Source organism: Quercus lobata, chromosome 11 (genome assembly GCF_001633185.2).
Source record: "Quercus lobata isolate SW786 chromosome 11, ValleyOak3.0 Primary Assembly, whole genome shotgun sequence".
Lineage (NCBI taxonomy): Eukaryota > Viridiplantae > Streptophyta > Magnoliopsida > Fagales > Fagaceae > Quercus > Quercus lobata.
Window position 1 is genome coordinate 41,467,486 of NC_044914.1, and position 67,395 is coordinate 41,534,880.

General features: G+C 34.7%; 4 protein-coding genes, 1 long non-coding RNA gene and 1 pseudogene across 5 annotated transcripts; 1 reads left to right on the forward strand and 5 right to left on the reverse strand.

Moving 5' to 3' along the window:
• The first annotated feature begins 954 nt into the window (after window positions 1–954).
• On the forward strand, window positions 955–12,108 carry LOC115966878 (phospholipase A-2-activating protein-like). The gene is made up of 11 exons (XM_031086022.1): window positions 955–1,005; window positions 1,103–1,191; window positions 2,509–2,605; window positions 8,979–9,035; window positions 9,818–9,890; window positions 10,008–10,067; window positions 10,483–10,629; window positions 10,731–10,769; window positions 10,923–10,963; window positions 11,823–11,897; window positions 12,016–12,108. The coding sequence occupies exons 1-11, from the start codon at window positions 955–957 to the stop codon at window positions 12,106–12,108; spliced, it is 822 nt and encodes a 273-aa protein (XP_030941882.1).
• Window positions 12,109–26,636: 14,528 nt separating this feature from the next.
• Window positions 26,637–28,941, reverse strand: LOC115967690. The gene is made up of 2 exons (XR_004086516.1): window positions 28,789–28,941; window positions 26,637–26,866 (listed from the first exon to the last, which is right to left on the reverse strand). It is a non-coding gene; the product is annotated as an uncharacterized LOC115967690 (long non-coding RNA).
• A 1,706-nt stretch (window positions 28,942–30,647) lies between these two features.
• On the reverse strand, window positions 30,648–32,989 carry LOC115966879 (replication protein A 70 kDa DNA-binding subunit A-like). Its single transcript, XM_031086023.1, has 10 exons — window positions 32,921–32,989; window positions 32,548–32,821; window positions 32,315–32,411; window positions 32,112–32,236; window positions 31,941–32,022; window positions 31,713–31,848; window positions 31,457–31,614; window positions 31,243–31,363; window positions 30,978–31,157; window positions 30,648–30,880 (listed from the first exon to the last, which is right to left on the reverse strand). Exons 1-10 carry the CDS (start codon window positions 32,987–32,989, stop codon window positions 30,737–30,739), a joined length of 1,386 nt encoding a protein of 461 aa, XP_030941883.1. The 3' UTR covers window positions 30,648–30,736.
• Window positions 32,990–33,311: 322 nt separating this feature from the next.
• On the reverse strand, window positions 33,312–37,045 carry LOC115966880. Its single transcript, XM_031086024.1, has 2 exons — window positions 36,793–37,045; window positions 33,312–36,667 (listed from the first exon to the last, which is right to left on the reverse strand). The coding sequence occupies exons 1-2, from the start codon at window positions 37,043–37,045 to the stop codon at window positions 33,312–33,314; spliced, it is 3,609 nt and encodes a 1,202-aa protein (XP_030941884.1).
• A 9,764-nt stretch (window positions 37,046–46,809) lies between these two features.
• Window positions 46,810–47,659, reverse strand: LOC115966881 (annotated as a pseudogene).
• An 11,404-nt stretch (window positions 47,660–59,063) lies between these two features.
• Window positions 59,064–60,622, reverse strand: LOC115967689. Its single transcript, XM_031086828.1, has 3 exons — window positions 60,471–60,622; window positions 59,937–60,010; window positions 59,064–59,844 (listed from the first exon to the last, which is right to left on the reverse strand). Coding segments are annotated over exons 1-3 (483 nt in total). The 5' UTR covers window positions 60,473–60,622; the 3' UTR covers window positions 59,064–59,437.
• Window positions 60,623–67,395: the final 6,773 nt, after the last annotated feature.

The following is a 67,395-nucleotide window of genomic DNA, read 5'->3' on the forward strand; positions in this document are numbered from 1 at the left end:
GGAAAATCAATGAGGGAAAACTCCCTCATTGTTATTTTACCGTAATACCCATCCACATAACCTCATTCATACCCTCCACCTACCCAGCTGAAGACTTTTGCCCACCTACCCTCATTCATACCCTTCTCATCTTCTCATCTAGCACACCGTCCAGAGAAGTCCAGGTTCTCCTCTCTTGTTTTTTTTTTTTTTTTTTTTTTTTTTTTTTTTTTCAACGTGATCTATTGTTTCCTGTTGCCTGCCATTGTCCATGTTAATGCCCAGCCAATTCTTTGTAAGGGTGTAATGTTTGGCTGAAACGGGTGAAAAAAAAAAAAAGGGGAAAACGCTGAAATTTGGAAAAAAGAAGAAGATTATAATGTAATTTTTACATTATAATAATAAAAATATAAATATAAATTTATATATATGATGTGGTAAATTTTATATTATTTAATGAGTACAAATAAATCTATTTCTTACATATTATGTAACAAGGGTATAATAGTCAATTTATATAAATTACATTTTTCATCATTCCATTTTTCTCTCCAACCAAACAAAAGAGTTTTCCATCCTCCTACTTTTCCACCCCTCCAACCAAACACATAAGAGGGAAAACTAAATATTTTCCATCTTCCCACTTTTTCATCCCCCACAATTTTCAACCCTCCCACTTTTCCACTCCCCCATCCAAACAAAGCCTAAATGTAACAACTTGTAGCACAGCTCCAGTTCTTGTGAGAAGATGAATGACATGTCATAAATACCCAGTTGGCTACCCGACTTGTAGTTTCTTTTGGTTTCCTTGAAGGTATTGTAGGACGGCCAACAAGGAGGATGAGGAAAAAGACATGTCACTATGTTAATGTGTTTTTCCTTTCTAATTTCCTTTTCACTTTTCCATTTGGAAATCCAGATCATTGCTTGCTTGTGATCTATAATAAATTGTCACTAAACACCCAAATGACACAGATGGTACAAATTATTGTAGATGGAAAAGGCCTCAGTGGCCTTGACCTGAAGGTGATGACTAAAAATAACAGCTTTACTAATAAAATATAGGATTTTCTTTGACTGCTTATTTTTGTTAGTGTTGGAACTAATCATGGTTTTTTCCCAGACTGATCCCGGTGTGCTGATTGTTTATGCTGGATTTGGTTCTCTAATGTTCACAACTTGCATTAGTTTTCTTTTCTATCTCATTCACAGGTATAACTGTTTTTTTTCCCATATACCTGAATTATGATCAATATTCATAATAAAGTTATATTTGGTCATACTGAGTAACTGATCTTGCTATTCTCACTAAAGGTAATTTACGTTCTAGCACCTATTATAACAATCATGTCTTTTGCTTTTACCTTTAAAAAATGACATCTTTAATAATTTTCAAAATTGTTTACTGAGGTTCTGGAGTTAAGAATGGTTATAAAAATTAACAAAGCGTATTTCCAGCATCGGTACTTTTACACTGTATGGGTGCACAAATGTGTCAAATTGCTCATTTTCTTTTCAATTAATAATTTCATTTTGGTTTGACATTGCCATTGTTGAAACCATGATTCCAATTTAATACATACTCATTTGTTCCACTATTTTCTTTCTTGAACATCCAAAAGATTTGGGCCTTACAAGATGGAACTATGATTTTCGTTGGAGGAAAAACTAATCGAGAATTTCCAGAGGAGATGAACCGCTTACTTGATCGGGTTCCAGAAATGGTTGAATTATCTCATTCCAAGGAGCTTGATAAAGTTTAAAATTGCATTTAGATGAAAGATGCAATTTTAAACTTTGAAGTATAGCAGAGAGGTGGCTTGAATACAATTTGACGCCCGGCGCACAACTTAAGGACACCACTCCATCCCAATTGAGCTAAACTTTGGCACAGAAGGTTTAGTGCCCATTATTTCAGAACCAATTTTTATTACTTGGATTCAACTTTCCTTTCCTACTTTATGTAAAAATTAAAATAAAAAAAGACGGAAATCTATTCGAGGAAAAAAAAGGAAATTAATATAACATAATTGAATTCAAACACAGATTAATTATGCTATTCAATATAGTATTGTCCCAGTCTCAAGATTATATCTTCCCCTAAACCAAAACGGATTTATCACCATAGGTCCATAGACAAAAAAAAAAAAAAAAAAAAAAAAAAAAAAAAAAAAAAACAAAAACAAAAACAAAACAGTAAAGGCTTAAACAGCTAGGATGATCAGGGAAGAGAGAAACAATGACCACTCAGGCCAAAGCATAGCACAACAGATCAACTACTTATCTCAATTAGTTGTTGGGAATGGATTCAAAGGTGGATCAACTACTTATCTCAATTACATCCATCCCTCATCGGCAACTATCGAAGCATATTTGCCAATTCTGGATCAGGATGTAAAACTTCTACATCCCTCAAAGCACTCAAGCACCATAGTTCATCCAGGGGCATCATTTTAAAGCTGCAACGCTCGATGACCAAACGTTGTAGCCTTGGCATTGCACCTTTCTCCATAGTCCATTCTGAATCAGTTACTTCTGCCATTTTGAGGACTTCAAGTTGACAAAAACTACTTTCATTGCAATCGAGTGTGAGCCTGCCACATCCAACTACTTTGAGTATCCGAAGGTTGGTAAGGCTGCCTAACACTCCCTAGGAGATGGCGCACAACCTTTTAAATCTAGCAAAGTTGGCACACAACCTTTTAAATCTAGCAAGGTTATCTTTGTTAACTGGAGTGAAATTTTATTTGAGAGAACAATAATAAATTCACAAAGCTTCAAAGTCTGTAGATGACGCAAGGGATGGATGCTTGACAATGACAAAACCACTGAGTCTACGTCTATAATGTTGAAGTGGGTCGTGTGTGTGGCTTGAATTGCCACAAGCCCAAGTCTACCTAAGTCGGTCACTATTGACCGAATTTAACTAGGAATAACAATTCCTAGTAATAGTCGACTTTGACATATATATATATATATATATATTAGGTTTGAGATGTAGTGCAAGCCGTGAGCAATAGTAATGATTCCCAATAACCTAGTAAGTGCAACCGTGTGAGAGAGTCCGAGTGTGATTGGGAATTGGATTTATTGAGAGTGTTCTTCTACACTATTGTATTTTCCCTGATAATAGTGAAATTCCTGCAACTCCGTGGACGTAGGCAAATTGCCGAACCACGTAAATATTGTCTTTTATGTGTGATTATTTTTTCTTTAGCATGTGTTTTCTCTATTTGTTTTTTTTCTCATAGGTTGGGATTTCAGTGTAATTCCCTACAACGGGTATCAGAGCCTAGGATTAGGTTTGAGTGGGAGCAATGGCAGAGGAAGCAGGAAAGGCGTTTGGAATAGAAAAGTTTGATGGCACAGACTTCGCATATTAGAGGATGCAGATTGAAGATTATCTCTATGGGAGGAAATTGCATTTGCCTCTTTTGGGGACAAAACCTGAACTATGAAGGCTGAGGAATGGGCTCTTCTTGATAGACAGGTACTAGGAGTTATCAGGTTAACTCTGTCTAGGTCTGTTGCATACAATGTTGTAAAAGAGAAGACCACAGCAAATCTGATGAAGGCTTTGTCTGGTATGTATGAAAAGTCGTCAGCAAACAATAAGGTGCACTTGATGAAGAAACTATCAATCTGAAAATGGTAGAGAATGCATCAGTAGCACAACATCTGAACGAATTTAACACTATCACAAATCAATTGTCGTTTGTAGAAATTGATTTTGATGATGAGATCCGTGCATTGATCATTTTGGCTTCTTTGCCATACAGTTGGGAGGCAATAGGGATGTCAGTAAGGAATTCTACAGGAAAAGAAAAGCTCAAATACAATAATATACGAGATTTAATTTTGGCTAAGGAGATTCGCAGAAGAGATGCAGGTGAAACCTCAGGATCTAGTTCTGCCCTAAACCTTGAGACAAGAGGTAGAGGTAATATTAGAAATTCAAATCGGGGTAGATCAAAATACAGAAATTCTAATCGGAACAAAAGTAAACCTAGATCAGGCCAACAAATACAATGCTGGAATTGTGGGAAAACAGGTCACTTTAGGAACCAATGCAAAAGCCCTAAGAAGAAGAATGTAGATGATTCTGCTCATGCTATAACAGAAGAGATACAGGATGCATTACTTCTTGTAGTAGACAGTCCACTTGATGATTGGGTTTTGGATTCAAGAGCTTCGTTTCATACCACTCCACAACGAGAAATCATATAGGATTATGTTGCAAGTGATTTTGGTAAGGTGTATTTGGCTGATGGTTCAACCTTGGATGTTGTAGGTATGGGAGACGTCTGAATATTGTTGCCCAAATGGATCTGTTTGGTTACTGGAGAAGGTTTGACATATTCCTGACTTAAGGAGGAATCTGATTTTTCTTGGACAACTTGATGATGAAGGGCATGCAATACTATTTGTTGGTGGTACTTGGAAGGTTACAAAGGGAGCTAGGGTATTGACTCGTGAAAAGAAAACTGGTACTCTGTACATGACCTTATGTCCAAGAGACACAATTACAATTGCTGATGCAAGTACTGTTACAAGTGTATGGCATTGCAGACTTGGTCACATGAGTAAGAAAGTGATGAAGATACTGTTGTCAAAAGGAAAACTGTCAGAATTGAAGTCCATTGCTTTGACATGTGTGAAAGTTGCATCTTAGGAAAGCAGAAAAAAGTGAGCTTCTTGAAAACTGGCAGGACACGGAAGGCTAAAAAATTGGAGTTAGTACACACTGATTTGTGGGGGCCTTCTCTGGTTGCATCCCTTGGAGGTTTAAGGTACTACATCACTTTCATTGATGACTCAAGTAGAAATGTATGATTTTATTTTCTGAAAAATAAATCTGATGTATTTGAAACTTTTAAGAAGTGGAAGGCCATGGTTGAGACAAAAACAGGTTTGAAAGTAAAATGTTTAAGGTCAGATGATGAAGAAGAGTACATAGATCGAGGGCTTAGTGAGTATTGTGCTGCACAGGGAATTAGAATGGAGAAGACCATTCTTGGGACACCACAGTAGAATGGTGTGGTTGAGCGCATGAACAGAACTCTCAATCAGCATGCTAGGAGTATGAGATTGCATACTGGACTACCAAAAACTTTTTGGGCTGATGCTGTTAACACTGCAGCTTACCTGATAAACCGAGGACCATCAGTTCCCATGGAGTTCAGACTTTCTGAGGAGGTTTGGTGTGGTAAAAAGGTAAAGTTTTCACATTTAAAAGTTTTTGGTTGTGTTTCTTATATTCATATTGATTCTGATGCTCGTAGTAAATTTGATGCAAAGTCTAAAATATGTTTTTTCATTGGCTATGGTGATGAGAAATTTGACTATAGGTTTTGGGATGAACAAAATAGGAAAATCATTAGAAATAGAAATGTGATATTTAATGAACACGTTATGTACAAGGACATGTCAACTGTAGTGTCAGATGTTACAGAGATAAATCAAAAGAAATCTGAATTTGTCAACTTAGATGAATTGACTAAAGGTACTGTCCAGAAAAGGGGTGAAGAAGATAAAGAGAATGTAAATTCATAGGTAGATCTAAGTACACCTGTAGCTGAAGTCCGCAGATCTTCTAGGAACATTAGACCTTCACAACGTTATTCACCTACTCCAAATTATCTCTAGTTGACTGATGGTGGTGAGTCAGAATGTTATGATGAAGTCTTGCAAGATGAGAATTCAAGCAAGTAGGAGTTAGCCATGAAGGATAAGATGGATTCCTTGTTGGGGAATCAGACATGGGAACTGACTGAATTGCCAGTAGGAAAGAAGATTTTGCACAACAAGTGGATATACAGAATAAAAAATGAGTATGATGGTAGCAAACGTTACAAGGCCAGATTAGTTGTTAAACGGTTCCAACAGAAGGAGCGCATTGACTACACAGAGATATTTTCTCTAGTTGTGAAGATGTCAACAATCAGACTGTTACTGGGAATGGTGGCTGCAGAAAACTTACATCTTGAGCAGTTAGATGTGAAGACAACATTCCTTCATGATGACTTGGAGGAAGACCTTTACATGATTCAACCAGAAGGGTTCATTGTTCAAGGACAAGAGAATCTAGTTTACAAACTGAGAAAGAGCTTGTATGGCCTAAAACAAGCTCCAAGACAATGGTACAAGAAATCACAGTTTTATGCATAGAATTGGGTTCAAGAGATGTGAAACTGATCACTGTTGCTATGTTAAGTTTTCTGACAATTCTTATATCATATTACTGTTGTATGTGGATGATATGCTTATTGCAGAGTCTAGCATTGAGGAAATTAATAATCTAAAGCAACAATTATCCAAACAATTTGCAATGAAGGATTTGGGAGCTGCAAAGCAAATCCTTGGTATAAAAACCATTAGAGACAAGGCTAATGGTACATTGAAGCTTTCACAGTCAAAGAATGTGAAGAAAGTTCTCAGCAGGTTCAACATAAATGAAGCTAAACCAGTGAGCACACCCTTAGGTAGTTATTTCAAACTAAGTAAAGAATAGTCACCAAAGACAAAGGAAGAAAAGGACCATATGAGCAAGGTGCCCTACGCCTCAGCTATTGGCAACTTGATGTATGTTATGGTGTGTACAAGGCCAGACATTGCATATGCAGTGGGAGTTGTGAGCAGATTCATGAGTAGGCCTGGAAAGCAGCATTGGGAGATAGTCAAGTGGATTCTGAGATATCTGAAGGGTTCATTAGATACATGTCTTTACTTCATAGTTGCAAGTTTGAAACTGCAGGGTTAGGTAGATGCTGATTTTGCTAGTGATATTGATAGTAGAAAGAGTACTACTGGGTTTGTTTTTACTCTGGGTGGTACAGCTATATCATGGGCTTCAAATCTACAAAAGATTGTCACTTTGTCTACTACAGAAGCTGAGTATGTTGCAGCAACTGAAGCTAGAGAGGAGATGATTTGGCTACATAGTTTCTTAGATGAATTGGTTAAGAAGCAGGTGATGGGCATTCTACACAGTGACAGTCAGAGTGCAATCTTTCTTGCCAAAAATTTGGCTTTTCATTCAAAGTCAAAGCACATACAAACAAAATACCACTTTATCCGTTATCTTGTTGAAGATAAGCTGATAATACTTGAGAAGATTTGTGGATCTAAGAACCTGGCAGACATGTTGACTAAGCGTGTCACTATTGAAAAGCTGAAGCTGTGTGCAACTTCAGTTGGCATTCTAGCTTGAGGACAGGACGATGAGTTGCAGGGATGAGGGATTGTGTTATGGAGGATTGTGGTTGATGTTTGGAACTTGTGAGCCCTTAAAGGCTAAGGTGGAGGTGACGAAGGAGTTTGCTCGTGTAGCTTGATCAATTCAAGCCAAGGTGGAGATTTGTTGAAGTGGGCTGTGTGTGTGGCTTGAATTGCCACAAGCCCAAGTCTACCTAAGTCGGTCACTATTGACCGAATTTAACTAGGAATAACAATTCCCAGTAACAGCGGACTTTGACATATATATATATATATATATATATATATATATATTAGGTTTGAGATGTAGTGCAAGCCATGAGCAATAGTAATGATTCCCAATAACCTAGTAAGTGTAGCCGTGTGAGAGAGTCAGGGTGTAATTGGAAATTGGATTTCTTGAGAGTGTTCTTCTACACTATTGTATTTTTCATGATAATAGTGAAATCCCTACAACTCCGTGGACATAGGCAAATTACCGAACCACATAAATATTGTCTATGCATGTGATTGTTTTTTCTTTAGCGTATGTTTTCTCTATTTGTTTTGTTTCTCACAGGCTGGAATTTCGGTGTAATTCCCTACATATAAACCCTCCTGAGGCTGAGGGACGAAATCCTAATTTTCTTAGGTTAGGAAATCTGGCCCTGGCAAAGAGACGCATACCGTTGAGATTTAAATCTATACCAGTTAGGATTTGAAGATTGGGTAAACCCGCTTTATTGTCAGTTCTAGGTAGAGATGTTGGCCCATTTAAGTATAAATATCTCAAATTTTGTAACTTCCATATCCCCTTGGGCAAGCATTTAATTTAAAATTTCTCATATCTAGCGTCTCAAGATTCCAAAGGTTGCATATAGAATTTGGAATGACATGATGCACACCAGAAGAAATGCTCAAGTACCTTAGAAGAACCAGGTTTTCAATCCTTCTTGGGGATGATGCAACAAATGGCCATATTACTAAGCTCTACCACCCGGACCAACTTGTTACTTTACATAGCCATTTCAAGTAGTAGCCTTTGTCAAGAGGACACCCGCGTGCCCCCCCCCCCCCCCCACAAAAAAAAAAGCCCATTACAGAATGAATATTTGAAGACTCACAAGGGTTGGAAGAAATGTATGGATGGTTGGCAAAGTGAATGGAAATTCTACGACATATGCTCATGGGTGAAAGCTTAATATCTGAACAAACCTCAAGAAACTTCTCTTCAGCACTTTCCGATATACAAAGGTCTCGTAAAAGATCATGGATTCGAAATGTTTTGACTCCTCCGTCTAGCATTTTTGTTGCCACTTGAATCAAGCTCCAATCAATAAGTTCCTCCAAGTAGTCTTCGGCAACATCCTCTATATTTCTATTCCCGATTTGTTGAATGAATCCCTCAGCTATCCAAAGTCGGAGAAGTTGCCTCACTAGTATCTCAAAGTCTTCTAGGTAGATACCAAAATATAGAAAGCATGGTTTCAAGCGTTAGGTAAGTGATTGTAGCTTAGAGCCAATATGTCCATGCAACTTGATCCATTCTCAGTCAAATACGAATTGACATGGCCAACATATTTTGATCATGTTCGATGTGTTTTCTCCTTATTGGCCAAAAGACCGCCCAATACCACAATAGCAAGCCGTAAACCATTACACTTTTCACAATTTGTCTCCCTAGAGTTTCAAGTTCTAGAGGATTGATATGTTGCACCTGATTGCTGTTGTATGCTGCTTGATATGAATTGTATTTTCCTTTCTTCCACATCAGGGACGAGTGATGGGCAGACAAAAGTTGTCAGAGAGGGGACAATGGTGTGGCATATGCTTGGAACTTGAGGGAACAGAAGTGGGATAAGGTAATTTACAATTCCATTCTAACAACTATATCAACAGTTAGATTTATGGTTTTATTTGCAATGCAACATTAAGTGGTTGCCTCTCTGGCGCTTGATATACTCTTTCCTTTTCTTCCTTTCTTTTTTGTGGTGTTTCTTAGAATCCTATGCTTTGCAAGTTTGTTCATTTTCTTAAAAATTTTAATCTCTTGTATAGCAGATGACTGTGACAGCAAATTTTTTGTTTTTTTCCCCTCGATTGTGAATAAAAAACTAAGAAGTGGATAGAAAGGTTACAGGTCCAGTTTGCTGTGTGATATTTACAGCCACTGCCTATGTCCCTCTTCACCAAAATTTCCCCCTTATCTCTGACTTAGTTATGGTGTTTGTATTTTCATAACCCATTTACTTAATTTTATGGATGGTAGTGAAGTTTATGGGGAGTCTTTTTAATGCAATCTCTCAGTTGCGGGATTCTAAAAATGTGCTCTATCTAGTAGTCTTGACTTATACTTGTTGAGTGAGGTGTCTTGCACTTTCATGCCAATGGCTTTAAGATTGTCCATATTCCTATTCTACTTATTTGTGTTGAATTCCCCTCTTTTCACACATGTTTAAATTGACATTTGGAACGAGTTTTGAGCTGGACCATTAAAGATTTATGCATTTAATTTTATATATTAGTGCATTTAGTTTGTTTTCCGAGTACCTTTACATTTGCGGTTTTTGTTTGCACTTTAGTTCCCTCTCTCTAATATTTGAATTTTTAAAATTAGTCCTATGTTTTTTTTTTTTTTTTTCAGATTGGTGAAGTTGTTGACGGACCGGATGATAACCTGAGGCGTCCTGTTCTTGATGGGATTGAATATGACTATGGTCAGAATCTTAATTATGTTCTTTGACAACTTTAATATGGTTGACCATTTGTCTATATCATTTATTTATTTTTTGGTAATAAGTAACGATTCAGTCTTTTATTCTGTTGTTACTCAGTATTTGATGTCGATATTGGAGATGGGGAGCCTATTCGTAAGTTGCCCTACAATCGATCAGGTATTTTTTTTCTTGGTCCTGTTTTCCTGTGGTTGATTATAATTGCAATATCTGTTGCTCTTCATTTTCCTTTCCACTTTACACATACACCTGATGGGTCTTGAACCATGACTTCACCCCCCACCTTAGTTTAGTTTTACAAGGGAATGGCACTTGAGCTAGAAGAGTTCACTGGCTTTCCACCTTGTTGCATTATAATTATAATTTTGTGGTCCCAATTTCTCTGAGTATTCTCTCTCTACTCGGTATGATGTTCATGTCTTACTCTAGTATCAAATAAATGAAGGCACTCATCTCCCTTGATGATATTAGGCCTCAATTGTTGTTTGTTTAACTTACTACATCATTGACATCTAATGAATCATGAATGTAATTGTTAATTCAAAAAACAATGACATAAAATTTGATATTTCAGATAATCCTTATGCTACTGCTGACAAATGGCTTCTCAAGGAGAATCTACCTCTTTCCTATCGACAACAAATTGTAGAGTTTATACTCCAAAATTCTGGACAAAAGGACTTCACCCTGGATTCATCATTTCGTGATCCCTTTACTGGCTGTAAGTACAATATTTTTATGGAACTATGACATGAACATTTGAGATAATTGATGTAGTCGCTTCCTTTTTGCTTGTCTAATGTTTTCTGTTTTTCATTTCAGCTAGTGCTTATATACCTGGAGCAACTTCCAGTATGTCTGGTACGTATTTATATTAGTTAAAAATTAAAAATTGTTGTTACTGTATTTTACTTTCTCTTGCATATGCTAATATGTATTGAATGCCTGACTTACTTCACAACCTCCAATATAAGACTATGGCTCTAATGTTTTTTCATATTCTTGTTTATATAGCAGCTGTTTCAGCAAAACCCACTTTCAAGCACATTCCTAAGGTATGCTGTTACAGTGTAGTGTTAATAGGTTTGGATATATCAGTCAAGGGGTTTAAGATGCATTTCTAGGAATTGCATGTCCATTCTTAGGGAACTTGTAAAAAAGTATATATTGAGTGATTGTAAAAGCTCATGTATTATATTTTATTTGTTTCACATGAAACATTACCTAGTGAATGCAATGTACTTTTTTAGAATTTTTTTCTGCAATCCTCCAGCCAAAAGAGGCTCTTTGGCTTCCCTACTTGACTATTATGGCTCTACTCCATTATGGTTGGGATTGACACCTTTTCACTTAGAGTTGTAGACTGATTTTTTAATTACTTCTAGGTTTTTATTTTCCTCTTAAATAATTATATGTTTATTACTCTTTTTATTGTATTTCTATTAGAATGTTATGCTTGTATTTATACCCTCTGGTATTTTATGAAACTTTTATCTTTGGTATTGATTCTCAGTTGTACGAGGGAATTATGAGGGTTTTTTTTTTTTCTTTTTCTTTTTTGGTTGTCTATAGAAGTTTCTCACTGTGCTGATTGTGTTTTCATTCTTTCAAACATTTTTTTCGCTGTTCGTTGTTTGGTAGATATGTAATGTAATTGGGCTCTATGGCTGTTTTGAGGCGAGTTTTACCCCCTTGAGCATTTTGGGCTGTGTATTTTGATATTCAATTTCTGTATTCCAAGACTATATCTCTATAGGGGTCGTTGTTTTGAGTATCTGGTATATTGCTGGTTGGGTTCGTCAATTGGGTGACTTTAAAAGATGCATGCTCCTTCTTTACATCTCTTAAGTACTTTGGTGTCTCTTTTCACCCCGTCATTTACTTGTCATTCTTTGTCTATCATTTTGTTTCCAGAAAGGAGTACTTGTTTTTGATGTGGCACAGTTTGATGGGATCCTCAAAAAGCTTACAGAGTCTAACAATGACAAAGTAAATTCTACTTTGTCAGGAAAAGGAGAACTTATCTTTGACTGGGCTCCTGATTAATTTCTACTCTACAACGAAGTAAAGTCCTGATTAACTTGGATTTATTGACAATCTGTTGTAGGAAAATAAAAATTTATCATTGACAGAGCTTGAGTTTTCCAGACTTGGTGCCATTATTAAAGTTCTGAAGGACACGTCATTATTAAAGTTCTGAAGGACACGTCACACTATCATAGTAGTAAATTAGCAGATGTTGATATAGCTTTGTTACTGAAATTGCTAAATTCATGGCCTCTGCCAATGATATTTCCAGGTTAGCATGCCAAAATTCTCAGGCTTCTGCATAAATTATAGGATTCTGGATTCCCATTAATATCATATTTGTAATTTAAAACTTAGTAAGGAGCTTTCTAAATGATATTAATGGCCGTTCTCTGGTTCTTATTTACCTACCAATAAAGGTTTTCTTAGATCTGTTTTAATCTTTTCCCAATATATCTTAATGTCTCCCAGAGACGACATTTCTCTTAATGAATTATTTGATGCCTGAATTATCTGATGTATATGGGTATTCCTGTTTTGTTCTTAGAACATCTGTTACTTATCAATAAAAAGATCTTTTCAATTTTATGATGTTTAAGCTTTGAAGTGCCATGGAATTTACTTTTGTATAAGAATTAAAGAGGTCCCCTTGGGGCCAAAACTTATATGTATATTACAGAGCTCTATGCTTGATGCAAGACAGTCTGGGCTTCACCACCTATAGCAGCTTGAAATCCATAGGCTTCACATCCTTGGGGTTGCTTGGAATCACCAACAAGCAGACAAAGAAATTTCTCACAAAGAAAATTTTATTCAATAATATAAAAAAAAAAACCACCTTTATCATTTTTATAGTGCTTCTACGATTACAAAAGTTTACATCCCATAAAACTCTCAACTAAAAAATAATCTGAAATCTTATCCCTATCTGAATCCAAAATATAAAAAAAATGAAAATTTTGAAATAATCCAATCCCATTAGACAAATGAAAATCTGAATACTAAATTTCAAATTAACTTTGGTTGTGCTCCTTGCATCAATTCTATTCTGAGTTCTGTACTTGCATGCAATTGTGGCACACTAACTGTAGGTACTATTTAGTTTTTTTGATAAATGAATATGCTCTTTATGTAAATTCTGAATGCTTTGATTTTCACTTATTCTTGGATTGTATTGGAGTGTGATTTTACAGTATCATGCTTTTTTTCTTTTAAAAAAAATGAGTAACATTACGGTTCCAGGAAAATAGTTTCGCTCACTTGGTTAATGTTATACTGTCAATTTGCAGTTGTTGATATTTTGAGGATGACTGTCCTGCAACCAGATGGGGCGACCATACTTCTCAAGCATGTTCAAGCTGAAAATGGTATTGAAGTTAAAGATGAGACCTAAATATTTTTTATTTCTGAAAATATATCTGATCATTTTTAATTTCCTATTTGCTTACATCATATGAGGAAATATCCTCAAATTATATATATATATATATATATATATATATTAAAAGAGTCATAATTCTGAAATCTTAAATGAACTGGTTGTTGAGGCTTACAGGCAAAGCTTTTGTTATGAGGCATGCTTCTTTCTTTATGGATAGTTTTTTACCAAATTCTATCTTGACTGTTGACCTTGTGTGCTCAACACAGATGTACTATCGGAAATAATCAAGAAAGTCACAACAAACCCAGCTATTCCTGCAAACCTTTTAACGAGTATCCGTACTGTAACTAATCTATTCAAAAATTCATGTTTCTACAACTGGTTACAAAAGCATCGTAGTGAGGTTGGGACTCGCTTCTTCATTGTTATTTTCTGAGTTTGATCGTGCATGCCAAGCAATGGCCTTTGTTTGAATGTGGTTTTGAGCAGTGTGCTCTCTATGTGCAGTGGGTGGGTGTTGCTGTATGTGTCTATTAGATATGGTATGGATATATGGTATTAACACTGTTGCTGACAAGCACTTAATGTGTTCTACATAATATAGTTTTTACCTGTGCTTTTTATACTTTATGTGCTAATTTATTGTTCCCTTGAAACCTTTCTCAGGATTACATTGGAAATCTCATGTTTTATAACCGGCTTTGACCTTTTCTTCACTAAACCTTCTTGTTTCTAGAAGAATACTAGCTTGTATATTGATGTTCCAAATATTTTTTCTTTGATAATTTCATTATCATTATTATTATTAAAAAAAAGATATACTCACTTAGTTTAAAAAATCCCTGGAATATTTTGTTACACATCTTTTGTTGGGTAGAAATGCAATGGGTACTCGATAAATCAGTTAGAGAAAACATTTCCCTTTTTTCAGGTCTTTTACTTGGATGATTGTTAAGGCAATAACTGCACAGCTTGTCACACTGAGCATGTTTTTGGTTCGTATATTCAATTGCTTCTCGTATTTATTTATTTAATTGATTTTGCAGATTCTCAATGCGTTTTCGAGTTGTTATTCATCTCCAAGTAAGAATTTGCAGTTGTCTTACTCCACTTTAATACTCAAGTGAGTAATTTTTTTACTGTAAATTTGCCAGCATAGTGTTTCTTTTAGTGGATTCTTGAGCAACAGTGAAAAGTGGAGTTGGTCAAAGGTTCTTTAGAATTTGTTTTGTGATTCCTGGAATTTATGTTTTCACAGTTAATTTATGTAAGGTTGAATTTATTCAACCATCTAATTGGCTTTATTCCGTGCCAAATTTGCTTGTAATTCAGCATTTAGTAACCCTGTATTTAGGTGGGTTTGATGTAAGGGTAGTGAGTGAGATAGAGTGAAGTTTGCTCAAGAGTGTGCAAGAAAACAGAGTCTCGCGGCTGGGTCTCGCGGGTGACTCGCAGCTTCAAGCTGCCAGAAGCAATCTCACGTGCCAAGCATGCTGGAAGGTGAACAGTCTGCTAGCTGGAGCACTACAGGACAAAACAGGACAACTGGCCATACGGTTATCTCGCGACTGGATCTCGCGACTTAGTCAAGCCGCGAGGTCAAGCCGCGAGCCACCCCTGTTTTGTAGAATTCTGACGTTTCACATTCCTCTCCACTCCAGTATAAATACCCCTATTACCCACGATTGAAAGAGAGCTTCCAGAGAGAATTTTGAGAGAGAAACCCTAAAGAAAAACCAGATTGTTTCACCCACAATCTCTACCTTAGAATCTCTTCAAATTCCTCATCTCTCTTCCTCTCCATTGTTAAATCCTTGAGAGGCATTATCCCAAACCTGGTTCTCACCATCATCATCACTGTGAGACAGTTGTTTGGATTTCTGGGAAGCAGTTAGGAAGGAGCCAATCTTCATTGGTTGATGCTACGGTTTAGTAGCGGAATCCGGGAAGCTAGAAAAGAAAAAGGTTCGGCGCAACCTCGTTGGAGCAAGAAGCTTGGAGGGCTTAGGTGCACTGGGTAGATTAGGCTTGGAGGGTCTATTGCTATCCTTGTATCCCAACTATATTTTCTAGTGGATTGATTACCGCTTGGAGGGCGGCGGAGAGGTTTTTCGCCGAGGGCTTCGGTTTCCTCTTCGATAACACATCGCATGTTGTCTTTGTGTTTGCATCTTCCTTCCTCTCTATCTTTGCCTTTTATTTATCTGCTGTGGATTTTATTCTGTTATGGCTTAGATAGTTTTTAATCAATTTCGTATGATAGCATATGTTAAGTTTCCGCACACTTGTTGTTTGACATATTGCTTGAATTGATTAAGTTTTAATTTGGGGGTCTAAACGTTCAAAGGTGTTTTTACACGTTTTTGAACTTTCAATTTATTGTCATCTCCCTATCGTTGTACTTTTCACTACAACCACTTATTATCTTGTTAGTCCAGTTTTCAGTATTGAGAGAATTTATGTGTTTTTCCATCCACTTACAAAAATTATGGAAACAAACTGCACTATCATTTACAGATTCTCTCTCTGTTCAATCAGCTTGGTCTGACTTTGAAAAGGCCCGTCCTTTCACGTCATGATTGGGTCAAGCAGGTGTGATCATGAGTAAAAGGAGAGGATTTTTTCTCCACGTGGGACAGCCCCCACCTTTGATAGAGTAGATCATTTAACGCCTTTGTCACAAATCATTTTTGACCTATTGGTTCAAGTGGCATAGCCGCATAGGTGGTCTTTTTTATGCATATTGTAGTACTAGTCGCTAACCCGTGCGATGCATGGAAATAATTACCAGATGATTTCGGGGGGAAAAAATAGTTATAACCTTTCATATTAGATATATCAAAATGTGTCTGTAAGGTTGAATTTAATCAACCATTTTATTGGCTTTATTCTATGCCAAATTTACTTGTATTTCAGCATTTAGTAACCCTGTATTTAGGTGGGTTTGGTTGTAAGAGTAGTGAGTGAGATAGAGTGTTGATTGCTCAAGAGTGTGCAAGAAAACAGAAACTCGCGGCTTAATCTCGCGGGTGGCTCACGGCTGCAAGCCGCTAGACGCAGCACACATGCCAAGCATGCTAGAAGGTGAACAGTCATGGTAGCTGGAGCACTACAAGGCAAAATAGGACAATTGGCCATACGGTTATCTCGCGACTGGATCTCGTGACTCAGTCAAGTCGCGAGGCCAAGCCGTGAGCCACCCCTGTTTCGAAAAACTTGACGTTTCACATTCTCCTCTCACCTCAGTATAAATACCCCTTATACCCACAAATAAAAGAGAGCTTCCAGAGAGAATTTTGAGAGAGAAACCCTAGAGAAAAACAAGATTGATTCACCTACAATCTATACATTAGAATCTCTTCAAATTCCTTAACTATCTTTCTCTCCATTGTCAAATCCTTGAGAGGCATTTTACCAAAACCTTATTCTAACCATATTCATCACTGTGAGAGGGCTGTTTGGTGTTCTGGGAAGCAGTTAGGAAGGAACCAATCTACATTTGTTGATGCTATGGTCTAGTAGTGGAATCCGGGAAGCTAGAAAAGAAAAAGGTTCAGCGCAATCTCTTTGAAGCAAGAAGCTTGGAGGGCTTAGGTGCACTGGGTAGATTAGGCTTGGAGGGTCTATTACTATCCATGTATCCTAACTACATTTTCTAGTAGATTATTTACTGCTTGGAGAGTGGCGGAGAGGTTTTACGCTGAGGGCTTCGATTTCCTTTTCAATAACACATCGCGTGTTGTTTTTGTGTTTGTATTTTCCTTTCCTTTTATCTTTGCCTTTTACTATCTGTTGTGGGTTGTGATTTTAATTTGACTTAGATTGTTTATCCAATTCTATATTATAGCTTGTGTTCATTTTCCGTACACTAGTTGTTTGACATAAAACTTGAATTGGTTAATTTGTAAATTGGGGGTCTAAACGTTCAAGGGTGTTTATACACATATTTGAACTTTCAATTGGTATCAAAGCGGGTGCACTTCTAGTGGTTTCATTACCATTGTGTGATCCTTGACTCCCTATTGAGATGGATCGGTCTCAGTCCCTAAATGCACCTCCATATTTTGATGGTAGTAATTATACTTTTTGGAAGGTTCGCATGAGAGTTTTTCTGTGTTCTATTGATGAATCTGTTTGGGATGCTGTTGAGATAGGTTGGACCAGGCCTGAGGAAGCCAAATCCACATAGGATAAGGCAGCACTCGCTGCATCTAATACTAATAGTAAAGCACTTAATGCTATTTTCTGTGGTGTGTCTCTAGATGAATTTCACAAGATCTCCCACATTATCGTTGCTAAAGAAGCATGGGAGATATTGGAGACCACTTACGAAGGCATGAAGAAAGTAAAAGACACCAAGCTGCAGATGCTAACCACTCGGTTTGAGGAGTTAAAAATGAGTGAGGATGAGTCCTTTGACTTTTTCTATAGCAAGCTAAATAAGGTGATTGTAAGCAAGTTCAATTTGGGAGAGAAAACGAAGGACTCTAAAATTGTAAGGAAGATCCTTTGATCATTACCGGAAATTTTTTGTGCTAAAGTGACAACGATTGAATAGAGCAAGGACCTTGATGATATCAAAGTCCAGGAGCTGGTTGGTTCTCTTCAGACCTATGAGATGCCGCTGCCTAATCAACAGAAGAGTAAATCTCTTGCTCTTAAGACTATTAATGAGAAAGTGGAAGACCATGACTCATCGGGAGAAGATGTGGTTGACAAAGCTATTGTATACCTTATAAAAAATTTCCAAAAATTCTTGAAATTAAAAAATAATGGTAAATTTGGTGATAAAGGAAAATTCCAAAGTTCTGGAAGGGAGAAAAGGGAATTCAAAAAGAAAGATGAAAAAGAATTCCAATCTACACAAGGTGTTACTTGTTTCGAATGCAACGGGCATGGACACTTTAAGAAAGAATGTCTAAATTATTTGAAATCGAAAGGCAAAGTGTATGCCACGACATTGAGTGACTCAGATTCATCTGTCTTAGACTCTGAAGAAAGCTGTGATGGAGAGGGGAACTATTCAGCTTTTATGACTATTGCCCATGTTGAGTCTTCAGACGAGTTGAATCTGCTTGTACGAGACCTTGGAGAACATAGTGATGATGAATCACTGGGAGTTGTTGAAGAATCAAATGCTGATGAAGATGAAAGCACAGCCAACCTTCAAGAGAATTATAACTCATTCCTGGAGAAGTCGAGTGAGTACACAAGGGTGGTCAAGGCTGCTGTGAGAAAAATGAAGAAGGCAGAGGAGGACTATAAAAGTCTTCTAATCCGATATAGGGAGGCCAAATGTGAGATAGAAACACTGAATGGTGAGCTATCAAAAGCTTACACAAAAGTGAGATTTCTTGAACAAGAGGTTGTGCAAGCAAATGCTAAAATAGAAAGGGTCACCACCAAGAAGCTAGATGATGTTATTTCATCTCAAAAGAACTTTTCAGACAAATCTGGATTGGGATATACCGGAGGAAGTAGCTCATCTGGAAATGTCACTAAAGAAGTGAAGTTTATAAAGGCCAAAGAATCAGCTGATGTTGGTCCTACTGCTGCGAAGCCCAAGATAGAGGAGAAGAGAAATGTGAGGAATGAACGGTTGTTGAATTCACGTAATCAATCTGTGGGCAGGTCTGAATCTCGAGCCAAGTCTCGTCCATGACCACAAAGAGGTCCTAGATCAAATTATGTGTGTCATCATTGCGGACTTCAAGGGCATACTCGACCAAATTGTCAAAAGCTGAGAGCAAAGAATAGTGCAACTCCTCAAAGGTCATGAGGACCTAGAAATGATAGAAGAAATTGGGCTGGTGAACCATCAAGAGATCAAAATGATGATCCCGGAATGATGAACTTGATGAAGATGATTGGTGCATTCACCGACTGCTTGGAAAGCTTCACACGATGGTTTGAAAGCCTTAACTCCCGTATCCAATCCTATAAGGAAATCACCCCAAACGCAAGTGACGTGTGGGTGAAAAAGGATACACATGCATAAGCATTACAACATGTCCATGCATTAATACTTCCTATGCTTTGCGACGATGTTTGATTGTTTGCTTGTTATTTATGTTGATGGTTGTTTGTTTGTCTATTTGTGCATACTTTTGGTTTTGTTTTTGTTTTTGTTTTTTATCAATCTTTTTCTTCTTGTGTTAAAAATCCAAAAATCACATAAAAATTAGAAAATCAAAAAGTTTGATTGACATTGTTGAGTTTTTGTCTCAAAACTTGTTTTGCCTTGTACCTTTGTGCTAATGGTTTTGTGCATTTTCGAGCATAGCTTGTTTCTTTGCACTTTTATCACTGTGAGAGAAATATTGAAATCTATGTGATTGTTGTAAATAGATCTTCAAACTTGTCATGAATGATTAGTGAATGGTTATGATGATCTTGAGACTTGCTTAGACTTGTGTCTATATATCTTCCCACTCTTTATTTTTGTTTTTACTAAAAAGAGCTCACCAAATGTAAATCTCCAAATGAAAAGAGATATTGAGCTATAAAAGCCTGTCGCACATACTAGTATTTGACTAAGAAAAAGAGAAAGCGACTAAAAATTAAAATGAAAGTTTGTTCAAAAAGTTAAAGGCTATCTCATCAAAGTAAAGTATCTATTATCACTCTCACAATGAGAGGTGATTATCTTGAAAAGATCAAAAAGATCAAATGTTATGATTGAAAGTGGAGTCAAATGTAAAGTTTCAAGATATGTTATCAAGTTTTGTGGGAGGTCATATATACATATTTCTATAATTGAGATGGGTCACTTGATCTAGTGCTAATTGTGTATGCCTCGGTTGAATTGATCATTGAAGCTTCACATTAGACTAAGGACTATCTCATTGTTGATATCCACATACAATACACAAGTTTATGTTCAAAAATGCCATATTCATTTGTGTGATTGTACTTGTTAAAATGTGTTTTCACATGCTCAATCTTTGTTGAGTCAAGTACAAAAAGATTTTTGAATGTTTTAGGTGTTTTTGGAAAGTATTATGTTCTTAAAATCTGAAAATTTCAAAAAATCATTTTTGCCCTGTTTTGGCGACTCAGTCGCGGGTAAGTCAAGTCGCGGGCCTCAGTCGCGAGTTCGCTGGTTTATTTTGGTGACTTGTTTGCGAGTGGAAGGTCCAGTCGCGAGGGTTACTTAGAGATTTTCATGGGTCAACTTGCGACTCTCTTGTGGGTAGACCTTCCAGTCGCGAAAAACACTTAGACAATTTTTCAAAATTTCCTCTGTGAGTATTTTGGCGGCTTGATCTGGCGACTTGTTGGCGACTCACTTAAGTTGCAAAAATCGCGTGTTCTGCAAAATGAGCTCATTTTCAATACTTTTCTCAAAAAGGGGTTCTCATTTGCCTGTCTTGCACTCTATGTCTGTTCATTTTCTGATCTTACTTTCACCTATGCATCATCACTGTGGTAATCTTCAAATTCTTTCAACATCTTGTTACCATTCAATCTATCTTCAAGGAAAGGTTTGGGTCTTGTTCTCTACTCTTTGTTTTGCCTTTTCTTCATGTTTTTGTGTTCTCCTTGGTATTCATATTTCTCTTACCTGTGTTTGATCACTTGAGTGTATGATGTTCTCATTTTTGTGTGGTTTTAATCTGACCCACTCTATTGTGTAGCTACATTTGGGTCATTTTTTACCCTCATTGTTATTTTCTGGACATTTCCATCTAGCTTTTAGGGTTTCTTCATTATCCCTAAATTGACACTAACCCACTGCTAATAATGTCTGCTGGATTATGTTCTTTCTTTTCCTCTATTCATGATTCAGACTGGAAATGTCACCATTCAAGAAAGTAGCTGTGAAAGGAGGCAGTTCCAAAGGGAAGGAACATGTCATTGATGTTGATGACTACTCACCTCAAACAAAAGGGACTCATTCTTTATCAAAAAGATTCGATCCCAACAAATTCAGATCCTATACTGCCTTTCAATCTCATGAGAATTATTTCCGAAATGCTACACTATTACTAGAAAGACCTGTTGATCAATCATCACTTCATGACACTGACATTCCGAAATGGTTTGCTCACAAGGATTGGAATTACCTTCTCTCTGATCTGGATGATGCGTATGAAGATTTGGTAAAGGAATTTTATGCCAACGCAATTGTGGAAGAAGATGAACTTAAGTTCTGGGTTAGGAAAAGGAGTTTTTCAGTCTCTCCTGCATATTTGGCAGAGATCCTTCACATCAACCGACCAATGCTTCGACACTCACCGGTTTATGATGATCTTTGTCTTGATGAGGAACTTCTTAAGGTGGGTCTTGGACAAGACTTGGAATTCTCATCCAATGGAAACTCCGTCAGTGTTTCCTCTCTTCCTCCAAAACTGAGAGTGCTTACAATTGTGATGTTTCACAATTTGTACCCTTTATCAAGCACTGGATATATGAACCTCGGACGTGCTTTGTTTCTTCATGACTTAATCTCTAATGTAGAAATTGACATCTGTGCTCATATCTTTCATGTTCTGCACAAAACGGTTCTACGAACTGAGTCTCAAACATGTATTCCCTTTTACTGTCTCATTTCAAGGATCTTGAAGCTCAAAGGAATTTATCCAATGATAGATGAATCTCCTCACTCAAAACTGAGTCCAATCAACATGCGTACACTCAACGCAAGCATTGGACATAGCCGGAAGAGAACCAAACTGGAAACTTCCACATCTCACAGTGGCTCTCATTTCAGCACTCTCTCCCTTGATGAAAAACTTGATCACATTGTATCCTCTATACATGAGTTGAATACAAAGATGTCTGGACTCACATCTACTCTACACCATCATAGCACTCGATAGGATATGAAGTTTACCTCACTTCAAACTCAATTGGATCAGATTTAGTGAAGGCTAGAAGAGAATGTATAGCCTATTCCATGACAGAAAGGGGGACTGATAGCCTGATCAGAGGGGGAGGATATTACCTAAGGGGGAGTGTTTCTACATTCTTCTTCAATCTAAGTTGTTATATTAAGTTGTTATATTATGTTTGTACCCATGTTGCTTTTGTAAGCTTTTAGGGTTATGTTTTATGCATATTTGTAGGTTTTATGGTTTGTACCATGCTTAATGCAGCCTTTTATGTTTTGTTCTAATCAATACTTCTATCTAAATGTCTTGCATTTTGTTTTAAGTACTGTCACTCTTGTGCCCTTGTAGGATTGTTCGTAGATGTATATACTTAGTATATTATGCATTGGTTGAGTGTTGAGCATACAAGTAACTTGTTTTGTTCTTGTTAACTTGTATGTTCAAGTGTTCATTCAAAGTGTGAATGAGCACTGTGATCACTACCTTGTAGTGGTTACCTGTTTGATCAAGCCAAGAGTTGGTTCTTCTCTTCATCTTTGCTTGATCACTTCAAGCCTGTTTCATATGCATTTCATGCTTTTCTGCATACAATGATCATGGTGTATTGTTGTGTTTCATGAGTTTCATGTTCTTATGATTCAAGTGCTTCACAGCTTCTAGAGTTAGGTGTGAGTGAGTTTTGCTCAATTGTTCCCAACTCACATGTTAAGTCTAGAGTCTATTTTAGGGTTTTGTCACAGAATAGCCAAAGGGGGAGATTGTAAGGTTGAATTTAATCAACCATTTTATTGGCTTTATTCCGTATCAAATTTGCTTGTATTTTAGCACTTAGTAACCTTGTATTTAGGTGGGTTTTGTTGTAAGGGTAGTGAGTGAGATGGAGTGTTGATTGCTCAAGAGTGTGCAAGAAAATAGAGACTCGCGGCTTGATCTCACTGGTGGCTCACGGCTGCAAGCTGCCAAACGCAGCACACATGCCAAGCATGCCAGAAGGTGAACAGTCATGCTAGCTGGAAACTACATGACAAAACAGGACAACTGGCCATATGGTTATCTCGTGACTGGATCTCGCGACTCAGTCAAGTCGTGAGGCCAAGCCGTGAGCCACCCCTGTTTTGAAAAACCTGACATTTCACATTCTCCTCTCACCTCAGTATAAATACCCCTTATTCCCACAAATGAAAGAGAGCTCCCAGAGAGAATTTTGAGAGAGAAACCTTAGAGAAAAACAAGATTGATTTACCTACAATCTATACATTAGAATCTCTTTAAATTCCTCAACTCTCTTCCTCTCCATTGTCAAATCCTTGAAAGGCATTTTACCAAAACCTTGTTCTCACCATATTCATCACTGTGATAGGGCTGTTTGGTGCTCTGGGAAGCAGTTAGGAAGGAACTAATCTACATTGGTTGATGCTATGGTCTAGTAGCGGAATCCGGGAAGCTAGAAAAGAAAAAGGTTCGGCGCAACCTTGTTGGAGCAAGAAGCTTAGAGGCTTAGGTGCACTAGGTAGATTAGGCTTGGAGGGTCTATTGCTATCCATGTATCCCAACTATATTTTCTAGTGGATTGTTTACCGCTTGGGGGGTGGCGAAGAGGTTTTACGTCGAGGGCTTCGGTTTCCTCTTCAATAACACATCGCGTGTTGTTTTTGTGTTTGCATCTTCCTTCCCTTTTATCTTTGCCTTTTATTATCTGCTGTGGGTTGTGATTTTAATTTGACTTAGATAGTTTATCCAATTCTATATTATAGCTTGTGTTCATTTTCCGCACACTAGTTGTTTGACATAAAACTTGAATTGGTTAATTTGTAAATTGGGGGTCTAAACTTTCAAGGGTGTTTATACACATATTTGAACTTTCAGTGTCTATTGGAAGGTCATAACTCTTTATATTAGATATATATTAAAGGTGAGTATTTAATGAAAATATGCCTATTAAATAAAAATGTGCAAATTGAATGAAAATGTGTCTATTGAATGAAAATGTGTCTATTGGATAAAAATGTGTCTATTGACTGAAAATATGCATACTGAATGAAAATGTGCATATTGAAGAGTCATAAACATTTCGGTATGAATAGTAGTTCATATTCATTTGATAATTTTTTCTCAACTTCTTCTTTTTCATCATTTTTAGAAACACAAGAAACTTGTGGACTTTTTTCAAAATTGCTATTTGTAGAACCCAATAAATTTGGTTGTGTCATGGGGAGAATTTTGTGCCCATACACTATTGCACATAAAAAGCCAAAAAATATAATTGGACTAAGAACCAGTTATATATAAACTATAAATTAATATGGTGGGAAAATCTAATTCAAACTTAAAATAAATTTCAACTAAAACATAAAAATATTTTTATTACAGTATTCAATGATGAAATGATAAGAAGAATAAATTGTGAAGTGCAAATATGCCAAACACACATTAAATGCCACATGTTTGATTTTAACTGCCGTTATGCCTTGATTTTACCACCAAAGTCTGGCCATTCCAAGCATGGTAATAAAATCTTATACAAATTAGAACACAAGTAATAAAATTGATAAAACTGCCAACAACACAGAATAGTTAATAGGGTATATATTAATATTGAAGACAACGTTTCAACCAATAACAATACACAATACCATTCTTTGAGCAAAATATTAAAATAAAGCAAATGCGCAGGATTCAATTTTTTACAATGGCCAACAATTAAAGTATCAGTATAAAGAGGTATCTACTTCTTGATTATAGTGTCGAAGTCATGGCCATTTCATAAATTATAATACAATCTCACTCTATATTATGGCCATAAGAAAAGATTAAAACAACCCGTAATACTGCTTTAAACCGAATCTCCATTAGCAACTACCCGATTCAAACCCAAATGTTAAAATTTGAATGGAGATGAGGAAATACAAAACAATAACTCCAATAACCAAATATGCTTAAATAAATAATCAAAGCCATTAAGCCAAAAAAAATGTGAATTTAAACTCATTTTACTGAGTCAAACGTTACACAAATAACAATATATATGTTGTGTAACTTTGGCACACAAAGTAAGGCAAAAAGTATGTAACCGAATAGTATAACACCATCTTCTCAAAAAAAAAAAAAAAAAAAAAAAAGAATAGTATAACATCATGATCAATACTTAGAGCAATTTCTCAATCACGGTTGACCAAATTAGTTTCTAACCTTTTCATCAAGGGAATATAGCGCCAATAATGTTGTTTTCTTATTTCTGTACTCGTCTGGCAGGAAAAAAACTGGGAGAAATAAGAAGTGAATGTAAATGCGCAAAAAGAGAGTTAAAAGATATAGTAACGGTAGTAAAATTGTATTGAAACGGTTTGTTTAATCCACCAAATGAAAAGATACAACCATTAGGTTTTTAAATGTAGGCATGTGGCATAAATTTATGTAACCACATGGCGCAATAAGGAGCGGTCAACAAAAAGTCAAACACTTCGGCTATTAGTTATTAACTAGTCGCTAACCCGTGCGATGCACGGGAAAACTATTGAAAATAATATTTTAAAAAGAGAATTTTATTAATTTTAGTTTATATCAAATATTTATTTATGGTAGTTTAAAATTTTATTTCAAATCTTCATTTCATTTTATTTTAGTTGGAATAACTTATATAATTAAATGAAATGCTTATAAATAAGAGATGACATTAATAATATACTATATATAGTTAGTGATTATTCAAGATATCATTCAAATATGACAATTTTTTGGTTTTAAAAAAAGAACAATATTAATGCATTTAAACACAAAATACTATATTGTCCAATAGATATTACAACTTAAAAACTAAAACATGAGTAGTGATTTTTAATGGATTGGGGTAATAGCACAACTTTTAATAGAAAAAAAAATTTTGATTTAAAATTTTTTGGAGTATCACTATAGTAAAAATGCCGAAAGGAAGCAAGAAATTCCATTGAAAAATGCTACAAATACATTTGGGTTTTTTTTTTTTTTCAACGAGCAGGTACAATACTGTTTAGTAGAGTCTTAATACATGGAGGATGCTCCTCCATCCAATACATCATTGTCTAGCAAACCTAGCCAGTTCTTTGCTTCAAATGCTATCTTCTTTGTTGGTCCGTTTGTTCAAAGAAAGCCACAAGAGAAAAATATATTCCTAATAGAAGAACCAACTACCAAGTAGTCTAACGTCATTAAGGATGTGGCCAATGCTCAAATTGGTAGGTCCTACTGACTTTACTTCATCTACCGGACTATTAAATTCACACTCTATCTCTACTACTTGAAGCCCCAAATCTATAGAGGCGGCCCATGTACACCCTTCAACAGGCTATCTAGACTGATTATTTCTCTAAGCTTCCATATATTCCACATCAAGTGTATAGGTTGTTTGCACCAAATCAACTACTAACTTCAAAGTTTCATCCACATGCCTTTTGGTTTCGATTTGACCATAATAGCCAACCTCCACCGCAACTAATACAATCAACTGGATTGGTTAAAACAATTATCAAATACTGGGAGTATAAAAATACAATCAACTGGATTGGTTAAAACAATATATCACATACTGGGAATATAAAAATACAAAACTTGGTATTATGTATATGATACCGTTGAAAGATTTAAATATCATTGCAGGCTTCCTGAATTCCACCCATCACAAAAGCCACGGCTTACATCAAATTGGCCTTTGAAATCTTGATCTCCTTCATCCCTGGAACCTAGAAAATCAAATTTCTGGACTAATTGAAAATTTGTAAATATTTCCAACTATCATCTAACGATGAAATTATTATATCTTTTCAAGAACAAAAAGGAAAACAAAGACCAAACGTTCTATGTAGCAAATTTGAAACCTATCACCAAGAAAAAGAATTAAACCTATTGGAAATTCATTAATTGGTACGCTAAAATATATTGATGAGTAGATAATGGTGATGATGAGAGAATAAAACTTTATAGGAAAAAAATAATATGAATAAATTACTTGTGTGTGCTTTGAAGCTACTACCATCTCTATCAAAATTTTGAGGAGAAAAATAGAATGAAATATATTAATAAAAATAATATATAAATTTTATTATTGATGCAACGATTTCTCTAATGTTAAAGTGAAAAAATAATATTCACTCTCACAACAACTCAAAACATTTACTTAATATATTATATCATCCATACCATCCAGCCACCACTTCCATTCCGGGTGATCATCTCTAACCATCCTCTAAAATTTTGTGGTTGCCTATGTTTCCTGCCCAACACAAAATTTTGCTCCCCACCTTTAAACAAAATTTCACAACTTCACAAATAATTCTTGTCACATTTAGAGATCTCAAACCAACCATTTTCATTGTAGAAACCAAAATACACACTCAGTAGTTCCACCACTATAAATTATACAACAAATTGAACTATAGCAAATATTGGTAACACAAAATCTCATAAAGGATTTAAAAGTATATTCTAAGAGGAAAAAAACAACAAATTTTTAATACAAATAGTTAGAGTCTACCTTTTAATTTGGAGTATGTACATGTTTTCTTAAAGAATATAATCATGTGAAACTTGAAAGCAAGTTCAAAGAATAGGTGCAGTACATAAAACCCAATCATTCATTTAAGTTGGAGAAAAAAAACTCCATCCTGGTTCAATTGAAAAAGCATAAAAAAAATGACAGTCATGTTTTATCACACAAAAAATGACATTGAGAAAATAAGGCCAACAAATACATCTCACCTTGATTAAATCAACAACACATCATCACATTCCCTACTTATCTTCCTCCTTACCACTCTCCATGTATAAAGACTTCCAGAACAACAACAACAAAAAATCACTTACAAATTTTATCAAACGGCTTGTGTACATGTAAGAAAAAAAAAAACTTAATGAAAAGAGAGAATTTTAAAAAGAAAAGAGAGTACCATGTTGCAGCAACACCAGCATCAATATAAACAACAATACTAACCAACCCCAACCTTCAAAAAAAATTCTCACAAAATCCAAAATAGTGGCAGCTCAACATAACATTCCATAGGCTATCATATAATAAGATCCAAAGATTATAATAATTTATAAAAAGGGAAAACCAATGTAAATGAATACGACAGTAAAAATATATATCAAACCAAAACAAACCCAAAATTGAAATCAAATAGAAGAATCCTAGGAAACAAAAATCCAATAAAAATTGCATAACCAAAAAAAGGGAAAAAGAAAATCCAAACCAATGTAAAATGAAGATGAGAAAAACACTATATATCAACTAAAACAAACCCAGAATTAAAACCAAATAGAAGAATCCCAAGAAACCAAAAATCCAATAAAAATTGCACAAAAAAAAAAGGGAAAAAGAAAATCTAATTACAAAAATTTCGTGATTCTTCTTTGCCATAGATTTGACAACAAAGTAAGAAGAAGAAAACGTGGAAATCTGCAAAGAAAAAAAAAAGAAAAAACTTAAATCCAGAGCAACCCACAACCATAAACCAACAAAATTCCATAAAAACAAAAACAAAAAAACTTAAATCCAGAGCAACCCACAACCACAAACTAACAAAATTTCATGAACAATTGAAGCGGAGAGAGAGAGAGAGAGCAATATATAGAAATTAAAGGAGAGTAAAAAACATGTTTTAATTACCTCAAAATAAAACATGATGGGCTGGATTGAGCGATGATGGAGAGGCAAAGAGAAATCGATGTAGTGGCAGTGATCCATGGTGGCGGCGGCGGCAGGAGGATCGAGTTTTGGCGTATATTACAAAACAGAGAGGTTGTGGGGTTTAGACGTGAAGGCTGAAGAGGGAGTTGTAACTTGGATTAGGGTTCTAATTTGATAATATATATATATATATATAGTTAAGAAGAATTAAAAAAAAAAGATAGAAAAAAAAAGAAAAAAAGAGAGGTGACGTGAAAGCTGATTGGGGAGGTGTGTGGGGGGATTAAATGGATAAATTCTAATATAATAAAACATCTAAAAGAATAAAAAAAAAAGTGTCGTGGAAAATTGTAGAGGTAGCAGGGGCTTCGGTTTTATATATATACTAGTCGCTAACCCGTGCGATGCACGGGAAAATTATTGAGTATAATATAAAATTTAATCTTGGTTTATTTTACTACAACACCAAAATTGAATTTGTAAAAGAAAATCATGTATCTAAAACATTTGCTAACAGCTATACGTTTTAGACATTTGAAATGAAAAATAATGATTTTTTAAGTCCAAGAACCATCTAAAAGTGTCAACATTGTCTCAACACATACAAACATGATGAATATATCATCATTCATTATAAGTAAAGAAAATTTAGAAAATATATAACATGTAATTGAGTTTTAGTAAATCTGTTTTGATTTTTGAACCTTTTTTTTTTTTTTTTGCTGAATATACCCGCTGTAAGGTTGAATTATATATGAAAGGTGCATGATAGGCATACGACTTACTTTTCTAATATTACGTATTATAAACACATTAAAATTACTATATATAGGGTTATAGTAATTTTTTTGTGCAAACATATTAAATATAAAAATTAAATATATTATTATATAGTCTATTATAGTGCGTTTTTAATAGATATGCTGCATAGTATAGCAGAATGAAGTCAATACCATCCGTGGCCATTTCAGTTTGATAAAAAAAACGAAATATTTCGATACCATTTAATACTGGTGTACGATTTCGGTTTACCTCTAATTTTTTATATTCATTATTCAAAATCTATATAATTTGTTGCAAATATTTAAAATGATAATTTACATATATGTTTAACCTTTAGAATTGTGCTAGGACCACATAAATGGACACAATTTTGTACTACAACTTGCCACATGACGAGTTATAATTGGCAAAGATGTGTCAATGGGCCATGTGAGAACATACTTTTACCAATCATAACTCACCATGTGACACAAAATTTTGCTGATTTATGTGGTCCTAGCATAATTCATAAATAAAAGAAAATACATAGATTATACTTTTGATGATTTTTTTTTTTGGATGAATAATAAAAATTACTTAAAATAAATAAATAATTAAATAAAAAAAAAAGGGTTCACGTGGGTCAGGGCACATTTCCACACTTTTAACAAAAGGTAAAAGTCTCTTCTTTGATGAAAAGTAAAAGCAATAGGCAAAGAAAGTTGAAAGAAACATTAGTCAGTAAGAACAACACGTAGACTATCATGAGAAATCAACAGGTGGACTATCATGCATGAATCAATTGAAACCAATACAACAGGTGGACAATCATGCAAAACCAGTAAATTGGCAAAAATATGAGAAAACAACAGGTGGACCATCATTTATACATCAAGTAAGACCAATACAACAGGTGGATAACATGCATCCATCAAATATAACCAATACAACAGGTGGATAACATGCATCCATCAAATATAACCAATACACATGTAGACAAAACCATTAACATCAATTTCTCAGAATATTTAACATCACCTATTCCTTCGTTAACTATTTTGTAAGGTCATTTATCTATTCCCAACAGATAGCAGAACACCTTCCTAATGGTGATTGCATTATTGTAAGAAAAGTTGAAATAATTTGTAACATAAGTTTCAACATATTAAAGGAGTTTTTGTTTCCTTTTCCTCTTTTGTCGATCTGCAATAGGTGTGAGCTGTACATGACTTGCATCATTTGTAGGATTAGCATCTTTTTCACTTGGTAAGTTGTTGTCAGAATCATTTGTAGCATCGCTCATATAATACTGTTAAAAGACTATAGTGTAAATTTTATTCCGATATGAATAAGTAACATTAAAAATATCTAATTTTTTTATTTAAATTTAATATAAAAGTACTCACATCAGTTATTTGATCAAGTTTAACTGAATTGTCAATCTGCATAACAGGATCAAAAACTTTCTTTACTGTGTAGATCTCCCATCCTTGTTTGAGGTTATAATCATTGAGTTCCAATTGGAAGACAAATGTTTTCCCAATAAGGTTTGCTATTTGCATAGGCATGTCAAACTCTTCAGGTACCTTGTAGAAATAGTAGGACATAAATTGTAAGATCAATTATAGTAAAGAATATATTAAGTACTATTTGTGAATTTCAAATTCTCACCTGTGAACATTTATTTATAAGTTCTTTTGCTGATATATGGAGTAATTTTTCAGCCATAGAATCAAATAAAATGAATGTTGTCAATCCTGTGTCATCTTCAACTTTCAGTTCAATTCTATACCTGAAAGAAGGCATGGTAGATATAATTTTAATTAATTTTTTTTTTCACTTTTCTTTATATATATATATAGTTATACTTTTATATTATACATACCTTGGGATTGGGAAGCCTGCCAGTTTGTTACAACGATCACACCACAAATGTTCACCTCTTGGTTTAACCTTTCTACGACATGTTTCGCATGACATAAAGTACCAACCAAAAGCTGTTTCAATTTTTGTAATCTTTCCATGGCAGGTGAAGATAGTCTCCTGGAATTTCAAATTTATTGAATGATTTATTTGTAAAATTTAACATGCCATTGACAATTTCATTTTAGGATTTTTCTTTTGAAGACCTTTTCCCTTACCTTATTTTCAGAGTTCCAGACCATGTTTAGTATTTCAATTATGGTTCTTCTGCTATTATTCATCTCTTCTTCAATTGTTCTTTGTGGCTTAAATTGTCTTGGCAGCTCTTCTATAAGATGATCATTTTTCACGTCCCTATGATTGTAACATAAAGAAGTTAGTATAAGCTTGCGTATACTGTAAAATATTATATAACATATATTGCTAAAAAGATATAGATTACTTACTGATCCATAAACGCAGAAGTCTCTGGAATCTCCAAATTTATATAAATTTTTGTTCCGCTTGTAGATGATAAGTTATATTCCCCTACATTTATATGGAGGAATTTTTTAAAATGCACATATAATTTATTAATGTAGTTATAAATATGCAAATGAAAGAAACAATGTACTGACCTTTAAAAGTTTTCACAATTAGACATGTAGCAACTATAATAAAAGGTCCCGGATTCCTTTTGAAGAGGTTATCATCAATTTCATTTGCAACTGGTCCCCAAAGGGTAAGCTTTATTTTATTTCCTCTGTTCAAATATTGTTATTAATGTAAATTTATATTATATATATTCAATGTATTGGAACTTGTAAGAATTAAAACGTACTGTATAGTCATCACAGTTATGTTTCTCATTGCAACTTTTGATCCTTTAATGATAGGATGTTCAATTGGACCGATAGCAACCACTTTTGCAATAATATCTATGCATCATAAAAATTCTAATGTTAGTTATTTTCATTTATGATAATGATATAATTTACTTTATATAACAACAATATAATGTAAGATTTTCTAACAATAATAGAATGCAAAATTTATATTTAGTCAATTTAATACCTGATAGCTGGACATGGTTGTTAAGTCGTTGAACGATGGTGTTGTAGTCAACAAATTCAAATTTATGATGAGGTATATTGACTTCAGTTTCTGTTAATTCTTGAATGTTGGTTGTTGGCAAGAATATGATCTTTTGCTCATTTTGAATTGGCCTATAGAATTCATTGCAATTACCAACTTCAAAGTTTGATAATGCATACAGCTGCCCTTCTTTCAGAAAAGGTTTGAGTTTTTTTGAAATATTCTTATGAATGGTAGAATGTATTGCATTATTCTGCAAGCAAAAGATGTTAGTTGAATGTATATAAAGTGAATAATATATATAATGTATAAGAAACGTTTTGCTGTGTTTTTTTAAAAAACTTATACAAACCTGTTCATCAATAAGAATCATATCTGAACTGATAATTTCTTGATTGTTTCTATTTACAGCATCCCACATCCTTGATACTCTAATTTTGATTTTGTACTTGTCACTCTTGTTTGAAAGCTAATTAAGAAAACTGAACTCCATCATCTTTAAGTTTTTGACCTTTGGCTGCATACATCATTCAATATGATAATTAGTAAAATAAAGTGATGGCATTTCGATGGTAATCAAACATTTAATTTATAGTAGTTTCATTTCTTTAGCAGTAACCAGGTAGAATAATAGTAAATAAATAAAGTCAAACACATTAATAAGAACTAAAATGGAAGAGTTGTACAGATGTATATATGACATTTTAACATATAAATTTATTTTACCTTATATGACCAACAACTTAAATAAGTTTGGTGAAAACCTCCTTGTACACAATGTTTTTTGTTTCACAACTTTGATCAGTTTCATCATTAATTATGCGGAACTTCAACCCATTTCTGCTTGTTACTCTAGAAACTGCAACATATAATTGTCCATGACTGAAAACTGGTTTAGGCAAATAAACTCCCACATGTTTCAATGACTGTCCTTGGCTTTTATTTATTGTCATTGCAAAACACACAGAAATTGGGAATTGTCTCCTGTTTAGAACAAAAGGCCATTTCGAATCAGTTGGAGATAATGTTATCCTCGAAATGAACACGCAGTTGCCTATATTAGTGCCAGTAATAATTTTTGCTTCTATAACCCATGTAGCCAACTTTGTAATAATCAACCTTGTTCCATTACAAAGCCCTTCATTCTGGTTCAAGTTTCTAAGCAACATAATAGGCAAGCCTACTTTTAATGTCAACTTATGATTTGGCAATCCAGGAAATCTTAAGCTGTTTAAAAACTCAATAGGGTATAAAATGTCTTGATCAGGAACATTCAAAGAAGCCTTGCAAATAGAATCTGAACTCAAATATTCATGTTCTACTCCATTTACTGATGAGATTATGTAGTCATTTAATTCCTCTACAACTTCATTTGTAGGGCCAAGAATTGCCCTTTCTTCAATGTAACTTGCATCCATGTATTGAGCATTCAAATCAGGGTATGTGCTATTAATAATATCTTCCAGTGGATTTTGTGTAGGTTGGATGATTAGATCATGAGGAATTGTAATGTTATTGTCACCATCACCTTCTCCCAAATCACCATTACCTATTTTTAAAATCCATTCACTAAAATCTTGTACAGATAATCCTTCTATTTCACTCATATTGTTCTGCAAAAGTCTCATATTTTGTTGTAGTTTAAACACATGACAATAATTCCATAAGTGTGACTGACAAATTGTAGATTGGACAATATCTTCACGTCTTCCCTTTTTCACAACTGGAAGTATTTGCCGAAAATCACCACCTAAAACCACAACTTTGCCACCAAAAGGTTTTTCTAAATTCATTGGATCTTCAATCTGCAGTATATCTTGAAGGCTGCGATTAACAGCTTCAAAGCAATTTCTATTTGCCATTGGTGCCTCATCCCAAAGTATTATACTTGTTTTCAAAAGAAGTTCTGCTGTCTGTGTTTTTTGCTTTATTTCACAGGTTGACTCATCATTAACATTAATCGGAATGTGGAATCGTGAATGTGCTATCCGGCCACCAGGAAGTAAAAGAGCAGCAATACCTGAAGAAGCAACTGCTAGAGCAATTTTTCCTTTTGATCTTACAGCAGCCAAAATTGTTCTATAAAGGTATGTTTTTCCCGTTCCACCATGACCATAGACAAAAAACATGCCCCCACTTTCAGAAAAAACAGCTTCCATTATAGAATTATAGATATTTCTTTGTTCATTGTTGAGGCCAGATATCAAGATCTCATGTTCTCTTTGCAAACTTCCTATATTATATGACATTTCTTCTTCAATAAGTCTATTTCTTTTATGAATAAGAATATTTACATCTGGCTGAGGCATTTGAGGATAGTCTTTCAAAGATTTCCCATATTGTTGGAGGATTTGATCAATTTCATACAAGCCATAATTTTTCAATTGACTATCAGATAATATCAAATCATGGAAATGGGAGATATGTCTTTGTCTATTAAGTATATCTTCCGTAAGAATTTTCCAATTAGAATCCCATAAAATTAAAGGATCAGATACTTCACAAAACATGAGTATGGTAACAAATAGTTGGCGTAACTGTTTGCCACTGGCCCAATGTGCAGCTTCATTTATGCATTCATGCCACTCTTTATCATCATCTAGAAGCCCAAGTGCATAACATGCATCTTTGTAAGTAGGATAAGTAATATTTTTTACAGTCATTATCTCTTTAAAGTTTTTTGGGCCTTTGACAATGTTAAGCAACATTCTCAAGTAAAATCGATCTCCACTTGAAGGGTGAGCATTATATACTCTTCCAATACATTTTCTACCTTTTCTTCGTTTCCATTGCTTAACATTTTGATGCCATACCCATTTTGTAGGAAATTCAGCATAAGTTAACTCACGAGCATCTTCAAAAGCTTCATTAGTTTTCATCCATTCAGTAAATTTTGTGTCTTTGATTCCTGGCCTTTGTAAAATGTTGTTCAAATTTGCATTTTCTGGATATATAATGGGATTTTCATTTTCTAAATGAAAGTTTAATCTTTCAACTGGTGGATTTCGAAACTGAATCGGAAATTCAAATATTCTCCAACATGCTTCAGAAGCTGAAATATACCTACAATCCAAATATGCTTTGGTCTCATCAACAACAATGCTTGGTTGTTGTTCGTCATTATCAGTACCTGGCAGATTTTCTTGTAAAACAATTGTGACTCTATCTGGTCCCTTATTTATGTATTTAAATAAATATTTAATCGATCGAGATCTATTGCACCATTCCACATTCAAATGTGACTGGTACTTTACCAGTAAGTCTACATTATATGGCACAACATACCGATTATCCAAAGTAATTCCATTTTTTACTATTGTCTTCCCATCATTTCTTCTTCTATAAACGGGGAAACCTTCTTCATCGATAGTTGTCTCTTCATAAAATTTTTTTGGAAAATGTTTTGTACATTTGTCATTAGCCATACAAGGTGATCTTGGGTTTGCATATCCACATGGCCCATGCATCATAAACTGTTTTACATCTTCATAAGCAATTGGATCTTTATGTGGATCTGGTATTTCTGCTGTAATAATACTGTCAATGTCTGCTGGGCTTGGGCACTTATCTTTTGGATCCAAGAAAAGGAGAATATGTGCATGCGGAAGACCTCTTTTCTGAAATTCGATTGTGTATACTACTGCAATGACTCTTCCAAAATGAGATTCATGCCTCAAATCATGTAATAATTCATCCAACTTTATTTTAAAAACCCTTGTTACAATATCTGGTCGGTCCCCAACATTTTGGCCTTCTATAAATTCCAAGCACTGTGTGATTTCAGACCATTTTGGATTGCAAGTAAATGTCATAAACAGATCTGGATATCCTACCCTTCTACATATAGCCATTGCATCTTGATAATTCTGAGCCATGTATCTTGGGCTTCCAGTAAAAGAGGAAGGTAAGATGATCCGCTTTCCAACTGTTTTTGGATTTGTATCACCACGAAGCACAGCATCTTTAAGCCCACCATATAGTTCAGATCTTAATTTCAATTGGTTTTGCCTTACCCATTGTAATCTTTCCTCTTCAATGGAAGTATAGGCATCGACTATGAATTGTTGAAAAAGCCTTCCACCAAGCAATAATGTGTTACCTTCATGAGATCTTTGTTGAAGTCTAAAAGCATAATATTCCCTCATTGTTATTGATTCTTTTTTTTTTTAGATCTTGTTCCATCAAAATTCTTATAAGGTATATCAGATCTATACCCATCCTCACCGTAAGGAAAAAGCAATGGATATTGTAAAGCCATATAGCTCGGATGACTTCCATATATACGCTGCAATCCTGAACTCTGGTTTTCAACAATAATATCCCTTTCACAATTTTCAGTATTTAAATCTCCAACAATAATAGCAGCAACTTCAGTACTATCAGGTAAGTTATATTGTCTAGAATCATAATTGCGACTTCCAATAAGACGTATCCTTACATCATGCAGATCAGACTCATTGAATCTATCCCTAGCCATCCTGAAGTACTTGACCAATTGATTGCAATTGTCTAACATATTCAATAATCCAATGACAATATCTATATCCACATCTTTTCTATGATCAACAGATGTAACGGCATCAATTCTGTTTGCTATCTCATTCTTAGTATCATAAATATAAAGCTGTGCAAATTGTGTCTTTTGGCCATCAACAGGAATAAGAGATCCAATTCTATGATGATTTTGGCCATTTAGACGGAAAACATATGGAGCAGTACCATTATTCACTGAACGATCTATATTACCTCCCAAAGAAGTGAAAGCGAAGAGAGAATTATAGATTCTTATCCCCACTCGAAATTTATTTGATCTCTGATCATTGCTTATGCTGAGCAATCTTTTAAGAAAAGGTGGAGGATCCTTCAAAAATGTAAGTTCAATTCTGCCTTCTGAACAACATAAACTGAATTTAGGCTTCTTAGGCTTTCTAGATTTAATTGTTCTCTCCTCATACCAAAGTTGAGCTCCACAGTGTTCACATACTTGTGTTGGAGGTCCTAAATTCATTGCGTCCATAAATTTTCCTACAAAAAAATTGAAGGATCATTTTTTGGGAACCTAATATTTAAGGTTGGTATTGAGGACTAAAAATTGTAATACTTACGATGTTTTCGTCTAGGGTCAAAGGTTGAAAGATTATTTGCTTCTCTATCAGAGTCATCACAAAAATCATGTTCAGCAACTGTAATATTCATTGTTGAGCTTTCACTATCATTTGTCCGTTCCAGGTCTAAGATGTAAACAAAATCAAAAACGAATTCTTCAAAGCAAAATTTCTATTTAATATAATAGAATTCTTAATATACCTTCAGCTGCAGCAGATAGAATGCTACCTTCTAGCAAAGGCAATTGTTGCTCAGTTATATTGGTGGTAACACTCCCATCTTCATTCACAATAGTTCTTCCTAATATATTCACTAATGAGTTTGTATTTTCAGCTTCAGGCTTATATTGTCTCCGTCGAGTTCTTCTTACAAATGTTTCATCATTGCTTCCAGAATGCAATGATTGCGTTTCATGAATAGTAGTGTGCGACAATACATTCCAAGAAATTGAGTCTCTTTCTATTGAAACATCTCCTTGTAAAGCATCACCACAAGATAAGGAACTGGATACACCATCAGAAACATTTCTTTTTTTATTTAACAGCATTCTTCTAGTTACTGAAACATCTGAAGGACTTCCCTTTAATGAAGAATTTGTAAATTTGGTAGGTACATTTCTGTTTCGTTTCTGTGATAGAATCAGTTTTCTTCTCGCTCTTGAAAATAAAGTGGACTCCATACTGATATAATAAAAAACATAGTATTTATAGAAGATCAAATCTTAACTATTATTGTATAAATAAAAGATAGCAAATAGACGTTAAAAAGGGGAATATTCTTTCAAGCATGTATCTATTGTTAATTAGCATTTTTATGCTGTAAATTTTTGTTGAAGATAACATTAATAATTATTATGAATATGTAGAAAAGAAATGCAACATAAACTTTTTTTAAAAAATAGAGCAATTGTTAACAAACCTGTACTTGACACAGTTAACTATGTAGCTCTTTCCCTCAAAAAGTATGCAGCTCTTTATCCAAAAATGAAAGGACCTGCAAAATAAGTTTTATTATAACTTTTTAATTTTAAAATTTAAACTATCAGTTAGGTTCATAAGCCATGTTCACCCAAACCCATTCATGTTTATTTGATCTGCTTAGAAACAGCCATTTGCTTTCCATTTTTAATGCATTACAGATATGATATGGCTTCAAACCAGTGGCAGGAGGAGCCACATGTTCCAAAAGAAACTCATTTACCAAGCATTAAATTAAATACCTTAGAAACAAAGTTCTACCATTGTATAATATGTGATTGAGTTTTATAATTAAAGAAAAACTTATTTCTTGGTGTTCTAGTTTTCTGTTGTGATTGTTTTTGTAAATCTCTTTTGATTTTTGAACCTATATGCTATGCTACATTTAATATATGAGATGGAGGAATAAAAGTTTTTGTGCTAATAGTGAAGAAATTCATGATTATTCTTTTTTAATAATCATAGCGTGTTTATGCTACGTTTAATATATTAGAAGCCACATGTTCGTAGCTTCTTATTGTAATAATAATACTAAGGTTACTTTGATTTTTTTTTTAAAAAAAATCTATTGAATCCTATATCATCATTACAAATCAGCACTGTCATAAATGAATCCTATATTAAATACGGTAAGTAAGAGTAAGTAAGCCAAGAGTAAGGCATTTTATCAAACAAATGGTATGCACAAAATTTCAATGTCTTAGCTATTAACATTCCTTATTATTAAGGAAAAAAAATAAAACAGAAATATACAATCTGTTGACAAATTGAACAGTTCCTGTAATGCCAAAAACCTTCTTCCATGGTTTTTATATTTCTCATCAACATGTCTAACATTTGTTTTTAAATCGCCAAAACAAACATATTCTATTTACTATATTCGTTTTACTGTTGCATTGTAAGGTTGTCTAAAGTTGTTGTTTGAAAAAGTAATAATATTAGAAAAGAATAAATCAGTTACCGTAATGATTTTGCTGGGCTACTCTGTTTTTTTTCTCCACAACCTTTGCTGGGTTCCTTCTAACAGAGGGAAAAAACAAAACACAAAACAGAAAACGAAATGTCAACAATATGGGTTTGAAAGAGTTAGAGCAACTAATGCAAGAATAAGCAAGAGCAACTAATATTTGTGAAGAACCTTCACTGGGTCTGTTGTCACAGCGGAAAAAAAAAAACAGAAAAATGGAGAGAAGAAAACAAAAAGCAAACAAAAGATAGTAACCCAACGTTACTATGTAATCCAACATCAAAATCTATATGACCACCGAATGTAAATTGAGTCCTAAAATCTGAAAAAGGAAAACCCAACATTCATAGAGAACAGAAAAACGGACATTAAGAACATCAAAATCGGAGTCTGGAAACATTGTTTTTTTCTATCGCCAAAGCAAACATAGCGTAATTTAGAAAATTTACTAAAGTTGTATAAATCAAAACATACAATGGAAAACCAATATTTCTACCAAATTAGTGGAAGGTTACCGTAGCGATTTTGTGGGTTACTCTGTTTTTTCTCCACAACCTATGCTGGGTTACTCTGTTTTTTCTCCACAATCTTCACTATAAATAACTACCCAATGAAACGGTGTGGGTTTGAAAGAGTTAGACCAACTAATGCAAGAGTAAGCAAGACCAACTAATGTTTGTGAAGAAAAGAATTACCAGTAGCAGTAGCATCAAGGACACTCTGTTTTTGGTTCACAACGTTCGCTGAGTTTGTTCTTGCAGCGGGGAAAAAAAAAAACAGAAAACGAAAAAACGAAAAGAAGAAAACACAACATAATCAGCGTATATAAACAAATAAGTAGTTACCCACTGAAACTAAATAAGTCACCACTGAAAAGATACATTGTTCTACTTTTTTAATGGTAGACGTGGCATTAATTTATGTAGCCACATGGTGCAATGAGGTAAGGTCAACAAAAAGTCAAACGTTTCGGCTATTAGTGATTATATAGATAGTTGCTAACCCGTGCAATGCACGGGAAAGATATTGAGTACAATATAAAATTTAATTTTGGTTTATTTTATTACAACACTAAAATTGAATTCGTAAAATAAAATCATGTAGCTAAAACATTTGCTAACAGCTATACGTTTCAAACATTTATTAAACTATATATTATTATTATTATTATTATATCAACTTAACAGTTAAATATATGATATTCATTGAATTCTTCTAGTATTGAAAGGTTCAATATTGTTTTGCCATGTGGGCCTTAGAAACCTGGAGGCAATACTGTGGTTCTGTTCAGAGCTATATCCGAAGTCCAACCAAAAGGATCCAACGAATGTCTTTGTGTTCAGTAAAGCAGACCATGCAAAATCAATACATCAAACTAAGAACACAAATGCAAATATAACTAAATTTTATCTTTTAAAAATCCATGAAAGCAGAAGTTTGTCACTTTTAGAATATAAAAATGTTTTGTTTGAACCAAGTTCTTTTGCAACTTAAAAAAAAAAAAAAAATGTTCTTTGCCAACTACCGTATATGCAAGAAGAGCAAACACACAATAAGGCAATGCAACTCAACCTCTAAATACCATGCATATACAGATTAAAAAATATATACAACTTATTTCAACCCCATTACAACTTTATTCTCCTTGATTATATCATGTTCCAAATTCAAATGCAGCAATGAAAACAAAAAGTAAAGTAATAATATAGCACAAGACCAAACTCAATTGGTAGTGGAGGTTAGAGAGAATTTACTGTGTTGCATAAGTAGAGAAGATTAAATTTCAATAACAAAATTTTATTCAGAAATTGAGTCCTAAAATCTGAAAAAGGAAAACCCAAGATTCAGAGAGAAGAGAAAAAAGTTAATCTAAATCAAACTATTCACTGGGGAATTTAAACAAACACATAGAGGACAAACACAAAGATTTCAATAACAATGAACCAAGACAAAATCTTTAAACCCACAATGCTAATTGCTTACACACAGATACTTTCATGAAATCAAAAGTTGATGAAGTTACTGAGTTTTATCCAAAATCACAGAACAAAGATATTTTTTTTATAAAAATAAAATATAAAAAATAAAAAAATAAAAAGAGAAGAAGAGGTTTGTTCACCCAAATTATAACCCATGTTCACCCAAATCCATTCATGTTCATTTGATCTGCCTAGGAACAGCCATTTGTATTATATCTTTAATGCATTACAGATATGAGTACAATATAAAATTTAATTTAGACCGATAACTTTCAGCACAGTACTCCTAATGATGCAAGGCTGGAACCTATGGAAATTATCTTGTGAAATCTTTCATGGACACTAAGAACATCAAAATCGGAGTCTGTAAACATTGTTTTTTTCTATCGCCAAAGCAAACATGGCGTAATTTAGAAAATTGACTAAAGTTGTATAAATCAAAACATACAATGGAAAAACAATATTTCTACTAAACTAGTGGAAGGTCACCGTAGGGATTTTGTGGGTTACTCTGCTTTTTCTCCACAAACTGTGCTAGGTTACTCTGTTTTTTCTCCACAATCTTCACTGTAAGTAGTTACCCACTGAAACGGTGTGGGTTGAAAGAGTTAGACCAACTAATGCAAGAGTAAGCAAGACCAACTAATGTTTGTGAAGAAAAGAATTACCAATAGCAGTAGCATCAAGGACACTCTGTTTTTGGTTCACAACATTCGCTGAGTTTGTTCTTGCAGCAGGGAAAAAAAAACAGAAAACGAAAAAACGGAAAGAAGAAAACACAACATAATCAGCGGATATAAACAATAATAAGTAGTTACCCACTGAAACTAAATAAGTCACCACCGAAAAGATACATTGTTCTACTTTTTTTAATGGTAGACGTGACATTAATTTATGTAGCCACATGGTGCAATGAGGTAAGGACAACAAAAAGTCAAATATTTCGACTATTAGTTATTATATAGCTATATATTATAGTCATTCAAAGAGTAAAGAAAGGTAGAAGTTAGGCATATATTTTTATACTAAGAGTAATTATATATATATATATATATATATAAACTTTTTGTGTGTCATTTTTAAACTACCTTGTTAGTTAAGTTGCCTAACTTTTAGTTCTCTGGTGAGCTTGACAGTTACGCTGTGCTTTTAATTGAAAAGAAGGATCAAGAAGGTCAATCTCAAGTTCTTTCAGCAGCTCTTGTGGTATGTTTTGATTACATTACCAGCCAAATGCTTAGCCTTTTGTTTTAGATGGATTACATTGTTTCTTGATGTTCTCAAGAAATGTCAATCTTCATATTCATGCATCATAGTACTTTTTTTTTTTCCTTTTCTTTTAACAGATTGTGGAAGAGGAAAATCTAGAAGTTGATTCGAAATTCCGTGTTTTAGTTGCCATTGGATCTCTGGTATCTTTTTATTTTGGCCTTGTTCGCTTGTATCTGTTGATTAATCTATTTATGTTTCTGCTGAATAGTAGGTCAATTCACTGGAGATTTGGCCATATAATTTTTAGACTTTTAAAAAGTATGCTTTCATTTTTGGAATACAGATATTCTTTATATATGAATTGATTGGTCCAGAGGGAAAATGATTTGATATTTCTCACTTGAAGATGGTCAAACTTGTAATTTTGAGTGTGCTAGATAAAGCTTGAGCTGTACATTGAAACCAAAGTTCTGTGCTGGCACTTCATAATTCTTTTTGTGAATGCTAAAACAATTGTGAAAAAATTTGCAAAAATAGGCCATCGATGGTCACTCACTGCTTTATAAAAATCTTCTGTCCTAGCCTAACCATCATGTTAGATAAAATGTAATCACTGAAGGAGCAGGCCAAGATTTTTTATTTATTTATTTTTCTCTTTTCTTCATCTCATATTTGTTGGTGAAATATTGGGGTCATGCTTGAAACAAGGATGCTCAATGGTGCACACTAATATGTTGTGAGATCTGGGAAATATAACACCTTTTATTGGAAACACAAAAACTCATTGCCCTGAGCAAAGTTTCATATGCATGCAAGAGGAAGTGTAAAGCAGTATATAATATTGTATATGATGTCATGGGTTCATTAAGCTGGATGTGATGTTAAGCACGAAGTGGGTAAGGGTTTGGAAGTTAGTGAGAAAAACTCAACAAACTTAACTGAAGCATAGACTTACTGCACTGAAATAAATTTTTGGTATCAAATATGTTTTTGTATAGTATTTTACCATTGAATTGGCCAATTGGCTTAATTAGTAATTTAATTGCTGTGTTTCATAATACAGATGCTTGATGGTCTTGTGAGAAAAATTGCCTTGGACCTTGATGTTGAGGACATTGCCAAAGAGGCAAAGGCCTCTAAAGACGCCAAAATTGCTGAAGTTGGGGTTGACATTGAACTGTTAACTAAACAGAGTTGAATCTCTCAAGTCCCTGGTAACTAAACAGTTTTCTCTGGATATTTTGTATCTTTGTTGCTTGTTCAGAGTGTTCACCATCGTGAACACGATGTTTAGTTCTTTCAATAGAAGTCTTATTACCTATAATTTTTTTTATTTAATCTTTGTTGACATGTTTATTTTATCTTTTATCACTTTTTTTTTTGAAAATATAAATTTTTGTCAAGTGTCCCATAGGCGTAGTGAACTTGGGCCTCGCCCCATTTTCTTTTTATAAGTAAAAATTTTATTTTAGTGTTAAAAAAATAATTTGAAATGCATATCACACGTAAGTAGTCTGGGAGATGCATTAGTGTGCATGTGTGTGATATACAAGCACAAAAAAATGCTGAACACGCACAGTTCTATTGGATAGTGCTATGATTCTAGAATCTCACATTGATTAAATATAAACTTAACAATGTGTAGCTCTTGGGCACCCTTCCCTTGCAAGCTGATTTTCAAGGGTGAGTTCTACCCATGGGTATCTATTAGGTAGCTTCCACCATGTGGTTTCTTGTATTTCATCTTCTCTAATAGTGTGATGCTTAGCAATTTTAAAGTGCGATGTTTAGCAATTTATGAAGTTCTCTAGCTTTTTGTGATTTTGTCATACGCAGACATGTATTATCAATTGTATCAACTGATCTAAGTGTCAGCTGAACATGATAAGATGCAATACACCCCACCCTGTGTTGGCAAGACATTCTGTTTAACAACTTAATATACAATAATAGAATGGGGATGGAAGAGAGCCTTAAGTTATTTAACTATTTTTGGGGGATTTTGTTGGAAGCTTCCTACGATAACACTACTCTCTATATGTATGCAATGTCATACATGGTCTATGTGGCTACAATTGAATGAATAAGATGGTCATATATAGATCAAAATGGCGGCGAGGGATTCTTGAGGCCAACCCCAACTAATTTGGGATTTAACTTAAAAGCCTATTATGCTGAGTTTAGTATATGTTGATGATTCTTAATTTTCCTCTTTCCCCAGGTTTGAATAAATAATGACAGCTTGAAGTGAATCTAAAATAGAAGATGAACCTTAGAGCATCCACACTGGTAGCAGGAAAGTTGATGTTTCCTTTAGAGCATCCACATTAGTAGTGCTAAATAGCTATATTGCTATTTTAGCACCACCAAAGACCAAAATGTGCCCTACAATGGTGGAGCCAAATCTATATTTTTTGGCTCCACAGTTACAGTGCATAGCCATAAATAGCTGAAAGGTAATTTTTTTATTTTATTTGTGCATTCACACTACTTTTGATTATTTTACTCATTTCTTCTTCTTGTCTCTCTCCTCACTCTCTCTCCATCTGCGTCTCTCTTCCACCATGCCGATCTGCATGAGCCTAGCCAGCACAAATCTATCGCCGCTAACCCACGCTTCAATCAGCCATCACTGTCGACCCACGCTCCACCATCAACCACGCTCATAGCATTAACCCACTCTGCCACTCCTTATCAGCCTAACTCCCCTACCTTATGCCATCGAATTATCCCAATGATCCAGTAAGTAATCCACACTACATCACCTCCGCTATAAACAAAAACAATCCAACTCACAACCATAACTACAAACACCACAAAACACAAACCCACATCACAAATCACAAATCAACGGCAGATCGGTTAGAGTAGAGAAAAGGATCACAAACCCACGACACAACCCACAAACCTGCGACCTCGATTGAAGAATGCTGGCGTTCTCAGCGGCCCAAGAGGCCCTCATCCACGACAGGATCCTTGAGAGCTTCGACGAGTTCGTCTCTAGCGTCGGCGAAGAAGGTTTCAGGATGGTGATGGGTGGGAAGGAGAGAGTGGAGACGAGATTTGTTAGGAAATGAAGGGAGAGAAGTGAGAAGTGAGAGTGGAGACTGGACAGAGGCATGGCATAGAGATAGAGAGAAAGAAAGAAATTAATAAAATAATGTAATAGATATATTATTTTATTGTGATGTTTATGTTATTTTATTGTGTTGAAAACTAAAATAGATCCACTGATGTTAGATGTTTTATAAAGTGAATAGGAAAAATAGATAAAGTAGCTTTTTGTGGTGCCAAATAGTTAAAACAATAGCTCTACCAATGTGGATGCTCTTAGTAGGTTAAAATTTAAGCATGAAAGGATTACCACCACCATAGAGTAACCTGTCATTCAGCATGGTTAAATAAGCTTAAAGATGTTTACTTACTGTTTTGCTTGTGGCATTGAATTTGCTTCATTAAAATAGATTAGCAGATTATTTTGCATAGTCTATGCAAGTCAGTGTAGTGAATGAAGCAGTATAAAGTGTCCACACAGGCTTTATAGTTCCACGCTACCACCGACCTGCTCAGTACATTGGTAATTTTTTTAAGAAAAAAGATATGCAGAAGATAGTGCACCTAGGTTATAGGGAGGGACGGAGCACTTGAGGCTCCAATTTACATTTTCTACTTTTTTTTTATGAACAATAACTTAATGAAGCAAATTTTACATTTTCTACTTATTCACTGAATTTCATAGTACTGGAATATCAAAGTTCGCACAAGAACTTAACGTTCAAAAAGGGTACACTAATTGTCTAATCGATCAATCATATAACATAGCGTTCCACAAACTAACCTTTCTTCTTTATAATTTTTTAGAATACAACAGAAAACAGACTAAATTTTGTTAAAATGTGTGGTTTACATATTTACATACAAAGCTTTTCTTGTTAATGAAACACAGGCCATAAATCTAGCAAACCCAAAAGAAGGGAATCATAAAGAACCATGCCAAATTTTATTTCCACTTGGCATAAAACTTTTGGTCACTCCATAACAACATTCTATTCAATAGAATATGAACTTTCCTCTCCTTCAAATGCAAATGCCTTGGCACTATCCGCTTCTCCAAACTAAACCCAAAATGCTACGGAAACTTCATCAATTCCTCCACACTCCTTTCCATCTTATCCACCAAATACTTGAACTTTGGCCACAAGTTATTATCAATATATAACCAAACATGGCAGGCAATCTAACACAAGCCCTTTCAGCTTCCTCCTGAGAGAAACCAATGCTCCTCACGAACCCAATTTTTTCTCTCAGCTTATTAGCTCGTGTGTTCAAAAGATGCGCATTAAAACTACTCGGGGAGCTCAAATTCTCCATCCCTAGCTGCCTTAGATAATCCAGAGTGGGCTGGAGACAGAACTCAATGTTTGAAAAGAGAAGGTGAGTGCAGTGGAGGATTAAGCTGCGTGATTCTTCAGTGGTGGCAGGTAACTTGGTGGCCAGGAAATCAAAAATTGGAGCGAAGTCAGTGGGGTCACAGTTTGTGGTGAAGAGTTGTGGGCAAAGGTAAGTGTTGATGTTGGGCCCCGTGTGGCTTGAATTACCAAGCCCAATTCGTTCTTATAAACCAAATACAAGCAGTGGTAGGAAACCAAATACAAGTAAGATTGTAACTCCTTGTAATCAGTGGCGGAGCCAGGAATTTATATTTGGGGGGGCCAAACATAAAATTAGACAATTAATTATTTCTGTGTATATATTAATTATATTCATACTAACAATAATGTACATACAATTTAATAATCAAAACCCAAAAGTGTATTATTTCTAAATTACCAACTCCTAAACTTGTCCATGAACCTAGATTTTTCAAATTAAATTATCACCCATTAAATATAATGACTAAAATTTTAAAAAATACTAATAATTTAAAGATTTTTAAATAAAAGAAAAACAATCATTGAAATTTCAATATAAAAAAAAAATAGCTATAACTACAACCAAATACATGTTATATTATTTTATATATAAATAAAATGATAAAAATAATATATTTTAATCATATACATTTATGATGTTATGATACATTGATTATTTATATATTTTAAGAACAAATAAAAATATGAGAAAGTGAGAGTAGCCTACACAGCTACACAACTACTTTTGCAGGAAGTATTTTAACCACACACATGGTTATGTAGTGGAGGAAAATTATTTAAGTACTATCTCTACAATATTTTTACAACAATTTCACAATAAATCCTAAGTGGTTAGTTATTATTAGTTCTAATTTTAATCCACAACTAAATAACTTTTTTGCGCACACGTAACAGCCAATAATAACTTATCACTTAAGATTTATCTTAAAAATATTGTGAATATAGCATTTTTTTTAATTAAAATAACTCTACTATATATATACTAATTTTTTCAAATATTTTGGGGGGGCCAAGGCCCCCTTGGGTCCCAATGTGGCTCCGCCACTGCTTGTAATAGCTGACCTATGACATATATATATATATATATTAGGTTTGTGTTATAGGGCAAGTTGAGAGAGTAATTCCTAAAAACCTAGCAACAGTCGCATAAGAAGAAAGAATACTGTTTTCTTGTCTTATGGGTGAGAGAGAGTTAGGGTGTATTTAGATTTGAGTTTCTTGAGAGTGTTTTTGTGCACTATTTTATCTCCTTATTTTTTTATAGTGAAATTTCTCCGTCGTCTCCATGGAAATAGGTAGTTTGTCGAACCATGTAAGTTCTTGTGTTCTTTGTGTGTGCATGTTATTTGATTTCCGCTTATTTACTGTTATTGATTTAAGTTCTGGGGTGCTATCTGCATAACAAGTAGTATTAGAGCCAGGTTAGGATTCAATCCTTTAAATACAGTAAAGATGTCAAGCACAAAGTATGATGTAGAGAAGTTTTGTGGTAAGGGAAATTTTTCACTTTGGCAAAGGCGAATGAAGGATCTCCTAATTCAACAAAGAGTTCACAAGGCCTTGCTTGGGAAGGAGAAGAAACTGGAAACGATGAAGGATGTAGAATGGGTAGAGATGGATGAGAAAGCAGCTAGCGCTATTCATCTCAACCTAGGTGATAAGGTCATTCACAACATCCTAGAAGCAAAGACCTCAAAGGAGGTTTGGGAAAAACTAGAAGGCCTTTATATGAGAAAGAATCTGATGAACAAGTTGTAAGTGAAGAAGCAACTATATAGTTTGCATATGAAGGAAGGTTCAGATCTGTTGGAGCATCTCAACACATTTAGCATGTTGAACACCCAACTGCCAAGTTTTGGGGTGAATTTTGAGGATGAAGATAAAGCGTTACTTTTATTAGCGTCGCTTCCTACTTCTTTTGATCATCTCGTGACTACATTGATGTACGGGAAAGAGATTATAATACTCGAGGAGGTGACTAGTGCTCTCTTGTCACACATAAAGATGAAGCAAGATAGTGATGGTTCTCAGGTTGATGGACTTATTGTTAAGTCTGAGTCGAGCAATAGGCGTAGAAGTAGGTCAAGAGGACGGAACTCCAATAGGAACATATCATAGTCTAAATCATGTGCAAAGAAAGATGTAGAGTGCTTTTATTGTCACAAGAAAGGGCACTATAAGAATCAATGTAAAGAGTTGAAAGAGCATTTAGAGGAGAAGAAGAATGGAAAGAAGCCCTTAGAATCAGTTAGTGTTGCTGAAGAAATATTAGAAGACCGTGAAGTTGGTGTAGATTTACTTTTAGTCTCATCCAGTAACAATGTTCTACTGGAATCTTGGGTATTAGATTCAGCATGCTCATATCATATGACTCCAAAGAAAGATTTGTTTGACACATATAAGGCTTATAATAGTGGTATGGTCCAAATGGGTAATAATGCTACATGCCCGGTTATTGGAATTGGTACCGTGAAGATCAAGATGTTTGATGGAGTTGTAAGAGTTCTTAGTAATGTCAGACATCTTCTAGATCTTAGAAAGAATTTAATTTCTTTAGGAGTGTTGGATGATTTGGGCTATTTGTACTCATCAAAGGGTGGAATCATGAAGATTACCAAAGGTGCTTTAATGGTGATGAAGGGACAGAAAATAAGCACACTTTACATATTGATTGGGAACATAGTTGTAGGAAGAGTTGCAATCACCACTTCGATGGAGTCCAACACTGACGACACAAAATAATGGCATATGTGACTTGGCCATGTTGGTGAACGTGGTATGTTAGAGCTGCACAAGAGAAATTTATTGAAAGGAGTGAAAACATGCAAGCTAGACTTCTACAAGTATTGTGTGTTTGGGAAGCAGCATAGAGTCAGTTTCAAGACAGGCTCTCATACAAGTATGGGTGTTCTTGACTACATTCATTCAGATGTTTAGGGTCCAGTATTAGTTTCTTCTCATAGTGGTGCTCAATATTTTGTCAGTTTCATTGATGACTACTCTAGAAAGGTATGGATTTATTTTATGAAGCATAAGTCTGATGTGTTTGGCATATTTAAGAAGTGGAAAGCACAGGTTGAGAATCAGACTGGCAGGAAAATAAAATAACTTAGAACAAATAATGGACTAGAGTATAGAGATAAAGAATTCATAAGATTTTGTGAATTAGAAGGCATTACTCGTCACTTCATAGTTAAAGGAGCTCCACAGCAGAATGGGGTTGTAGAGAGAATGAATAGAACCCTAGCAGAAAGAGCCAGATGCATGAGATTGAATGCAGGGTTGCCTAAGGTGTTCTGGGTAGAGATAGTTAACACAGCAAGCTTCATTATTAATAGATCTCCATCTTCAGCCATAGATTTCAAGATTCCAGAAGAGGTATGGTCAGGTAGACCTGTTGATTATTCAAGTCTAAAAATCTTTGGTTGTCCAGTTTATATGCATGTGCAGAGTGGAGAGCATTCTAAATTGGATTCGAGGTCAAGAAAATGCATATTTATTGGTTTTGAAAAAGGTGTTAAAGGCTATAGGATTTGGGATCCAAACTCAAAGAAAACGGTGACCAACAAAGATGTCATATTTGATGATGCCTTTATGTTGAAATAGAATGAAGCAAAGACATATGATGATAGTCCACATGAGAAATTAACTGTTGAGGTGGAGTTTGACGAGAATAATTCACCCAGTGATAAGGGTGATGTTGAGATTGATCCATAGTAGCAACAAGAAGAGTCTTATTCAATTGCTAATGGTAGAGAAAAGCGGGTTCACAAAGCACCACAGAGATATGGGTTTGAAGACATAGTTAGCTTTGCTCTCATAACTAGCAGTGGAGATCCATTGTCTTACAGGGATGTAGAAGAGATGGGGTCACTATAGAAGAATAAGACTTGAGAATCCTCTAGTATGTTGACAAAGCCAGTTCAGATAAGTTCAAGAGCTACTTGGACTTGGTTGATGTTTGCAGCTTGTAAGCCCTTAAAGGATAAGGTGGAGGCGATAGAGGAGTTTGCTAGTGTAGCTTAATCAATTCAAGCCAAGGTGGAGATTTGTTGATGTTAGGCCCCATGTGGTTTGAATTACCAAGCCCAATTCGTTATTATAAACCAAATACAAGCAGTATTAGGAAACCAAATACAAGTTGGATTGCAACTCCTTGTAATGGCCAACCTATGACATATATATATATATATATATATATTAGATTTGTGTTATAGGGCAAGTTGAGAAAGTAATTCCTAAAAACCTAGCAACAACCGCATAAGAAGAAAGAATAATGTTTTCTTGTCTTGTGGGTTAGAGAGAGTTAGGGTGTATTGGGATTTGGGTTTCTTGAGAGTGTTCTTGTACACTATTTTATCTCCCTATTTTTTTATAGTGAAATTTCTTCGTCATCTCCGTGGAGGTAGGCAGTTTGCCGAACCACGTAAATTCTTGTGTTCTTTGTGTGTGCTTGTTATTTGATTTCCGCTTATTTACTATTATTGATTTAAGTCCTGGGGTCCTATCTGCACAACAGTAAGCGAGTCTAGGTGTTAGTGTCTGTGTTGGTTGAGGGGGGCTTCTTGTTGTGAATGATGCTAAGGGCTTTAAGGTAGCGGAGGTTGTGATGGTGGGATGTATGGAACATGATGTATAGAGGAGATGAAGGGGTTTTGTTGGGTTTTGAGGTTTTGGTAGGAATGGAGGAGCAAGAAAGGGTTGGGAGTGAGAGAGTGTGAAGTACTGTGTTTTGTCATTTATGTATGTATGCGTGTGTTTTGGGGTTTTAGAGCCAAATGTAATAAACGTGTTATGGGGAAGGGATAGGAGTTTGTGTTTTGTGGTTGTTCTTTTGTTTTGAGGAGGATAAGGAAGATGATTGGTGGGGCCATACTCTAAACAATGGTCACTGGTTAGCAAATTTGAATACATTTAAAAAAAATATATATATATATATATTTAATGAAGAAAATAGTTATCGTATTCTCATACAACTTATAGACTTTTTAAAGTCAAATTTTCATGCTCTAAAAGAATGTAAAAAGTTGTAGACACAACTCATAAAAAAAAAAAAAAATTGTAGATACAAATACAATTTTTAGAAGTAATATGTTGTAACTTAACTGGTTAAGTATGCTAGTTAAAATATACTAGAATACTGATTTGGATAAAATAGTATATTGATTTGGCGGTGGGAATTAACAATTTACTAGAATACTAATTTGGTTAAATTAGAATACCGAATTGGATAAAATAGAATACTACTTTGGAGTGAGAGTGAACAATGTACAAAGATACTAATTTGATTAACATAAGATACTGATTTGGATAGAATAGTATACTGATTCGGAGTGGAGTCAAAAATCTACTAGAATACTTGTAGAAGTGAAAATTCTCGACCTATCACAAGCTGACACATCATACTACCAAGTTCACAAAATATGGCCAATTACAAAGCGCCACGTCTTGCTACTAGGTTCCGCTATTACTATCCAAAAACCAATAGAAATTTGCCAAGTGGCATTGAAATAAAAGCATAAAAAGTATGCAAAAAACCAATCACACATTGGTGCATGTAAGCAATGATGTAATATATATTTGCATAATATTTTACCTTTGATCTAGCCAATTGGATTAATTAGTAATTTAATTGTTGTGTTTCATAATACAGATGCTTGATGGTCTTATGAGAAAAATTGCCTTGGACATTGATGTTGAGGACATTGCCAAAGCAGCAAAGGCCTCTAAAGACGCCCAAATTGCTGAAGCTGGGGCTGACATTGAACTGTTAACTAAACAAAGTTGAATCTCTCAAGTCCCTGGTAACTAAACAGTTTTCACTCGATATTTTGTATCTTTGTTGCTTGTTCAGAGTGTCCACCCATCATGAACATGATGTTCAGTTATTTCAATAAAAGTCTTATTACCTATAATATATCTATATATATATATATATATATTTGGGTAACTTTGTTGACATGTTTGTTTTATCTTTTATCTTTTTTTTTTTTAATATAAATTTTTGTTAAGTGTCCCATAGGCATAGTGTACTCCCAGTGTACTTGGGCCTCACCTCATTTTCTTTTTATAAGTGAAAATTTTATTTAAGTGTTAAAACAAAATAATTTTGAAATGCATATCACATGTAAGTAGACTGGGAGATGCATTAGTGTGCATGTGTGTGATATACAAGCACAAAAAAAAAAAAAAAAAAAAAAAATGTTGAACACGCAGTTCCATTGGATAGTGTTATGATCTTAGTGTCCCACATTGATTAAGTGTAAGCTTAACCATGTGTAGCTCTTGGGCACCCTTCCCTTGCAAGTTTGTTTTCATGGGTGAGTTCTACCCATGGGTATCTATTAGATAGCTTACACCATGTGGTTTCTTGTATTCATCTTCTCTAGTAACGTGATGCTTAGCAATTTGATGCTTAGCAATTTATGATGGTCTCGGCATTTTGTCATACGCAGACATGTATTATCATTTGCAACAACTGATTTGAGTGTCAGCTGAACATGATAAGACGCAATATATCCCCATCCTGTGTTGGCAAGCCATTCTGTTTAACAATTTAATGTACGATAATAGAAATTTGTTCAACCTGTGGACAGCCCTAGGTTTTTCTATCACTATCCAGAACCCAATAGAAATTTCCCAAGCGTCATTGAAATAAAAGCATAAAAAGCATGCAAAAAACTAATCATACATCAGCATGTGTAAGTAGTGACGTAAGCCGCTCGTTGCATGTAAGCAATGACATAAGCAATCCAATCAGGTGCTGATATGTGTCACCTTGAAAATCAAGACATTTTGGCCTTTCAAAAGATGCCATGTGTCTTGGAGAAAAAAGTATTAAACCTCCTCCAATCAGATTGTGACACATGTCACCGATAAGACTTCACCATGTGTCGCTCACCCATCTCCAAACTCCTATAAACAGAAGCCTCCTAAGGCATTTGGACACACCAACACATCTTGGGACACATACTAAGACATCTTGGGACACACCAGGGCATCCAAAGCATAGGTAGCATCAAAGAAGATTTAGAAGCACTCGAAGTACAAAAACTCTGTAGGAATCAAGCCTCAAAGCCTTTAAGAACTTCAACCTCAAAATCGAAAAACATTCAAAGCAGAACCATCCAAACTATCTTCCTAGATCTTAAATTTGGTTGGAATCAAGCTCAAAAGACTCCAAAACCCTCATGAAATCGTAAATCAGTGAAGCTATACAGATTCAATCCTCAAAAGCCTCGAAGAACTCCTACCACAAAACCTTCGAAGATGAAGAACATAAAGAACAAAAAATTTCTAACAAGCTTATAGCCAAAGATTCATTGTAATTCTATTTGAAGGGTCTTTGTTCCATCCTTCAGCCAAATTGAAGAATATTTGGTGTTCGAGTCAAAATCACATTATTCCAATTCCAATTAACAAGTCTTTCAAGGAGATCGAATCAGAAGATCACTCTTTTGTAATTTCAGAGAATTATACCATATATTCGTCAATACAAATCCATATTTGTGAAACTATTTTACTTGTTTGATTTATTTAAAACTAAAATTTTAGTCGTCCACAATATTTATTTGATTAAAATACTTCGCTGCTATAAATTGTGGAATTCCTTGACTGATTTCAACCAAAATTGACAAAGAGCATTTTTATAAAGAAAGCAAAAGAAGTCTCGCGCATTCAACCCCACCAAGTGATTGATCAAAAGGTTTGTCAATTCTCTCCTCACTTTGTTTTTGCAATCAATTTCAAAAGCCAAGTCTATCAGATTATGTTCTTAGTCGCCCTTAGATTTTTTTTTTTGCCGAGTCTTCAACTTTATATAACCTGCTGTATGGACTTACAAGCGGGGGAACTTGTTCTAGCCTCCACAAATATATTATACATCATATGCTATATAATAAAAGTTGGACTTAAAAGCCGTAATTGCACCACGTGACTTCACCAAATTGTAGGAATTTTGTTAGATTTATATATATATATATATATATATGTATATATAATTTTTTTTTTGTTCTTATCGTCTTCTCCTATAATTTCTAAGTTTATAAAAATTTCAATTTGAATACAATTCAAATTCTTCGTCTAATTATTATATTATTAATTTATCTATAATTTCTAAGTGATTTATTTAATTAGCAATGGAAGATCTACTTCATTTATGATTTATGAGTTCTAGCATTCTAGGAGATTAGAATTTTGGTTTTACACTAATTGTTCACATCATTGTTATTATTATTATTTTTTTAAAATCAAAGTACGTGTATACAACTACTAATATCAACCTTTAATTTTATTTTTTAATTTTTTAGAACACCTCATGGATAGACACAAAATTGTAATTGCTATCTTTTGTTTAAGTTACACATGATTCTTCATCTAATCCTTTTTTATTTTTACATAAATTATATTACTACACGTCCAAAAATAGCAATATTATTTGTATTTTTTAGATTTTCAAAAAAAAAAGAAAAAAAGATATAATATTTTGTTCTTATGTTCTTTTCCTATAATTCATACGTCCACAAATTAGACTGGCATTAGACTTTTTGTTCATATCAACTTCTTCAATGTATAGTGTATATATATCAAATAATTCATAATAAATACCTACTATATGATTTTTTGTTCTTCTCTTCTTATGCTTACAACCTTACAGGTATGTGTTTGTTTACGCTAATTTTTTATATATTTGTTTACTTTATTTTCTTTCATCAAATTGAATAGGTTTTGTGTAATTTTTGTCTTTTTTTTTTAACCTAAATTTATTAAGTTTTATTTGGTTCATGTAACATAATACTCACAGCTCAACCAAACACGAACTCGACATGCAACCATAGTTTTAAAAATCGGACCAAACCAGCTGGTCCAACCAGTTCAATAGGGAACCAGCCTTTAGTCTAGTCCAATTATGGCAGAAAATCAAAAATAGCCTAAAAACAGGTAAATAGTGAAAACTGACCGGTTCAACCTGAGAATAAGAAACTGGCGTGATCGAACCAGTTACTGACCAGTTTGTCATTTTTTGTCCTTTCCCACCTAAAACTACATCATTTAACCCCTAACCCTAAGTCCTAAGCCTAAAACTCTCACACTCTCATCTTAGTTCTCACTTCTCACTTTCTATGTTCTTTAACTTCTCTCACGCCTAGGGACGAAGCTAGGACTTGGAGTTTGGGGGGGGCAGTTTTATTGTTAGTTTTATGCAGTGGCTTCGGCTTTTGGCTCCATTGCTTAACCAGCAAAGGTTTTATTTTTTTTATTTATTTTTTATTTTTATGTGTGTGTAGAGTGTGTCTTTTGTTGGTAAGAACAAAATTATTTTGTTTAAAGTTTTTTAAAGTGCTAAGTTGTTTATTTTTGGTAATATTTGTTGATTAGTCTCAAATTTTTTTTTTTTTAAGATCTATAAATTTGTTTATGACTTTAAAAGGAGGAAAGTACTAGATCTACAAATTTTTGTTGTGATTAGTAGTTATTCGTAAGTAAAAAGGTGATGCAAGTGGTGGACTCAGATGCAAACCAGTAAGAATTTGCTATCTCAATAGTCTATAAAAATGTTGTAAAAAAGTTTGTTGCTGTAGCATTTCTCTTATAATGATCAATAAGTTAGACAAAATGTAATTTTATTGAACGAAGTTGCTAAAATTAGTACCTAAATATATAGTTATATAGTTATATTATTTAAAAAAAAAAAAAAAAATTAGGGGGGGCAATGTCCATGAATGGCTCCGTCTATGCTCATGCCTCTCAACTCTCAAGTCTCACCATCTCACGCCTCTCACCACTCATGCACACCTCTCTACCTCGCCTTCTCACGCCGCTCACTCTCTCTACCTCCCTAAATATCATGCACGCTGCCATGCCTACGATCACGCCCTCAAGCATAATGGCACTGATGTCTACCAAGTTCGCAAAGTATGGCCAATTACAAAGTGCCACATATTGCTACTAGGTTCCGCTATTACTATCCAAAAATCAAGAGAAATTTGCCAAGTGGCATTGAAATAGAAGTATAAAAAGCATGTAAAAACCCAATCACACATCAATGAGTGTAAGCAGTGATGTAATATATATTTGTATAATATTTTACCTTTGATCTGGCCAATTGGATTAATTAGTAATTTAATTGCTTTGTTTCATAATACAGATGCTTGATGGTCTTGTGAGAAAAATTGCCTTGGACAGTGATGTTGAGGACATGACCAGTATCAATGCTGAATTCTGGGCTCTTAGAGATGGTCTCAGGCTTGCCTCACAGATGGGAATCACACATTTGGCTGTGGAATTGGATGCCAAAGTGATTGTAGATCTTGTTTTATCAAGGAAAACGCCTAACAGTTCATACACTTCACTCTAAAATGATTGCAGATACCTACTCAATCAGTTTCAGTGGACCAAGATCAGACACGTATATAGGGAGGCCAACAGAGGAACGGACTGCCTTGCCAAGAAAGCTTGTGACTTGGTTAATGATGTTGTTAACGATTTTATTCTATTAAATGCTCCCCCTTCCCTTGATCTTGATGTAATTTTGAGCTCTGATGTTCACGGTCTATACTCTTTAAGGCCCACTGCCAATACGCTGCCTTTTGTAACTAGTTAATCTAATATAATTCAGCCTCTTGACCAAAAAAAAAAAAAAAAAAAAAGATGTTGAGGACATTGCCAAAGCAGCAAAGGCCTCTAAAGACACCCAAATTGCTGAAGTTGTGGCTGACATTGAACTGTTAACTAAACAGAGTTGAATCTCTCAAGTCCCTGGTAACTAAACAGTTTTCTCTGTATATTTTGTATCTTTGTTGCCTGTTCAAAGTGTTCACCATCATGAACACGATGTTCAGTTATTTCAATAAAAGTCTTATTACCTATAATTTTTTTTTTTTGGGTATCTTTGTCGACATGTTTGTTTTATCTTTTATCTTTTATTTTTTTTTTTAATATAAATTTTTGTTGAGTGTCCCATAGGCGTAGTGTACTCCCACTGTACTTGGGCCTCACCTCATTTTCTTTTTATAAGTGAAAATTTTATTTTAGTGTTAAAAACAAAATATTTTTGTAATGCAAATCACATGTAAGTAGACTGAGAGATGCATTAATATTAGTGTGCATGTGTGTGATATACAAGCACACAAAAAATGCTGAACACACAATTCCATTGAATAGTGTTATGATCTTAGTGTTCTACACTGATTAAGTGTAATCCCTTCCCTTGCAAGTTGGTTTTGATGGGTGAGTTCTACCCATAGGTATCTATTAGATAGCTTCCACTGTGTGGTTTCTTGGATTCATCTTCTCTAGTAGCGTGATGCGTAGCAATTTATGATGGTCTCAGCATTTTGTCATACGCAGACATGAATTATCATTTGCATCAACTGATCTGAGTGTCAGCTAAACATGATAAGATGCAATATATCCCCACCCTGTGTTGGTAAGCCATTCTGTTTAACAACTGAATGTACAATAATAGAATGGGAATTGAAGAAACTCAGGGCCATAAGGTATTTAACTATTATTGGAGGATTTTGTTGGAAGCTTCCTACGATAGCACTACTCTCTCTATATACGCACATGTATGCACAGTCATACATGGTCTATGTGGCTATGATTGAATGAATAAGTTGGTCATATGTAGGCCAAAATGGCGGAGAGGAATTCTTGTGGCCAACCCTGACTAATTTGGGATTTAACTTAAAAGCCTATTATGTTGAGTTAAGTATATGTTGATGATTCTTAATTTTCCTTTCCCCAGGTTGGAATAAATAATGACAGCTTGAAGTGAATCTAAAATAGAAGATGAACGTTCTGGTAGGTTAATTGGACCTTAGAGTTCACAGAAATCACAGTGAAGAACCGGGCCTCTGTCTACTTGGTGCATACGCTGAATACTAACATGCCAAAAAGGATCCTCCAATCGATGAAGCACTAGAAATCTTAGCATGGATGGATCCAATATTCTATTCGAAAATCGGTAAATGTTCTTTCACACACCCTTTTTTACATATTTCCAACAACCGAAAAAAAAAAAAAAAACAAAACAAAACAAACACACACAAACACAAACAGATGGTCTCTACTCCTATTATCCCAAAGCATCCAAAATATAATTCTCATAATAAAAAACAAGTTTTTCCCAAAATTAAAAGGTTGGAAGTTTTATGGACTTGTTCAAAGAGTGAGCTCGAAACCACACCTAGCTTACGATAACCACGTCATGGTGCGCAACCCACGATTCACATTGCCACGCAATCGACCCATGTCTCGCTGCACGTTCTCCCTCAATCGATCCATGTCCTCGCGCATTTGACCCATGTCTCGCTCCACGTCCTCTCGCAATCGCTGCATGTCCTCTCGCAATTGACCCACGTCTTCATGTAAACAAAGCGTGGCACGCTGCACGCCCTCCATCAACATAACCAATCTAGCAGCCTCCTCTACTCGGGAACGATGCGCGTCCTCCACCAACATAACCAATCTAGCAGCCTCCTCTACTCGGGAACGATGCGTGTCTTCCATCAACATAACCAATCTAGCAGCATCCTCTACTCGAGAACGATTCTTTCGTTTGTTTTGTGTATTAGCAATAGCAGGATCTTCTTTAGGCACTATAAAAAAAATAAATTAACTAATTAGTAAAATAAATTAAATTATAGACTTGACTGTTCAAATTGAAACACAAAATTTCAGAATTATATACCTTCATAGGCTTGATTGTTCCCTATATCAAAAGATATGCTGCTTCCCTCATCAAATTCCTTCGGGTCCTGAAACCTGCAAACGCAAACATACATAAAAATATGCGGTTTAGTTTTATGTGAAGTTAGTTTTCTAGACTTTCTAACACAAACCAACCAAATGGTATAAGAGATGGAGGGCAAACGTCTGCATGATTCACTGTCACTGTTGGGGAAGACAATAATATACAGCCCTGTGGAAGGAGTTTTATATAGTTACCTTTGTCCACGAACGGGAGTTTATATGGTTGGCTACTATAGAGACTAGGGGATAGACTCTTACTTGCTCCCAAATCTACTGCTTTTTGATCCTAATAGATCCTTCTTTTTCAAGCCATAGTAGCCAATCTCAACCCTAAAGCAGCCCATCACAAACTAAAACTAATATCTTGTAAATAATTATTAGTCTATATATCACGTGGCATAATTTATAATATTCTTCATTAAAAAAAATTAAATAAATAATAGAAGAAGAGGAAGAATGAAGGATTACTCACATTGTTATGGTTTTCTTGGTAGCAATAGCGCAAACTGAAAATTATGATTTTCTTGGTAGTGATAGCGCAAACTATGAAAATTATAGAGATGACTTCCTTGGTAAGAGATTAGGAGTCTATAGTCTAAACCCACTAAGAGAGAATTTTGTGGGAGAGATGTGTGTGTGGATTTTCTCTTTATAGAGAAACGAATAGGATTTCTGTCGAGAGGGAGAGACGTGAGGGGGAGAGACGTGTGTGAATATAGACAAATAGAATTCTGAATTTTTTGATAGATGATAGAGTTTTTATGTAACTTAAAGATTATCCATAAATCAATTTGATTTGAGAAAATATATCTAAAGAATTAAATTTGATAAGATAAAATTAATTAAACTTTTGTGTCTATCTACAGAATTGATAAAGCCGTGGAGGAAAAATTGATAAGATAAAAATAACATTGTTATTTTTAGAAGGAACGAGATGTAAAAATTTCATAAAGTTGACATGAAAAAAAAAAAAGTTTACCCCTCAAATACGACAAAATAATAATAATAATGAAAAGAAGAAGTTGATACGAAAAATAATGTTTAATAAAAATCAAATATGAAACATTTATAATAATAAAAAGTGTTAAAACAACAGAGAATTTCATCTTTAAAAAATTATTTCAATTTATAATTTAGTGCAACCACATATTTTCAATTCAATTTTTAATTAAAGAGAGAATTATTGATATGAACAAAATCCTGGCTACAAAAGAAAATTTTCTCATTAAAAAATATTTTACTAAAAATTTGATAACAACAATTCAATAAATAATATATTAAACAACAATTCATCTGCACCACAAATGCCATGATGAAATCTCAAAATCAAAGGGTTTTTTTTTTTTTTTTTTGTTCTTTGAAAACTAAAATCAAAGGTTAATAACTCTGATTATACAAGCTCTTCTCCATGATGTATTTATGACTTTTTCTAATTAATGAAGTTTCTGTTTGCTAATAATCACAAAAAAAAAAAAAAAAAATCAAAATCAAAGGTTAATAACTCTGATTGTACTCCGCCGAAATGAATTAAAGTTAGTAATCCAATTGGTTTGACACACACAGATGCCTTAATCTATTAGTAGTCTTTTGTTATGTAAAAGACATAAATTTTATACAAACTTATTGGCTATTGCACGAGAGGACTTGTTCTGTATGAAAGAGGAAATATTAATCAACGATCAGAACAAATAACTGAATAAGTAGTAAAATTATTGTTACGTAAAAAAAAAAAAAAAAAAAAAAAGTAGCTAACTCGTGCAAAATACCAAATAGTTAGCAAAGATTAAATATTTTTCACTTGTTTTTTTTTGAAAATAATAGGAAAAAAAAAATCTTCACTTTATTCCTGGATCTGTCCCTGAATGAATCACAACCTCTAAATTTTTTACTGTACGGCAAGGCCATCTCATCTTACTACTTATCAAAACACTTACAAGTCATCTGATCTTACTACTTATTAAAAAAAACTTATGTACGTGAGTTAGAGCATCCACAGCAAACGTTGTAAAAAAAATGCCATTTTGAAACATCAAAAGCCTATTTTATTATTTTACAACATCTCATTTATCAGATGTTTTATCCTTCAATTTTATACATTAAAATAATATTTACAACATATTAAAATAATATATTAAATTCCTCCCCTCATCATCATCAACCACCACTGGAACAACAACAACAACAACCAGAAAAATTGTTGCGGCCACAATCACCAGAAAAAAAAAAAAAAAAAAAAAAAAAAAAAAAACCACAACCACCAAAATCAACCCACAACCGTTGCTGAATCCACCACCAAAACAGAAAAACAAAGACAAAAACAGATCAGAAATCATCATCATCATCAACCACCACTGCAACAACAACAACAACAACCAGAAAAATTGTTGCGGCCACAATCACCAGGAAAAAAAAAAACCACAACCACCAAAATCAACCGCCGCCGAATCCACCACCAAAACAGAAAAACAAAGACAAAAACAGATCAAAACAGAAATCGGCACCACCACCGATTCGCCCACCAGCCGCCCACCCACTGCCACCGATTCGCCTACCACCATAACCCACAACCCGAACCCACCCACCACCGATCTGCCCATCTCAACCCACCCACCACCAATCTGCCCATCCGAATCCACCCATCAAACCACAGCCAAAAAAGGTGAACGGAAAAAAGAAAAAAGGAAAAAAAAAAGAACCCAAAGCGAAATAGAGAAGACAAATGAACGGTAGCATCATGTGGTGGTCTTTGGTGAGATCGGCGGCGTTGAGTGGCGGCCATTGGTGATCGGTGTGCTGTGGAAGACGAATAGAGAAGACAGAGATGAGAGAGAATACAGAGGTGAGAAGATGGAGAGAGAGTGATATCTGTGATGAGGAGAGAGAAAACGAGAATAAAATAATATTATATATTATGCAACATCTGTCCATACCGTGCCAAAATTGTGATGGTACTGTAGCATGTTGTAAAAGTTTAGCACATTTAACACATCTAATAAAGGGGCATTTTTGGTGTTTGGTGTGGCAAATGTGCCAAATACCAAACTGTGGATGCTCTTATCTATATATATATATATATGATGATTATATCCATATCTAGATCTAGATCTATATCTATATAATAACTAATAGTCAAAATATTTGACTTTTTGTTGACCACTCTTAGCTGAAACGTTTAACTTTTTGTTGACCACTCCTCTTTACTCCATGTGGCTACAATTTTCTAATTCATTAGATACAACGTTCTTCATCTTAAAAGTTTCTCAAAAAAAATTAAGTTCCTCTCAAAGAAAAAAAAAATACAACATTTTGGACTGTTGGGTAGCCGTAGGGATGGCCATACCCATTAGGTAATGGATATCCAACCCTACCCGATCCAAATGTTCTGGATAATACCCGGTTCATCATGGGTAGAGCTTAACCAGGTAGGGTTTGGATATTACCCGAATTATTCGGGTAGGGTATGGATATTATCCAAACCCGACCCGTATTAAAAAAAAAAACTCTCTCTCTCACTGTCACTCAGACCCTCCGATGAGAAACCACAACAACAACAACAACAGCAATCACAATAACTACTGGGAGGAGAGATTCAACGGAAGAGATTTCCTATTGAAGCGGTCGTACTTGTTTGGATTCGAACGGAATTTAGCGTCGGAGAGGATGGTGATGGAGCTGGCAACAACGTCACCATGGCAGTACAGAAGAGGAAATTTCTGGAGCAAACGACCATCGACGTTTGGATCCATAACAAAGCCAAGAGTTTTCTCATTTCGCTACTACAGAGGAATGAAATCGCCGTTTTTTCGATGAAGAGGATTCTTCCAGTTGTCGAAAAGATTCGCCGGCTCTAGCAACGGTGTCGGAGGCGGATCACCAAGAAGAATGAAATCAACGACGAGCCCGATGTTCATGAGATCTTCGGTGGCCGTCGCCGGAGCAGTAGCGTTCTCGTTGAGCCGGTTACGATGTGGAGATCCTGAGGCGCTACTGTCACCGGACAGATTCAACAGGTGGTAAGATTAACAGAAATAGTAACAGACCAACGGTGTCGGAGGCGGATCATCAAGAAGAGTGAAATCAACGACGAGCTCGATGTTCATGAGATCTTCAGTGGCCGTCGCCGGAGCTGCAGCACTCTCGTTGAGCCGGTTACGATATGGAGATCCTGAGGTGCTACTGTCACCAGACAGATTCAACAGGTGCTGGGAAAAAATAGTAACAGACCAAAGAGTGGGAAAAAATATACGTGGAGGGGTAATAATTTAAGTTAAAATGTTTTGGATTTAAAAAAAAAAAAATTAAATGGGTTTCGGGTAGGGTATGGATATCCGTGGATAATATATCCGGGTAAGATTCGGGTATGGATACTAATGGGTATTAATATTCGGGTATCCATGGGTAAAATTTTCGGGTAGGGTATGGGTATACCCGATCCATACCCTACCCATGGCCATCCCTAGGTAGCCGTTACAAACCCGTTTCATATTCCTACATATAAAATACTATTAAAAAAAAAAAACAAAACAAACACTGCTTTCTCAAAAAAAAAAAAAAAAATTATCTCCCTCCCTATACACTCCTCTCTCCCTTTCTTTCTCTCACTCTCTTGTAAAATGTATTTCCTATGCACAATTTTGAAACAATTTCTCTCTATTTGGTTGAAAAACTCAGAAAAAAAAAAAAAAATCAGATTTTATATACAAAAATTTTGATTTTCTATTTCTAAAATCCGATAAAAATAAAATAAAATAAAATCTGACCATCTCTATCATCATGCCTCCCGAAATTTGACAATCTCCTTCAAAATCTTTCCTCATTGCCCCATCATATTTTTTATTCCGGTTACCATTAGATTGAATGAAAGCGATGACCAGCAGATGATAGCAAGGCTAAACAGATTCGAGATTCTCAATCAGATGGGCGGATAGGCATGCCCAACCTAGCCAACAGATGGATTTGCTCGAAGTCATGCTCAACCTAGATTTTTATGAAGTTTCTGAGGTGAATGGTTCTGTCTAATTGTTTATCCCCATGTCTATGCATCTCTTGGATATGAGTTTTAGATCAGTTTATTGTTTTAGTATGTGTAAGTAATATAATTTTCAAAACATATCCTTATGATTGCACATACAAACATAGATGATTTTGAAAGAATTGGAAATAGCGTTTTTTTTTTTTTTTTTTTTTTTTTTTTTGTGGCTTTGGAACTGTAATTATTGTGTTGTCTGTTTCGACTATACTCTTGATTAGAGTCGTTTATTGTTAAAATTGTTATTTGACTATGTTTTGGAGGTATTATGGTATTCTATTATTGTTGAAATTCTAGGTAGTTCTTTTGACAGCAATGTAGTTCTTTGATCACATTATATGTAGGGAATGGTTGCAATAATAATGCATGATGTGTGTTTGATAAAATGTCTCAAAAAACCTGCACTGCACATTGTTTTGAATCTAAAATAGAAGATGAACATTCTGGAAGGTTGATTGGACCTTAGAGTTCACAGAAATTACAGTGAAGAACCAGGCCTCTGTCTACTTGGTGCATACGTTGAATACTAACATGCCAAAAAGGATCCTCTGATCGATGAAGATACAGGGATACTTTTTTCTTGGGTTGGTAAAAAAAAAAAAAAAACATGGGAGTCTAAATTTAGTTAACAATTTTGTGTCGGGCCCAAGGAATTTCTTAATGGTACCAAATTGTGCAGCAATGTTTTTTTCTTGTGTTCCGGGGCCCCAGTCCATATTTGTTGACCATTAATGGAATGTTTTTCAAATAGATGGAGAATGTAGCTAAATGGCCGGCATTCCTGGATATTCATGGCCTGTTCTTTATGTATGTGTGGTTGTGCTCGCTTTGTAGATGTAATCATAGTGAAGATGTAACGGGTAGCAGGAAAGTTGATGTTTCCTTCAGTAGGTTAAAATTTAAGCATGAAAGGATTACCACCACCATAGAGTAACCTGTCATTCAGCACGGTTAAATAAGCTTAAACATGTTTACTTACTGGTTTGCTTACTGCATTGAATTTGCTTCATTAAAAATAGATTTTCAAATTATTTTGCATAGTCTATGCAAGTCAGTGTTGTGAATGAAGCAGTATAGAATGTCCACACAGGCATTATAGTTCCACACTACCACTGACTTGCTCAGTACATTGGTAATTTTTTAAAGAAAAAGGATATGCAGAAGATAGTGCACCTAGGTTATGGGGAGGGACGGAGCACTTAAGGCTCCATTTTACATTTTCTACTTGTTCACTGAATTTAATAGTACTGAAATATCAAAGTTTGAACAAGAACTTAACGTTCCAAAAGGGTACACTAATCGTCTAATTGATCAATGATATAACATAACATTCCACAATCAACTTTTCTTCTTTCTAACTTTTTAGAATACAAAAGAGAACAAAGTGTATCTATGTTAAAATGTGTGGTTTACATTTGTACATGCAAAACCTTTCTTGTTAATAAAACACAGACCATAAGTTTAGCAAACCCAAAAGAAGGGAATCATAAAGAACCATGCCAAAATTTCATTTCCACTTGGCATAAACTTTTGGTCACTCCGTAACAACATTCTATTCAATGGAATCTGAACATCCTCTCCTTCAAATGCAAATGCCTCGCACTATCCGCTTCTCCAAACTAAACCCAAAATACTGCGAAAACTTCTTCAATTCCTCCACACTCGTTCCATCTTATCCAGCTTATTAGTTATCATATTCTCATACAACTTATAAACATTTTAAAGTCAAATTTTCATGTTCTAAAAGAATGTAAAAAGTTGTAGATACAACTCATTAAAAAAAAAAAAAAAAAATTGTAGATACAAATACAATTCTTAGAAGTAATATGTTGTAACTTAACTGGTTAAGCTTGCTAGTTAAAACATACTAGAATACTGATATGGATAAAATAGTATACTGATTTGGGTGTGGGAATTAAAAATTTAGTAGAACACTAATTTGATTAAAATAGAATACTGATTTGGATAAAATAGAATACTATTTTAGAGCGAGAGTGAACAATGTACAAAAATACTAATTTGATTAACATAAGATACTGATTAGGATAAAATAGTATATTGATTTGGAGTGGAGTCAACAATCTACTAGAATACTTGTAGAGAGGGAAAATTCCTAACTTATCACAAGTTGAAACTTCATACTACAAAGTCCACAAAGTACGGCCAATTACAAAGCGTCATGTACTGCTACTAGGTTCTGCTAGGGGTGTCCATGCAAACTGAAGACTTGCCGGAACCAACCAACCTGGCTGGAACCGACCCGTCACGGTTGGACTGACACCTCCGATGGGTCGATGACGAGCCTCAACCTTCAGAACCCAACTCCGGCAGGTCGAGTGGTAGGTTTCATCCTAAAAAACCTAAGCCA

What these genes read in the sequence shown, in the direction of transcription:
- LOC115966880 (XM_031086024.1), bottom strand. Translation starts at nt 37,045, where the DNA reads ATGGCTAGGGATAGATTCAATGAGTCTGATCTGCATGATGTAAGGATA. An exon ending in TCCATTGCTTTTTCCTTACG is followed by an intron (nt 36,668 to 36,792) that starts GTGAGGATGGGT and finishes GATCTCATGAAG; the next exon opens with GTAACACATTATTGCTTGGT.
- LOC115966878 (XM_031086022.1), top strand. Translation starts at nt 955, where the DNA reads ATGGTACAAATTATTGTAGATGGAAAAGGCCTCAGTGGCCTTGACCTG. An exon ending in GGGAACAGAAGTGGGATAAG is followed by an intron (nt 9,036 to 9,817) that starts GTAATTTACAAT and finishes TTTTTTTTTCAG; the next exon opens with ATTGGTGAAGTTGTTGACGG. An exon ending in TCGTGATCCCTTTACTGGCT is followed by an intron (nt 10,630 to 10,730) that starts GTAAGTACAATA and finishes TTTTCATTTCAG; the next exon opens with CTAGTGCTTATATACCTGGA.
- LOC115967689 (XM_031086828.1), bottom strand. An exon ending in GAACAATCAAGCCTATGAAG is followed by an intron (nt 59,845 to 59,936) that starts GTATATAATTCT and finishes TTTTTTTTATAG; the next exon opens with TGCCTAAAGAAGATCCTGCT.
- LOC115966879 (XM_031086023.1), bottom strand. Translation starts at nt 32,989, where the DNA reads ATGTGGGATGCTGTAAATAGAAACAATCAAGAAATTATCAGTTCAGAT. An exon ending in ATAACTGTGATGACTATACA is followed by an intron (nt 32,237 to 32,314) that starts GTACGTTTTAAT and finishes ATATTTGAACAG; the next exon opens with AGGAAATAAAATAAAGCTTA. An exon ending in TTATAAATAAATGTTCACAG is followed by an intron (nt 31,158 to 31,242) that starts GTGAGAATTTGA and finishes TATTTCTACAAG; the next exon opens with GTACCTGAAGAGTTTGACAT.